At 37.2% G+C, this 72,089-nt stretch overlaps 1 pseudogene; it reads right to left on the reverse strand.

Annotated features, from left to right (window-relative positions):
* Nucleotides 1–34,726: 34,726 nt before the first annotated feature.
* Nucleotides 34,727–36,571, reverse strand: LOC138436297 (tigger transposable element-derived protein 1-like; annotated as a pseudogene).
* Nucleotides 36,572–72,089: the final 35,518 nt, after the last annotated feature.

Below are 72,089 nucleotides of genomic sequence, written 5' to 3' on the forward strand. Positions count from 1 at the left end.
AGTGTTTCTGCTTCAGTGGTTGATTGGTTGCATGAGCTCCATGTCTAATCTCTTCAGCAAACTTAGTGTAGTCAGACCTTGGCCCTGTTTCAGAACTTAAAACAGGAATTTAACAGTTCCTTTTAAAATTTTTCTATTCTTTCTCATATTAACTAAATACAGCAAGGAGAAACCGGCTGTGTCATCATCACTTTGCTAGGAAATCTTAGCTGATTATCCAAAGTCATAATTTAAAGTTTCGCTTTCTGCTCAGCAGCAGAAAATAATGCAGCTCAGATTTTTGACACTTTACAAAGTAATAAATATCTTGATATGTGGACAAAATGATGAAGAAGAAAAATTCTGAGCTTACCTCCTTCCATCACTTCACAATGGAATATTACTCAGCTGTTAAAAAAACCCAAAGTATGTGACAATAGATGGATCTAGAGGGTTTTATGCTAAGTGAAATAAGTCAGATAGAGAAAGAAATACCACATGATCTCACTTATATGTAGAATCTAAAAAACAAAACAAAACAAAAATGAACTCAAAGATGCAGAGAACAAATGGAGGTTGTCAAAAGGGAGGGAGATAAGTTTGTATCAGAGGATTAAGAGGTGCAAACCTTCAGCATATGATAATTAAGTCACAGAGATATAATATATAGCATAAGGAACATGGTCAATTGTATTGTAATAATGTGGAGAAGGAAATGGAAACCCACGTCAGTATTCTTGCCTAGAGAATCCCATGGACAGAGGAGCTACTGGTGGGCTACAGTCTTGGAGTCACAAAGTGTCAGACGTAATCGAGTGACTAAAAACAACAATTGTCATAATGACACATGGTTTGCTAGACTTGTGATCATTTCATAATATTTGTAAATTTCACATCATTATGTAGTATCCCTGCAACTCACATAATATTGTACATCAACTGTATTTTAATTTTCAAATTAATATTCTATTATACATAAATATATTTGTCATAAAATCAACGTTTCAGTTAATATATCTTTCTATATGTTTAGGCTTTCCTTGTAGCTCAGCTAATAAAGAATCTACCTGCAATGCAGGAGACCCTGGTTCGATTCCTGGGTTGGGAAGATGTGCTGAATAGTGGATAGGCTACCCACGCCAGTAGTTCGGCCTGGAGAATTCCATGGACAGAGGAGCCTGGCAGGCTGGCAGGCTACAGTCCATGGTGTTGCAGAGTCAGACACAACTGAGTGTCTTTCATTTTACTTCTGTATATTTAAATATACGTATTTAATACATAGACATCATCATATTGAATATAATTTTTTTGTTAATATATTCAGACAGCCTATTTTAATACATACATACATGCACATAATTCTTTTTAATATCACAGGTTATTTTTTAACATACTGTAAGTATATTATATTTTATAATATTTAGTTTCACATTCTTCTCCATCCTCTAATAGTTGTATAATCTTAGGGCCAGTTACTTAATTTTTCTGTATCCCAGTTTCCCTATTCATAAAAAAAAAAAAACCCTGACAGTGATCAAATATCTCCCTCATAGATTGATTATAAGAACTGAGTTATAACCCATGTGAAGCCGTTGGAGCAATATATGGCAGACAGTAAGCATTAACTAATTATTGCCTATAATTATCACCTCCACGACTCCATGCCAGTTCTTATGCCTGTGATCAGAACTCCTGGTCAGGAACCATTCTTTTGGCATTGTTAGGAGTGAGGTATTCTTTCTACATAGAGTCTTTCTGCTCTTGTTAAGTCCTCATTTATTCAGCACTTTAGCCCATCACTCAGGTAATCATAAAATTTACCACTGACAGTGTGGAGAAGCAATTCTGGATTATATGGCTGTCCTAGCATTATATGTCACTGGATTATATGTCACTGTCCTAGCATTTTCCTCTTCAACTACTGACTGCCAGACCCTACTCTACATGGCACCCTCTGAAATTGGCAGTCTGACACATTGCCCAGAAATATCCTGCTGTAAAGTAGGTATGCCAATTCACAGTGGCCCTAATAGTCAACCCTGTAATATGCCATCCTAAAAGGTCTCCATCTTCAACGTATCAAACATAAATTTTAGTTAAAAAAAAAGTTTTTAATTCATGTTCATTTTAAGAGAAGGAGTAAATCACTGACATGAGATCAAAGAGTGTCAGATCAGTAAATTCCCAGGAGGTAGTAAACCATTGCTTTGAAGTGCAGGGTAGGATAAAATGTATTCTCATTTTAAATGTATTAATGAAAAATTGATTAATCATTAAATTCATCAATTTGATTCATCAGTTTTCAATCAAATAAGCTGTTGGTGAAACAGAACTCTATATTTTAAGCATAATTTGATAACTTCATTAGTAATCTAGATGTGAGTTTCTTAAATCATCTCCAGTTCAAATTCTCTGGTAAGATCCATTTGGACAGGCAAAGAAAATAATTCAATATTTGTTATTTTTTAGTATCCATTTATAAAATGATGTTTAAGTTTGTGAAGTAAATTTTGAGGAAACCAAATTCAAGGAATCCTTTCTCCATTGTATTTAGTATGCTTATGCAACTGGTATCTGATTTTAAGAAATAAAATGAGAATTTACTCTATTTTTAAAACTGGATATACGTCAATTTAAGGTTAAAGACACAGCACACTCTGGCTTTTTGGACAATTTTTTTTTAGAGAAGTTTTCTTTTGAGAAGGTGGACGCATGAATATGTCTCCCTCGCCCCACAGCAGCAGTTAAAAATCCATTCAGAGGTTTTAAGCAAAGTTCACTTGATTGTAGGTCAGTACCCAGTGGATAAATCACAAAATTGCTTCAAATAATGTACGTGATTTGCTTTCTCCCTGCTGAGGAGAAGCTCTGAGCTGAGAAAGCATGAAGTAAGAATTGTTTCCTCACCCCTAAGGTTAATGCCCCTGTCACAGCTGAAGTCACCATCAAGGAGACACACAGAAGTAGCTTAAAATGAGCCGTTTTCATCAATCTACCACAGGCAGCAGAAAACAAACGATTGTGGATCCTATCTTTGTCAGCGGCAGGGCATTTGTTAAAGTAAATAGATAAGAGCAAAGAAAGAGACAAGAAATCCCTTGGCAAAGAACATCAGCGAAGTATGCCACCGAAAGGGCAGGGCCTTCAAAAATAGTCTCTTATAATCACTGAGGTCTGTGAGGCTGGCAGAGCATGATGTTTTGGTGAATGTGGTAGGTGTAAATGTTCCTCTTTAGAGTTTTAGGCTATTGACCCCCTGCTGCAGGAATAATCTTTCTCAAGCACCATTTTCATCATGTCATTCCTACTCAAGGACCCTTAGGGCAGAGCACCCTGGTGCCTACCATATTAAATCCAAACTCTTCAGCCTGGTAACCTCAGTGGTCCTCTCCAACTGATCTTTGCTTCTGTTGCACCAGGAAACAGACACTCTTCGATCCATTCAAGTAGATTGGCTTGCTTTCCTCTGTGTAAATTTTTTTGTTTTTAATGAAACTAGCTTTAAGGATCTGCTCCTCTTTCTCCTGCAGTCTTGGATATTCTCCTTATTTCCAAAAGTACACACTCCCACATAGACTTCTTTTCCATGCCTGCCAAAGTCTCTGCAATTAGCTTTGAAATTGGTTTCCCTCAGGAGGTCTTCCCCAAGTAACCATAGTCCTATTCTGTTAATTTTGATTCTCTGTCCCTCTGCTCAGTTTGTACTATTTTTCCCATTTATGTTTTTGTACTATGGATTTCACTTCTATAAGCTTGATGCCCCAAGCTAGAGTCAAAATATAACAATGGTAGCATGTTTTACGTTTGTTTTCCGAATGACTTGATCATCATTCATTCATTTTATTTACTCAATAAATAGGCATTATTTAACTGCTCTGTTAGAAATATTGCTGAAGTTTGAGTCCAGGGAATTCCCTGGTGGTCCAGCGGTTAGGACTCTGAGCTTTCACTGCCAAGGGCCTGGGTTTGATTCCTGGTTGGGGAGTTGAGAACCTGCAAGGAATGATAAGGGGGAAAAAAGACATTATGTTGTCACGGAGTTAAGGAATGAAGGAAGAGTATTGTACCTTGGGACAAGAGAGAGTTTAATGAAGAAGAAATGATTAATAGTCAGGAATGTTGCTGAAAGGTTGAAGATGAAAAGGTCACTGAGTTAGTGATTATATGTCTAAATTTTATGAAACATGAAGGGTTATAAGATTAATTTTTGAGACCACCAGGTCAGTTCTAAATAATTGAAGCCATGTGGCAAGGCCAAAACAAACAAACAAACAAAATACCCAGTACTTCTCATTGTCAATATTAAAAAATAAATGTGAGTCCAAAAATAGACAAGAAATGGTTCCAGTTTGGGGGAATAATTAAATTCTATTTGATTCAAAACCAAAGTGTTCTGTGAATGCAGAAGTTCAGATAAAGTTTTCTGAAAGAAGCAGCCTCATCTTTATATATATTACATTCAAGATAAATCAGGGATTTCTGGGAAAGAAGAAACAAGATGGAGAATCTCTTTAATATGAAGTAATACGTGTATTTGTAGAAATTTGGAATATAAATGTGGTTCTTAAAAACCTCTATCTTAGCTTCATGTTAGCACGAACATTTTTCTTTCACGGGAAGGCTTGCTGAAGGCAAGTTTATTTCAGAAATTTGATTTCTCTAAATAAATGCCATTCTAGGTTTTGCATATTCTAGAATTATTTAGAATTGACCTGGTGGTCTCAAAAATTAATGTTACAACCCTTCATGGGTCATAAAATTTAGACATATAATCACCAGTGACCTTTTCTTATTATCTTCAAACTTTCAGCATCATCCTGACTATTAATCATTTCATCTTCATTAAATTCTCTCTTGCTCCAAGGTACAATACTCTTCCTTCATTCCTTACCTCTGTGACAACATAATGTCTTTTCTCCCCTTATCATTCCTTGTGAATATGAGGGATTTGCATGTTTTAATAATTGTTGGTTGCTTTCTTCTCTATATTCTAACCCATGTATGCTCTGTATAACGGAGACAATCTTTTTCTTTCCTGGCTCATCCTCAAGACAGGAAAACTTCTTAATGTAACTGATGAGAATTTGAGATCTTGCTTGGGTCTCGTTTACTATAGGGTGAGGCTACCCCAGGCAGCTTTCCCTTTTGTGCTGCCCACTAGCAGCCTTCATGGGATGAGGGGCACTGAGGAAATCCTAGACCTTTAGAACAGATTTCATCATAGCACATTTTTACTTCTACCTCTTCTGAAAATGGAAAGGAATTAATACGATTATAAACATCCAATCTTCAATCCAGCCACCTTGCTTCCCAATGTATCTGTGACTCTATCTTCTTCATTAGCTGAACTCCTTCTGATGCTGTAGTTGGAGGGCTATGGCTGTTTTGACTTCTCTTCTCTTCTCTCTTTTTTGTTCTTCTGCATGGCAGACTCTCTGGGCCATCTGAGCACTAGATTCTTAATCCAGGTAACAATGTGTAATAAGATATAGAACTGAAGCTGCTGCTATTACTATGTCATTGAGAAATTATTTTATAGAGAAATAAATTATTTTAGGACAAGATAAATATGGCATTAAAACCAGAGTTTCAGTATAGAGACCTTTAATCTGTGTGGTTGAATAGACTTATCTTCATTATTAACATGGTTTGATTCTTTTACTTTTCCCCATCAATTTATTTTGTCATTTGCAGGTCATTCAAGAGTACTGAAGTCTCATGTGAGCTACAGAGCAAAAATATATGAAATTTTTGTGTTAAATGTTAATTCTAGATACTTAAGTTGTTTCCGCTTTGAAAGCTATATTGTTCATTGTATATATGTCTTTTATATATGTATACACACATACATTTTATATATACACATATTTATTTTTACACAGAGAGAGAAATTGATTTTAAGTTATTGGCTCATGTGATTATGGCAGCTGTTGTGTGTGTGTTGTGTATTAGTAACTCAGTTGTGTCTGACTCTTTGCAACCTCATGGGCTGTAAGCTGTCAGGCTCTTCTGCCATGGAATTCTCCAGGCAGGAATACTGGAGTGGGTAGAAGGGGATCTTCCCAACCCAGGGACTGAACCCAGGTCTCCTGCATGGCATTCACTCTTTTACCAATCTCCTGAGTCATCCAGCAAGCTGAAGACCCAGTGTAATATCAATCTGAAATTCAAGTCCAAAGGCAGTCTGTTGGTAAAACCCCCTGTTTTGGTGGGAGAGGTGTCCTTATTGTATTACAGTCTTTAACTGATTGGCTGAGTCATACCCACATGATGGAGGGCAATCTGCTGTAGTCAAAAATCCATAAATTTAAATGTTAATCTCATCTAAAAATAATCCTCACATAAACATCCAGAATAACATTGAATAAATATCTGGGCACTGTGACCTAGCTAAGTTGATACATAAAATTAGCCATCACAGAAGTCAGAAGTTTTCTTCTCTTCCTTATTTTAGGCCTTATTAAAAGTTATAGAAGGAACTGTGTTCAAGGCTTATCTTCTGAATCCATTTGACTTGACATAAACTCATGTATCACAGTCTCCATCACTGTCACATAATCGCAAACATGATATACTCTTAACATTGTCTCTGTATTATCCACAGAAGTATTTTTAATTAACTGGCTAATTAACTAATAAAACAACCTAAGCATTCATCAATGGATGTATAGATAAGGAAAGTGTGCATATATGAGATGGAATATTATTCAACCACTAAAAAGAAAGTTATCTTATCATTTTTTACAATGTGGATGGAAGGTGAGGCTAAGTAAAATAAATCTCAAGTGAAATAAGTCAGACAAAGGCAATTACAATATGATCTCATTTATGTGTGGAATCAAAAAACAAAACCCTAGGACTGAACTCCTAGATATAGAGAATAAATTTGTGGTTGCCAGAGGGATGGATGGGGGGTGGGTAAAGTGGGTTGAGGGTGGTCAGAGGTACAAATTTTCAATAATACAAATAAATAAGCCCTATTGATGTAATTTACTGTATGAGGACTATATTATACTGCATTTTGTATATTTGAGCATTGCTAAAAGAGTTAATCTTAAAAGTTCTTATCACAAGAAAAAGAATTTTAACTGAGTAGTGATAGTTATTAACAAAACTTACTATGGTAATAATTTGGCAATATATACATGCATCAAATCATTATCTTGTGTACCTAAAACTAATACAATGTCATATGATAGTCACATCTCAGTTAAAAAAAACATTGACACATACATATTGAGCACTTGTTAAATTCTATGCTCTAGTCTAGGTACTGTCCATGGCAGCTTGTTCTTATGAAGCTTACATTCTATTGAGAACCTCAGTTCAGTTCAGTTCAGTCTGTCAGTCGTGTCTGACTTTTTGCAACCCAATGAATCGCAGCATGCCAGGCCTCCCTGTCCATCACCAACTCCCGGAGTTCACTCAGACTCAGGTCCATCAAGTCAGTGATGCCATCCAGCCATCTCATCCTCTATTGTCCTCTTCTCCTCCTGCCCCCAATCCCTCCCAGCATCAGAGTCTTTTCCAATGAGTCAACTCTTTGCATCAGATGGCCAAAGTATTGGAGTTTCAGCTTTAGCATCAGTCTTTCCAAAGAATACCCAGGACTGGTCTCCTTCAGAATAGACTGGTTGGATCTCCTTGCAGTCAAGGGACTCTCAAGAGTCTTCTCCAACACCACAGTTCAAAAGCATCAATTCTTCAGCGCTCAGCTTTCTTCACAGTCCAACTTTCACATCCACACACGACTATTGGAAAACCTATAGCTTTGTTGGCTAACTGATGTCTCTGCTTTTTAATATACTATCTAGGTTGGTCACAGCTTTTCTTCCAAGGAGCAAGCATCTTTTAATTTCATGGCTGCAATCACCATCTGCAGTGATTTGGAACCCCCCAAAATAAAGTATGCCACTGTTTCCACTGTTTCCCCATCTATTTGCCATGAAGTGATGGGACCAGAGGCCATGATCTTAGTTTTCTGAATGTTGAGTTTTAAGCCACATTTCACTCTCCTCTTTCACTTTCATCAAGAGGCTCTTTAGTTATTTGCTTTCTGCCATAAGGGTGGTGTCATCTGCATATCTGAGGTGATTGATATTTCTTCCAGAAATCTTGATTTCAGCTTGTGCTTCCTCCAGTCCAGCCTTTCTCATGATGTACTCTGCATAGAAGTTAAATAAGCAGGGTGACAATATACAGCCTTGACGTACTCCTTTTCCTATTTGGAACCAGTCTGTTGTTCCATGTCCAGTTCTAACTGTTGCTTCCTGACCTGCATACAGATTTCTCAAGAGGCAGGTCAGGTGGTCTGGTATTCCCATCTCTTTCAGAATTTTCCACAGTTTATTGTGATCCACTCAGTCAAAGGCTTTGGCATAGTCAATAAAGAAGAAATAGATGTTTTTTCTAGAACTCTCTTGCTTTTTCAATGATCCAGCAGATGTTGGCAATTTGATCTCTGGTTCCTCTGCCTTTTCTAAAACCAGCTTGAACATCAGGAAGTTCATGGTTCATGTATTGTTGAGGCCTGGCTTTGAGAATTTTGTGCCTTAATTTACTAGCATGTGAGGTGAGTTCAATTGTGTGATACTTTGAGCATTCTTTGGCATTGCCTTTCCCTGCGATTGGAATTAAAAGTGACCTTTTCCAGTCCAGTGGCCACTGCTGAGTTTTCCAAATTTGCTGGCATATTGAGTGCAGCACTTTCACAGCATCATCTTTTAGGATTTGAAATAGCTCAACTGGAATTTAAGCTGTATAATCAATACAATGCTACAGTGATTTTATTAGTGAACAGACAGAAAGGGAACTTTGGCTCTTATTGGAAAATGTAATGAAGACAAAGTTTTCAAGTGTAAATATATATCTGAGCTGGCCAGATAAGGCAGTGTGTGAGGCTTGTTGGTGGAAACTGATGACCTGGAGAGTAAGGGTCTTGTCAAAGGGAGTTTCTTATACCAAGTTCTAGTGAGTTATCATCATGCAGGTAATTCAGCAGATAAACTTAAAATTTGAGACTTCTGATATAGTAGTTTGGCATATTAATTATGTACATTAAGGGAAAGAAAAGTGAAAATGAAGTCGCTCAGTTGTGTCCGACTCTGCGACCCCATGGATTGCAGCCTAAGAGGCTCCTCTGTCCATGGGAATTTCCACGCAAGAATACTGGAGTGGGTTGCCATTTCCTTCTCCAAGAGATCTTCCCGACCCAGGGATCAAACCTGGGTCTCTCCCATTGTAGGCAGACGCTTTACCATCTGAGCCACCAGGGAAGTCAGGGGAAAGAAACATGCATTTATTTTATCTCCTCTCTGTGCCAGGCATTGTAAAAGTAACTATTATACATGTTGTCTCACTCAATCTTCACAATTATATCAGAGATACTTTGCAAAGAACAGAGCTGTGCCAGAAGGCAGTTTCTAATTTGAAAAATCATCAGCTACTGTGGCAATAAGTTGGAGATCTGGACTCACACATGCCCTGTCGCACAGTTAGGTCAGTCAGTAAAATGGTCTGTGTAAATGAGATTCATCCAAATTTGTCTGAGCCACCATGAGTTGATGGCTGTCAGATACCAGAGACTTAGGTGTAAGTTTCAAAATTGTTTTCTGAGAATTGGTGAAATACTCTTAACTTGTCACATGTATCAAGGTTATAAAATAGTTGAGAATGAGAGTTATTTTGGGAAGAATTTCTTTCTTGTAAGCTATGCTAGGAACCCCACTCTCAGAAAGAGAAGAGATAGGACTATTGATCCATCACCAAAGCCCAGGAAAAAAGAATGGCTTCCGTGGGATTAATTTAGAAAACATTTGTCTCCTAAATCCCCTTTGGAAAATCTCAAGAACAAGAAATGACTAAGTAATATTCCATTTTTTGCAGGTACCATGTCTTAAACACATTATTTGTTGGTGGGCATTTGGGTTGTTTGTGTGTCTTAGCTCATGCTACTGTGAATATTGGGGTGCATGTATGTCTCCAAATTAGAATTTTCATCTTTTCCAGATGTATAACCAGGGGTGGGATTGTTGGATTGTATGCTAGCTCTATTTTTAGATTTTAAGCACCTTCATCCTCTTCTCTATAGTAGCTGTGCCAATTTACATTCTCACCAACATTATAGGAGGGTTCCTTTTTTCTCCACAGCCTTTCTGGTATTTAATATTTATAGGCTTTTTGAGAATAGCCAATCTGACAGGTGTGAGGTGGTACCCTGCAGTGGTTTTGATTTGCATTTCTCTGATAATTTGCTTTGCTAAGCACCTTTTCATGTGCCTGTTAGCCATCTGTATGTCTTCTTCAGTGAAATAATCTATTTAGGTCTTCTGCACTTTTTTTGGTTGTTTGCTTTCTGATATTGAGGTATACAAGCTATCTGTATATTTTGGATATTAACCCCTTGCCAGTCACATCATCTGCAAATATTTTTTCTCCTATTCCATAGACTGTCTTTTCATTTTGTTGGTTTCCTTTTCTATCCAAAGCTTTTAAGTTTGATTAGGTCCCATTTGTTTAATTTTGATTTTGTTTTGCATTGGGAGACTGATCTAAGACAGCATTGCTGCAACTTATGTCTGAGAATGTTTGCCTATATTCTCTCCTAGGGGATTTATGGTGCCATGTCTTAGGTCTTTAAACCATTTTGAGTTCATTTTTGTATATGGTGTGAGAGCGCATCCCAAGTTCATTGATTTACACGAGAATGCCCAGCTTTTCAGACTCTTGCTGAAGAGAGTGTTTTTTTCTCCATTGCATATTCTTGCCTTCTTTGTTATAGATTAATTGACTGTAGGTGGGTGAGTTTACTTGTGAGCTCTCCATTCTGTCCCATTTTTGTGCCAATACCATGCTTTTTTGATTACTGTAATCAATACTGTACTATTGACTGAAGTCTGCGAGAATTATGCTTGCAGCTTTGCTCTTTTTCTTCATGATTGCTTTAAAAGAGAATGAAATATTACCATTTTCAGAAACATGGATGGACCTAGAGAATACCGTATTAAGTGTGGTAAGTCAGACAGAGAAAGATAAGCATTATATGATATCGGTTGTACCTGGCATCTAAGAAGTACTACAAATGAATTTATGTACAAAACATAAAACAGATTCACATAGAAAACAAACTCAATGGGGAAAGGGAGATTGGAAGGGGTAAACTAGAAGTATGGCATTAACAAACTGTTATATCTAAAATAGATAATCAACAGGGCTTTACTATATAACAGGGAACAATATTTAATATCCTGTGATAACTTATAATAGAAAATAACTTAAAATGTATATATATATGAATCACTTTGCTATACATCTGAAATTAACAAAATATTGTAAATAAATTATACTTCAATTAAAAACAAAATGGAGAAATGATACTTTAAAAAAGCCAGAGATGGCTTATTTGATGGTAGAAGCTGAAGAGAACTACTACTGCATTATTCCCAGGTTGTGGAAAATAATATATAGACCAACTGTGTTAATAGGTGTAAGTGAGCACAGCAGCATGGGTTTATATCTGATACTGTGCAAAGAGGAAGAAATCTAACTGGCATTGCTAGATATCTACTGATTGTAGAAACACTAAGTAATGAGCTGATAGTACATCACTTGGAAATCAAGGGAAATGCAGATAATAGCCCCAGCAAAGGGGGGTTACTGAAGAATGTACAAAAATGTTTAATGTGAGGGAATAGTTTTAAATACTGGACAAGCTCATAGAACCTGAAGCCAGCTCATGACATCAGCAGTCAAGTAAGAACTTCACCACTTACAATTCTATAATTCTATTGCCCAAGCTGGGAAAGTGCAAACTTCCCTCATGACAAAGACGATACTATGTAAAACAAATATTGATACTGTTATGGATAATAATTTCAGTAAATGTTAATTGGAATTTTATTATCTCTGGATTAACTTTTCCTGCAAAGGGCTAAATAGTAAGGCTAAATAATAACTATACTTTGTAACTTAAGTGGTCTGTCCTAACTTTTCAGCTTGGCTATTTTTAGAATGAATGCCTCAAAGATAATATGTACATGAGTGAGAGTGGCCCTGTTTCAACAAACCTTTATTTATGAAGATAGGCAACAGGTTGGATTTTTTCCCTTTGGCCATAGTTTACCGGTGACTACAAAACAAGGTCTGGATATATTTTTGATCAATAAGGAAATTTAATCCTGTTAATCAGTAGCTATAAAGTTATCCATCAGATACTATGAATATTAAACTACTAGGCCTGTATTATTTAACAAATGAATTCAAACAAATGTCTATCGTACAGAAATCTAATAGTATAGATTAGATAAAGAGAAGTAATATTCACAAATTCTTCTTATGAGATCAGTATGATCTTGATGACAAGGCAGAAAGTAAGGGAGAAAATTATAAGTAAATATAATTTGTAGAAACATGCAAAAATTAGAAATAATTATTGTTAAATTCATTTTGACTATGTGTAAAAGAGATTAATGTATCACACACAGGTGGGTTTATCCCCAAAATGCAAAAATGTTAGAAAGTCTGTCACTGTAATTCTGCATATTGATGTTGGAACAAATAACAATATGATCATCTCAACAGACTGATGAAAAACATTTGATACAATTTATCACTCATTAATATTAAACATTAATGGTAAAATAATAATATTCCATTAAACTTGAAATAGATTTACAATTTCTTACTCTGATAAAGGAACACTACTTAAAATTAAAGAATATCACTGAGAAAATTTATTAAGTATTTCCTTTAAAGTTAAGAGTAGGGCAATGAGGTCTGTTTTCTCCATTTTAATTCTATCTGTGACGGAAACTACTGGTGAGCACAAAAATGAAGGTGAAGTAAAGAAGGAGAATAAAAATTACAAATGAAAAGAAGTTATAATCATCCACAGATCAGTTGTGATCACACAGAAGTCTCAAAACTATCTAAAAAATACTGAATATAGAAATTAAGCAGTTTGGCTGTTTATACAGTTGACATAGATGAATCAATGGCTTTTCTACATAACTTTTAGAAATCATAATTTGTAAAGCTCATTTACACTAGGAACAAAAATATGAAATATCTAGATATAAATGCAAGTGATGTTTGTGATCTGTATGGAAAAAAAACACTTTATTAAAATCATTAAAATAACTTTTAAAATAGTAGAGATATAAAGCACATTAGTGGGTAACAGGACTCAATTAAACATAACAATTATTTTTTCAGTACTATACAAGACAAGAATACTGGAGAGAGTTGCCATTTTCTGCTCCAGGAGATCTTCCGGACCCAGGGATCAAACACATGTCCCTTGCATCTCCTGCACTGGCAGGCAGATTTGTTACCATCTGCACTGCCTGGGAAGTCATACATAAAGATAATGGTGCAGATGGTAACGAATCTTCCTGCAAGTGCAGGAGATGCAAGGTTAACAGGTTCGATCTCTGGGCCTGGAAGATCTCTTGGAGAAGGGAATGGACACTCACTGCAGTATTTTTGCCTGGAGAATTCCATGGACAGACGAACCTGGCAGGCAACAAGTCCATGTGATCTCAAAAAGTTGGACAGAACTGAGCAAGTACCACTTCCACTTATATATTTTCCAGGCTTTTCTTCCATATAGATTATTACAGAATACTGAATGTATTTCCCTGTACTATACTGTAGGTCCTTGTTGATTATCTATTTTATATGTAGCTTCCCTGGTGGCTCAGACAGTAAAGCGTCTGCCTGCCATGCAGGAGACCTGGTTTGATCCCTGGGTCGGGAAGATACTCTGGAGAAGGAAAAAGGCAACCCACTCCAGTATTCTTGCCTGGAAAATCCCATGGATGGAGGAGCCATTTAGGTTACAGTCCATGGGGTCGCAAAGAGTCAGACACGATTAAGTGACTTCACTTCACTCCCTTTATATGTAGTAGTGTGTATGTGTTAATTCCAAACTCCTAGTTGATCCCTGTTTTATCCTAAACCACCCCTAATGCTTACCATTCCCATTTGGTAACCATAAGTTTGTTTTGAAGTCTGAGTCTGTTTCTGTTTCGTAAATGAGTTCATTTGTATCATTTTTTAAATTCACATCTAAGTGATAATGTATGATATTTGTCTTTGTCTGAATTACTTCACTTAGTATGATAATTTCTATGTCCATCCATGCTGCAATAAACATTATTTTGTTCTTTGTGTGGCTAATATTCCATTGTTTATATGTACCACTCTTCATTCTTAGGTTGCTTCCATGTCTTGTGTTTTGTTGTAAAAACTGCTGCTGTGAACATTGGGATACATGTATCTTTTTGAATTATGGTCTTCTCTGAATATATGCTCACGAGTGGGATTACTCGCTCATAGGGTGGTTCTATTTTTAGTTTTTAAAGGAATTTCTGTGCTGTTCTCCATAGTGATCGTACCAATTTACATTTCTACCAGTTGCATAAAGAGGGTTCCCTTTTCTCCACACCCTCTCCAACATTTATTATTTTAGATTTTTTCATGATTCTCATTCTGAACAAGTGTGAAGTGATACCCATTGTAGGCTTGATTTGCATTTCCCCTAGTGATTTATGATGTTTATTGCCTTTTAATGTGCTTTTTGGCCATCTGTAGACCTTCTTTGGAAAAATGTCTACTTAGATCTTCTGCCCGTTTTTTGATTGGGTTGTTTCTGGTTTTTTGACATTGAGGTGCTTGAGCTATTTGTATATTTTGAAGATTAATCCCTTGTTGGTCACTGTGTTTGAAATATTTTCTCCCATTTTATAGGCTGTCTTTTCATTGTGTTTATGGCTTCCTATCACATACAAAAGTTTTTAATTTTAATTAGGTCCCATTTGTTTATTTTTATTTTCATTACAACATGAACTCTAGAGGTGGACCCAAAACGATATTTCTGTGATTTATGTCATCGAGTGTCCTGCTTATGTTTTCCTCTAAAAGTTTTACAGTATCTGACCTTACATTTAGTTCTTTAATACGTTTTGACTTTACTTTGTGTGTGGTGTTAGAGAATATTCTAGTTTCATTGTTTTATATGTAGCTAGTATTTTGTTGAGAATGTTGGCATCTATGTTTATCAGTGATATTGGCCTATAATTTTATTTTTTATGATATCTTTGGTTTTGATATCAGGGTGATTATGGCCTCATATTAATAGACTGAGTTTGGGAATATCAATCTTGTAAAAGACTATAAGGTGATGAGAGTATTCATTTACTAGATTTATTCTAATATACTTATTATAAGATATCAAGACTCATTATGAGCAAAGCACATCCATGCATCTTTGAAAACTTGATTTATGACAGCAGAAACCCTATAGATTAAGAAGAAAGAAGAGACTGTTTAGTAAAAGTTGTCTATTAGTCAATTGGTTAATCATATGGAAAAGAAAACCTAGTTAGCATCCCATATTCAAGACACACACAAATTGCAGATTGATTAAAAATAAGAGCATGGAAACAAAAATTCGTAGAAAAATACTACAATAGCTTTTGTTAGGAAGGCATAGGTAAGATACAAAAAGCAGTAACCATGAAAGAAAAGATAGTTCAATGTTCTGCGTTAACATTAAAAACTTCTTCATGAAATGTGACAGATACATGTAGATACAGGAAAAAATGCAATACATGTAATTGACAAAGGATTAGTGCATAGATTATATGAAATGCATTTCCAAATTTATAACAGAAATGTCTTCTGGAAATGTGGGCAAAAGACACATTTTGTTGAAAGAGAGAACCCCAAACCCACAAATATTATGGACAGATTATCAACTGCATTAATACAATGGGAATCTGAATTGAAACCACAATCATATTTAATTTTACACCAAACTGGCCAAAATAAATACGCTAGTATTTATTCAAAAAGGTGAAGGAAAATTGCACTCTGATCCAAATCTGTCTGGTATAGCCTCCTTTGAGAAAAAGTTGACTATACACTATCTAGTAAGTAAAAAGTGAGTTTAGCCTATGAAATTCCATGTCTAATTATATGCTTTAGAAAGATGTTTGCACAAGGAGACAGATATGCATGTATAATGTTACATGTAGCAATACTGCAGTAGCAATGTTATAATAGTCACAAATAATAATAGTATATAATAGTATAATATACAATGTAATACTATATAGCAGTACAAATAACTATCTTAGAGCCACATATATTACCATTGATGTATTTCACAAACTATATTGAATAAAGACTTTTTTAGGGATAATAAAAGAATAAAATGTGTCTGAGAATTACAGATAAAATATTTAGTTAAATGTTTTCTTTAAAGAAGGAGAGGGTGAAATGATGGAATTACATGCTGTACTTAAACTAGCTGGTATGATCATGATATTGTTTATATATTATCTCTTGCCAAAAAATTTCAGAATAGGATGTATAAAGAAGGAGGAAAAGCTGCTTAAAATGTTTTATCTTTTTCCTTTACTAAGGTCTTCCACTCTATGCCACCACTTTGAAATTTTCATCCACAGAAAACTCTTGGTGGAATTCCTTCTGGATTAGTCACTCCATTACATGGATGTTTAGTTTATATTTGGGGCTTCCCTGGTGCTCAGCGGTAAAAAATCTGCCTGCAGTGCAGGAGACCTGGGTTTGATCCGTGGGTTGGGAAGAGCCCCTGGAGGACTATCCACTCCAGTATTCTTGCCTGGAGAATTCCATGGAGGACAGAGGAGCCTGGTGGGCTACAGTCCATGGGGTTGCAAGGAGTCAGACATGACTCAGTGACTAACCTACTGCCACTACTGCTTAGTTTATTTATCTCTATTCTTATTTCCTAATTCTTGTATCTAGATTCACCGTACTTCTTGAGAAAACAGTTTAAAAGAGAAAGTGTAATATTTGCTTTAGAATAAAAAGTAAAGAATAAAAATAAAATTCTCTCAGTTATATCCATGACTCTCATATACTGTTATCAAGAACAGGTCTGAGTTCTAGAAGTGGTTTGGCTTTTTAGAGGAATACTCTAATGCCTAAAAGCTCTTGCAAGAAGACAGAATACAATCCTTTGCTGATATTAAGTGAATTAGAGTATGTGTGTATAGCCCATCCTGTCCTATTTAATTAAGGGTAGTATATATATTCAGTGATGGAAGCAAGGAATGAAACTTGATTTGTTCAGGGATGTGATAGGATATTTTTTAAAATAAATGTGTAAAAAATTTAGGCAACCACAAACCATGAAATTAAGGATGAAACATACATAGGCTGAAGAGAATAATTTGGCATTTATATTCTTGCTAGTAATCTTAAAAGTCACCAAGTGTTGCTACATAGAAGAACTGATTAATTGTTACAAAAAAAAAATAAACTGGAAAGAATAAAACATAAACAAGCATCATTGACAGAGCAGGGACACCAAACTGCAGATGTAATGAGGAAGATATTATCCATAACCTATGACTCTTAGAAGATGTTGAGAAAACTTTTCCTTTGAAGTATGACATCCAAAGAAATTATAAGACTTGTGTAAGATAAACTGGCAATATAGGACCCAACATGGCTTTAAAAATACAGGATGTTATCCCTGTGCTTGTATAATCACAAGTACTTGGTACCATTCAACTGTGTTGCCTGTGTTCAGGGGTTAGATTGTAAAAAGAAAAGAACTGTCAAACGGCTGCGATATGTCAGGAAATGATGCAGTTTGCTACTTGGGAAGCAGGAGCAATAGAGACTAAAGCCTGCTCTGGCGCCATGTAGCATGATGTGATACAGCTGTAGAGCAGCTAGTAGGAGCAAATTAGACCAGTTTGCTTCTAGCAAAACCAAATGAAGGTGATCACCCTGTGGGCAAAGAGGCAAAGATACAGGTAGTGGTAAGTGCCATAAACTGAATGCAACTGTGTCCCAAAAGGCACTCTCAATGGTAGAACTTGGACAAGGAATAATCCCTACACTGTTAAACTGTGGTACAGAGGTAATTTTTCATTTCTGAGATCTGCATATAAATATCGGAGAAGGCAATGGCACCCCACGCCAGCACTCTTGCCTGGAAAATCCCATGGATGGAGGAGCCTGGTAGGCTGCAGTCCATGGGGTCGCTAAGAGTCGGGCATGACTTAGCGACTTCACTTTCACTTTTCACTTTCATGCATTGGAGAAGGAAATGGCAACCCACTCCAGTGTTCTTGCCTGGAGAATCCCTGGGGGCGGCAGAGCCTGGTGGGCTTCCATCTATGGGGTCGCACAGAGTCGGACACGACTGGAGCGACTTAGCAGCAGCAGCACCAGCATATAAATATTTCTATTAAAAAAAAAAACACCCAGATTCAAAACTGTAAGCAAAAAATTTAAATAATTATAATTGAATTTAAGAAGTAGTTATAAATAAGCATTATTCATTATGGTAGATTGCTTACAGAGTAGAAGAGAAATATTTTCCTTGTAATTCCCAAAAATTGATTCATCTGTGATATTTAAAAATTCAGTGTGAAGGCAAAACATTTGTAGAGTGACCCTAAAACATTGCTAGAGAAAACATTTAAAGAAGTGTCTAATTCAAGAATGAAGGCAAAGCATATAATGGATCAGAGAAGATTTCACGGAGTATAAGTTCCTTGAGATGGTCTGTGAATGCTTGGCAGGGTTTGGATGGGTGCATTTGAATGGACAATGTCTTTTGTGCATTAGTAATAGTCCATGTAAAAGCACAAAGAGAAGACTGTGACAATGTAGAGGGGTGGGATGAGGGGGAGGTGGGAGGGCAGTTTAAGAGGGAGGGGCCATACGTAAACCTATGGCTGATTCATGTTGATGTATGGCAGAAACTAACACAATATTGTAAGGCAGTTATAATCCATGTCTCTAGAGATTGCAGGCAACCCCGAAAGCAGCTTGGCTGAGAAAAGTAGATTGAAACCTTAGGAAGTGACATTAGATAGCGGCAGAGGAACAACACTTCTGAGAGCTTTATAATTTATAGTTTAAGCTTTAATAATTAATGGATGAGTAATTTCAGTTTTATTTCACATGAGGGGGAGACCTTCAATTCTATAAACTGTCTGGATCACAGTGGGGGTTTCGTAAGATATACTTCTCTTCAGTGTGTAAAGACTACTTGAAACGGGAGGTTAAGAATCTCAAGAGAAATAGGAGATATTTGCATTAACCCACTAATGTGATTGGGACTTAGGCTACTGATGGGGCCAGGGGTAACAGGAAATGATCATCTGTTTATGTGCACAGTTATTCTTAAATTTAATCACTCATTTTTTCATTTGGTTTATCTGTATTGAGTGCTTTCTGTGGGTCAAGTTCTGTTCTAGGTACTAGAGACACAGGAATAGCAAAGTAAGGCAATGTCCCCATTGTCAAAAAAATACATACCCAAAGACCATGGCAAAGCAAAACACAAACAACTTTATATAGTTTTATAAAATTGTGAAAAAATAAAGGGACAATAGAAAGTAGTGGGAGAGTGACTGGCTGAGATTGGGCGTGTGGTCAGGGGCAGTCATTTGAGCTGGGTCCTGAATGAAGGGAGGGATGGATGCTGAGCAATTTGAACATCCCAGGTGCAGAGGAAATAGAAGAGACCCTGAGCCGGAAGCATCCCTGGTAGGCACATTCATTACTCACAGTATTGTCCTTGCGACAAGTCCGGCTATAAAGACTCTTTTTAAAAAGTTGTTAGCATTTCTTCAGTTTGTTTGATTCCAGACTGTCTTTGAAATTGCTGAGGCTATTTTTCCTTAAACAACTATTGGTGTGTTGTGATAGACATTTCCTGTCAAAGTCCCAGTCATTTAGCAAGTTCTGTCATTTGTGTAAGATAAAACATGAATGTGAGTAAAAGTGTCCCTGCTTAGCGTATTCTTTGGCTCATAATAGTATCTTTGCATTGAGCAAATGGGAGTGCCAGCTGTTTATATGATAGTTGCTCTAGTCTAGCTCAGTGACACACCTCTTCAGTTTCGCTGGCTTTGCCAACACACCGTTGCTCTCTCTCCACCCACTTTGGAACCACCTCCCCTGTCAGCTTCAGTGCCCTCGGCCACCTTCCGGGATCATCACATTTTACAATGTCCTGGAGGAATCACCTTGGAAAGTAGTTTCGTTAAGTTGCTTCTCTGGTTAAGAACTAGTTCTACATTGGTTACAAAATAAAGTTACAACTTTATCTGATATTCCAGGCTTTTTTTCAGTTGCGCGCCAATCTAATCTTTTCAAAATCGTGGGACTTCTGTAGTAGTCGAGTGGTTAAGACTTCACCTTGCAGTGCAGGAGGTGTTAGGTTCTGTCCCTGGTCAAGGAGCTAAGATGCCACATGCCTCAGGCCCAAAACCCCAAACAATAAACCAGAAGCAATATTATAACAAATTCAGTAAAGACTTTAAAATGGTCCACATCAAAAATCATTTTAAAAAAAGAACAACAAAAATAAACTTATCTCTCACATTAGCTCAGCTTAGTATTTCCTACCAATTACCTTGGCTCAGGGTTCTGTAGCACGTAAAACTATATTTTCCTCCTGCTAACATAAATCTAATCCATTTACTCATATTTCAAAGTCCATTTTATTTTATTTTATTTTTCCCAACAAGTTCAAAGTCCATTTTAAAGCTTAAAGTCTTTCTTTAAAGGTCTTTCGTCCCATCACACAGCTCACTATTCTCTTCTTTCCCAGTTTCAATAATGTTTGTTGTCCGTACTATTAATGTGAGATATACATATATATATATATATATGTATATCTCACATCATGTATATACACACATAGGTATATACATGTGTATGTATATATACACGTGTATGTATATATGCACACACATACATGCACATATAAGTATTTTTACAATATAATGTGATATATATTGCATTATACCTATGTGTTTATATAAAGATTTTCCTGGTTATGATATTATATGCATGCATGTCAACTCTAAGCTGAGCTTCTAAAAGACAAGCATGATTGATTTCATTTCTAGTAATAATAGAAGAGTTTTAAGCTCATAAAAATACTCAGCATATATGTTTAATTAATTAAACTTCTACATACAAATTACAAACAAATGTGAAGTGAAGTGAAAGTTGCTCAGTTGTGTCCACTTCTTTGTGACCCCATGGACTGCTCCAGGCCAGAATACTGGAGTGGGTAGCCTTTCCCTTCTCCAGGGGATCGTCCCAACTCAGGTATCGAACCCAGGTTTCCTGCATTGCAGGCAGATTCTTTACCAGCTGAGCCACAAGGGAAGCCCCTATATAAGCCATCAATTTTATCATATAGTTATTCTTATTACATTATTAGTCAAGATTCAACTTCTTCCATAATTTTCTATTCTCCTCTCTTATTTCACACATACTTTATAAAATTTGTCCTGTATGTATAATTTTCTGTCTTTAACTACACATATGCATTTACACATATATATATACACATACGCACATGATGTTACCTACTATGTATGCAGATTCCCTCTCTATATAACATATATCAGATATGAATTACATATAACACTGTGTTGGTTTGACAACATGATGTCATATTTACTAATACTGCTTAGGTTATCACTGACTTTCATTTTTGAGAATTAAATAGACCAAGATTGGCCATTCTGACCCATTACCTGTTTTTGTAAATAAAGTGTTATCGGAACATAGCCATGCCCATTTATTTGCATATTGTCTATAGTTGCTTTCCCCCTAAAAGGAAACATTGAATAGTTGCACCATAAAGCTGATGACACACAAAGTCTGAGATATTTGCTATGGCCCTTTACAGAAAAAGTTTGCTGATACCTGGAACAAAACAAGAGGAAATGTACTGCTTTTCATTTGCATAGTTCTCAAGATGCAGGTGTCATAGACAGAGTGATATTCTCCTGTTCAACTTCACTATTCATTCAATTGTAATAAAAGTCTGACATCAGATGCATTTACCCAAAGGGGCATTATTTGCAAATCATCCTCTTGTTGTTGAAGGCATTCAGTCTGAGTTATATTGGTTTTGAAAATGTGGAAAATGTTATAAGGAGATCTCAGAAGGTGTAGAAGTTGAGCTTAATCCAGAATTATTTCCTTCAAAGTTCTTTTAATTATGGAAGGCCTAATTAGCAAGCTAAATCATAGCACGAAGAATGTGTTTGCTTTGCAAAATCAAATCAGTTACACAATTTATGTACCCTGCAGCTGCTACTTCCCATTTTTATAGAAGCAGCTCCATTCCAGCTGTGGATGTGAGCAGCTCTGTCTCCTGCTCATTCAGAGTGGAGATTTTTCATACCCAACTATATGGATGCCAAGAACCAAAACTTGTAAGCAAATTTCTTTTAAAAAAGGTACCAGTAGATTGGAACTGAAAAAAATGAAAATGTAATATAGTGCATGTTTTTGAAAGCCTAAGGAAATATAGTAATATAAAGTTTTGTGTATAAACATTTCAATTTCAAGATTTATTCTATTAACTTGGGATTTGAATTATTTTGATATTTTTCTGCATCTTAATGTGATACATTAAATTACTATGGCATTTAATTATGACAAATTTTAAAAATATAAACATTGAAGAATAATATTTTTCCTCTTTATAACATAACCTTAGGTAACTAAAGAGAAAATACACCTCATTTTAATTATTTATTTATTTTAAAAATTAATTTATTTTAATTAGAGGCTAATTACTTTACAATATTGTAGTGGGTTATGCCATTCATTGACATGAATCAGCCATGGGTATGCATGTGTTCCCCATCCTGAACCACCCTCCCGCCTCCCTCACCATCCCATCCCTCAGAGTCAGCCCAGTGTACCAGCCCTGAGCACCCTGTCTCATGCATCGAAACTGGACTGGCAATCTGTTTCACATATACATTTTTCAATGCTATTCTCTCAAATCATCCCACCCTTGCCTTCTCCCACAGAGTCCAAAAGACTATTCTAACATCTGTGTCTCTTTTGCTGTCTCACATATAGGGTAGGGTCATGGTTACCATCTTTCTAAATTCCATATATATGCATTAGTATACTCTATTGGTGTTTTTCTTTTTAGCTTACTTCACCCTGGATAATAGGCTCCAGTTTCATCCACCTCATTAGAACTGATTGAAATGCATCCTTTTTAATGGCTGAGTAATACTCCATTGTGTATATGTACCACAGCTTTCTTATCCGTTCATCTGCTGATGGACATCTAGGTTGCTTCCATGTCCTGGCTATTGTAAACAGTGCTGTGATGAACATTGGGGTACACCTGTCTATTTCAATTCTGGCTTCCTGGTGTGTATGCCACCAGTGGGATTGCTGGGTCATATGGCAGTTCTATTTCCAGTTTTTTAAGGAATCTCCAAACTGTTCTCCATACTGGCTATACTAGTTGGCATTCCCACCAACAGTGTAAAAGGGGTCTATTTTCTCCACACACTCTACAGCATTCATTGTTTGTAGACTTTTGGATAGCAGCCGTTCTGACGGGCATGAGATGCTACCATATGTCTTCTTTGGAGAAATGTCTATTTAGTTCTTTGGCCCATTTTTTGATTGGATCATTTATTTTTTTGGAATTGAGCTGCAGGAGCTACTTGTATATTTTTGAGATTAATTCTTTGTCAGTTGCTTCGTTTGCTATTATTTTCTCCCATTCTGAATGCTGTCTTTTCACCTTGTTTATAGTTTCCTTCATTGTGCAAAAGCTTTTAAGTTTAATTAGGTCCCATTTGTTTATTTTTGCTTTTATTTCCATTACTCTAGGAGGTGGGTCATAGAGAATCCTGCTGTGATTTATGTCAGAGAGTGTTTTGCCTATGTTTCTCTCCAGAAGTTTTATAGTTTCTGGTCCTATGTTTAGATCTTTAATCCATTTTGAGTTTATTTTTGCATATGGTGTTAGAAAGAGTTCGACTTTCATTCTTTTACAAGTGGTTGACCAGTTTTCCCAGCACCACTTGTTAAAGAGATTGTCTTTGATCCATTGTATATTCTTGCCTACTTTGTCAAAGATAAGGTTTCCATAGGTATGTGAATTTATCTCTGGGCTTTCTATTTTGTTCCATTCATCTATATTTCTGTCTTTATGCCAGTACCATACTGTCTTGATGACTGTAGCTTTGTAGTATAGTCTGAAGTCAGGCAGGTTGATTCCTCCAGTTCTATTCTTCTTCCTCAAGATTGCTTTGGCTATTTGAGGTTTTTGTATTTCCATACAAATCGTGAAATTATTTGTTCTAGTTCTCTGAAATACCATTGATAACTTGATAGGGATTACATTGAATCTATAGATTGCCTTAGGTAGTATAGTCATTTTCACTCTATTGATTCTTCCCATCCATGAACATGGTATATTTCTCCATCTATTTGTGTCATCTTTGAATTCTTTCATCAGTGTTTTATAGTTTTCTATATATAGGTCTTTTGTTTCTTTAGGTAGATTTATTCCTAAGTATTTTATTCTTTTCATTGCAATGGTGAATGGAATTGTTTCTTTAATTTCTTTTTCGGTTTTCTCTTTGTTAGTGTATAGGAATGCAAGGGATTTCTGTGTGTTGATTTTATATCCTGCAACTTTACTATATTCACTGATTAGCTCTAGTAATTTTCTGGTGGTGTTTTTAGGATTTTCTATGTAGAGGATCATGTCATCTGCAAAGAGAGAGTGTTTTACTTTTTCTTTTCCAATCTGGATTCCTTTTATTTCTTTTTCTTCTCTGATTGCTGTGGCTAAAACTTCCAAAACTATGTTGAATAGTAGTGGTGAGAGTGAGCATCCTTGTCTTGTTCCTGACTTTAGGGGAAATGCTTTCAATTTTTCACCATTGAGGGTAATGTTTGCTGTGGGTTTGTCATATATGGCTTTTGTTATGTTGAGGTATGTTCCTTCTATGCCTGCTTTCTGGAGGGTTTTTCCTTTTTTTAAATTATCATAATGGATGTTGAATTTTGTCAAAGGCTTTCTCTGCAGCTTCCCTGGTAGCTCAGAGAGTAAAAATTCTGCCTACAATGTGGGAGACCTGGGCTCGATACCTGGGTTGGGAAGATCCCCTGGAGAAGGAAATGGCAACCCACTCTGGTACTCTTGCCTGGAAAAATCCATGGACAGAGGAGCCTGGTAGGCTGCAGTCCATGGGGTTGCAAAGAGTCAGACATGACCGAGCGACTTCATACATTGAGATAATCATATGGTTTTTATCTTTCAATTTGTTAATGTGGTGTATTACATTGATTGATTTGTGGATATTGAAGAATCCTTGCATCCCTGGGATAAAGCCCACTTGGTCATGATGTATGATCTTTTTCATATGTTGTTGGATTCTGTTTGCTAGAATTTGGTTAAGGATTTTTGCATCCATGTTCATCAGTGATATTGGCCTGTAGTTTTCTTTTTTTGGTGGCATCTGTGTCTAGTTTTGGTATTAGGGTGATGGTGGCCTCATAGAATGAATTTGGAAGTTTACCTTCCTCTTCAATTTTCTGGAAGAATTTGAGTAAGATAGGTGTTAGTTCTTCTCTAAATTTTTGGTACAATTCAGCTGTGAAGCCATTTGGTCCTGGGCTTTTGTTTGCTGGAAGATTTCTGATTACAGTTTAGATTTCCATGCCTGTGATGGGTCTGTTAACATTTTCTATTTCTTCCTGGTTCAGTTTTGGAAAGTTATACTTTTCTAAGAATTTGTCCATTTCTTCCAAGTTGTCCACTTTATTGGCATATAGTTGCTGATAGTAGTCTTTTATGATCCTTTGTATTTCTGTGTTGTCTGTTGTGATTTCCCCATTTTCATTTTTAATTTTGTTGATTTGATTCTTCTCCCTTATTTTCTTGATGAGTCTGGCTAGTGGTTTGTCTATTTTATTTACTTAAAGAACCAGCTTTTAGCTTTGTAGATTTTTGCTATGGTCTCCTTTGTTTCTTTTTCATTCATTTCTGCCCTAATTTTTATGATTTCTTTCCCTCTACTAACCCTGGGGTTCCTCATTTCTTCCTTTTTCTAGTTGCTCTAGGTGTAGAGTTAGGTTATTTATTTGAGTTTTCTCCTATTTCTTGAGGTAAGCTTGTATTGCTATGAACCTTCCCCTTAGCACTCTTTTTACTGAGTTCCATAGATTTTTGTGTTTTGTTTCTATGCATATTTTGATTTCTTTTTGATTTCTTCTGTGATTTGTTGGTTATTCAGAAGCGTGTTGTTTAGCCTCCATATGTTTGTATTTTTAATAGTTTTTTCCCCTGTAGTTGACATCTAATCTTACTGCCTTGTGATCAGAAAAGATGCTTGGAATCATTTCAATTTTTTTGAATTTACCAAGGCTAGATTTATGGCCCAGGATGTGATCTACCCTGGAGAAGCTTCCATGTGCACTTGAGAAAAAGATGAACTTCATTGTTTTGGGGTGAAATGTCCTATAGATATCAATAAAGTCTAAGTGGTCCGTTGTATCATTTAAAGTTTGTCTTTCCTTGCTAATAATTTGTTCAGCTGATCTATCCATAGGTGTGAGTGGGGTATTAAAGACTCCCACTATTATTGTGTTTCTGTTCATTTACTCTTTCATACTTGTTAGCATTTGCCTTACATATTGTGGTGCTCCTATGTAGGTGCACATATATTTATAATTTTTATATCTTTTTCTTGGATTGATCCTTTGATCATTATGTAATATCTTTTGTCTCTTTTCACAGCCTTTATTTCAAAGTCTCTTTTATCTGGTATGAGTATTGCTACTCCTGCTTTCTTTTGGTCTCTATTTGCATGAAATATATTTTATCCAGCCCTTCACTTTCAGCCTGTATGTGTCCCTTGTTTGAGGTGGGTCTCTTGTAAGCAACATATATGAGGGTCTTATTTTTGTATCCATTCAGCCAGTCTTTGTCTTTTGGTTGGGGCATTCAACCCATTTACATTTAAGGTAATTATTGATAAGTATGATCCTGTTGCCATTTACTTTGTTGTTTTGGGTTCGAGTTTATTCACTGTCTCTGTGTTTCCTGTCTAGAGAAGATCCTTTAGCATTTGTTGAAGAGCTGGTTTGGTGGTGCTGAATTCTCTCAGCTTTTGCTTGTCTGTAAAGCTTTTGATTTCTCCTTCATATTTAAATGAGATCCTTGCTGAGTACAGTAATCTCAGTTGTAGATTTTTCTCTTTCATCACTTTAAGTGTGCCCTTCCATTCCCTTCTGTCCTGAAGAGTTTCTATTGAAAGATCAGCTGTTATCCTTATGGGGATCCCCATGTGTGTTATTTGTTATTTTTCCCTTGCTGCTTTTAATATTTGTTCTTTGTGTTTGATCTTTGTTAATTTGATTAATGTGTGTCTTGGGCGGTTTGCCTTGAGTTTATCCCATTTGGGACTCTCTGGATTTCTTGGACTTGAATGGCTATTTCCTTCCCCATTTTAGTGAAGTTTTCAACTATTATCTCTTCAAGTATTTTCTCATGGCCTTTCTTTTTGTCTTCTTCTTCTGGGATTCCTATGATTCGAATTTTGGGACATTTGACATTGTCCCAGAGGTCTCTGAGGTTGTCCTCATTTCTTTTAATTCTTTTTTTTTTTTTTCCTTTCTGTTACATTTATTTCCACCATTCTATCTCCTACCTCACTTATCCTATTTCTGCCTCAGTTATTCTACTATTGGTTCCCTCCAGAGTGATTTTGATATCAGTTATTGCATTATTCATTATTGATTGACTCTTTTTTATTTCTTCTAGGTCCTTGTTAAACATTTATTGCATCTTCCCAATCCTTGTTCCAGACTATTTATCTGTAACTCCGTTTTGTTTTCATGATTTTGGATCATTTTTACTATCATTATTTTGAATTTGTTTTCAGATAGAATCCCTGTCTCCTCCTCTTTTGTTTGGTTTGATGGGCATTTATCATGTTCCTTTACCTGATGAATATTTCTCTGCCTTTTCATCTTGTTTAGATTGCTGTGTTTGGGGTGGCCTTTCTGTATGCTGGAAGTTTTTGGTTCCTCTTTATTGTGAAGGTTCCTGCCTGTGGGTGGGGTTGGACAAGTGGCTTGTCAAGGTTTCCTGGTTAGGGAAGCTTGCATCAGTGTTCTGATGTGTGGAGCTGCATCTCTTCTCTCTGGGGTGCAATGAAGTGTTCAGTAGTGAGTTTTGAGGTCTCTATGGGTTTGGGCAGCCTGTATATTAATGCTCAGGGCTCTTTTCCTGTGTTGCTGGAGAATTAGAATGGTATATATCTTGCTCTGGAATTTGTTGGCTCTTAGGTGGAGCTTGGTTTCAGTGTAGGTATGGAGGCTTTTGGATGAGCTCTTGTCTATTAATTTTCCCTGAAGTCAGGAGTTTTCTGGTGTTCTCAGATTTTGGATTTAAGCCTCCTGTCTCTGGTTTTCAGTCTTATTCTTACAGTAGCCTCAAGACTTCTCCATCCCTACAGCACCAGTGATAAACATCTAGGTTAATGGAGAGAAGCTTCTGCACAGTGAGGGACACCCAGAGAGGTGTGCAGAGTTTCATGGAGAAGAGAAGAGGAAGAAGGGAGATAGAGGTGACCAGGAGGAGAAGAGGGGAATCAAAAGGAGAGAGAGCAGTCTAGCCAGTAATCAATTCCCTATGTGCTCTCCACAGCCTGGAACACCCAGAGAAGTTCATGGAGTTACATAGAGAAGAGAAGAGGGAGGAAGGGGATAGAGGTGACCAGGAAGAGAAGAGGGGGAGTCAAAAAGAGAGAGACAGATCTAGCCAGTAATCAGTTCCCTAAGTGTTCTCCACAACCCGGAACACACAGAAAGATTCACAGAGTTGGGTAGAGAAGAGAAGTGGGAGGGAGGAGATAGAGGTGACCTGGGCGAGAAAAAGGAGAGTCAAAAGGGGGAGAGGGCAATCAGGCCAGTAATCACACCTAAGTAAAAGTGGGTACTGAAGATTGGATTCTTAAAGGTACAAAATTGGTAACAAATACCAAAAAGCAAAAATTAAAAATCTAGAGTAGAGGTTAGACTCTCAAAAAAAAATTTTTAAAAATCACAAAAATTATTAAAAATATATATGAAATTTGCTTTAAAAATAGTGTCTTTTTTTAAAGTGGGTTATAAAAATGAAAATTAAAGGACTAATAAAGGACTTAAAAATTAAAATTTTTTAAAAATTAAAAAAAATGATATAGTAAAATAGATCTAGGAATTTCTCTGGAGCTGTTGCAGGCAGTGCAGGGTCAGTTCAGTTTCAGATAGTTCCTTGTTCCAGCTTATACTTCTTAAGGTCTATAGGCCCCTTCCAATGTATTCAGTGCTAACTATAGGGTTTTAATCTGTTGAAACTGTCACTTCCAGAGTGGTTCCCTCTTCTTTGTTTATTTTGGCTTCCTCTGTTTGCAGGTCTCTTCAGTGTCTAATTTCCACCCTGACACAAGGGGGTGAAGGTGGTCACTTACTTAGGCTCACTTGTTCAGTTGCGCTGTGAGGAAGGAGGAACACTGCAAACAAATATCACTGGTGTGTGTGGGGAGTGCTCACAGTGCCTGGGCCACACTGGGTTTGCCCCCACTCATGGCTTTCCCGGTCTACACCGCTCAGTCTCCAGGTTGCTCTGCAGGGGAACTGTCTAAAGCGGGTCTTGGGTTTCGTGCACTTCCCAGATCTAAGCCACCCAGGTTCAAGTTCTCAGGTATTCCACAAAGACACAGACTCAGTTGGGCCTGCGTTTTGTGCCCTTCCCAGGTCTGAGCAGCTCAGGCGACCAGGTGCTTGGTGAGCACTCACTGCCCAGGTGGGCAGTGCATCTTATCGCCTCCCCCATCCCAGCCACTTGGTTTCCTGGGTGCACAGCAGGACCGCCATCTCAGGTGTGCTGGGTGTCTCCTCTGGGGAGCTGACCTCTGGTTGTGACCCTCCTGGCAGGTGTCAACCATCCAGGATCCCAGGAAGACTTGGTGAGCAACTGGGAGCCTGCTCACAATTTGGTAGAGGATGCCGTCTCTGGGGCCAAGATTACCCCTTTCCGGCTCTGGCTGTTGCCCGCCTGCCTCTCTGCCTCTCTGCCTCTGGAGGGCGGGGGGGGGGGGGGGGGGGGGGAGCGGGAGGGTGGGGGTGGGGGGTGGGATGGGCCAGTCCACAGCTGGCTAGCTCTCCTCTGGTATTTGCTCAGTCCTTTGTTCTGTGAGCAGGCCAGCATTGCCAGGTTAGAGCTTTTCATGGGAATGTTCTCTCTGTCTCTTTTTTTTAAATCTCTCTCTCTCTCTGGCTATCCCACAGTTTGGGTTGCTATCTCAGTTAGTGCTCTCAGATTGTCCTCAGGGCATTCAGGCTCAGTCCTTACCCTAAGCATGCAACTGGCGCCTCCTTGTTCAGACCCCGCTTGCTGGTGACAGACACGAGCATCTGGGCTAGTTATCCACTGGGAGTTGTGGTTAGGTGGATAATCTGTGGGTTTTATTTATTTATTTTTCCTCCCAGTTATGTTGCCATCTGAGATTCCAAAACTCCCCACAGACCCGACGGTGAAAGGGTTTCCTGGTGTTTGGAAACCTCCTCTTTCACGACTCCCTCCCTGGGATGGGTCTCCATCTCTAACTCTTTTGTCTTTTGTATTTTGTCCTACCTCCTTTTGAAGACAATGGGCTGCATTTCTGGGTGCCTGGGGTCCACTGCCAGCTTTCAGAAATTGTTTTGTGGAATTTGCTCAGCATTCAAATGATCTTTCGATGAATTTGTGGGGGAGAAAGTGGTCTCCCCATCCTATTCCTCCGCCATCTTAGGACCACTCCTCATTTTAAAGAGACAACCAGCATCTTATTAATAAGTTAGCAAATAACCTCACTTGACATTTTTTTCAATAAATTTCATTGACTTTATCACACTGAAGCATATATCTCTGTAATATCTAAGGAATGAATTTTGGTTCAACCTTTTCTTTTTTACTTAGTGAAATATTAATTTTTTGCTAAAAATAGTTGGCTTAATAAATCTCTAGCAATTGGTCTTGTTTTCTATTTTATCAACCATTTTATTGTATTACTGTGCCATTTATTCTGATATATAGCACAGTGATATTAAACAGTCCCAGAATTGTAAGAATATGAATTCTTGCTGAGTAAAAGTAAGACATAAGAACTGTACATAATGAAATATAAGTACAATTACATAGTAGCTTGGATAATAAATGTAAAGTATCCTTGTTCATAGAGCAAAATTCTGAAATCTCTTTCATTAACTTTTTCTATGTGTTGAGAAGTTAGATGAGATTTTAGCCAAAATTATTTTTCATGCATTAGCACAAGCACATTTCACATTTTTTATTGTTATACATTTGCTAATTTGCATCTCATATTTCTAAATTTCTGCCTTTACTGTGGTAAGGGTATATATTTAAGGATATTACAGATTGATTTTGAAAAGGACAAAGAAATAAAAGGGGAACATATAATCACATAATATTATTTGAAAATCTAATCAATTTGGATTTGTACATTAGCATAAAAATTTTTGCATGTGGCAATTACCTTTGAACTGATATATTCATTTAAAATTTAATTTCAGAAAGTATTCATGTGGCATGTCTTAGAATGCCATTAGCACCAGTTGAGGAAGTGTTCCTGGTCTTCTCTCCATATCTGAGTTGTGCAGGAAGTGGTATATATACAAATAGGATAAATATTTGAGAAGAATACCTAGCAGTAGGAAAACTTTAGTGGTATTGATTCATATTTCATAAAAGTATATCCTGACAATTGTATCACAAAAGTTAAAAATATTACATTTCCTTGGTTCAATGATTGTTTAAAAACATTCCATATTATTTCCCCTGAAAATTCAGGGTTTATTTGGGTATTAGAAGCTGTAGAAAATCCTAATTCAAGATTTTCTATATTTGTTTTGTTTTGCTTTGCTTTATTTTAATTTACCCTTCATACTCCAAATTCACTTAATCATTAAGTCTTTTTGTAAATGACAGCTCTTGACATACTCTGGAACAAATGTTCCAAAAACACATTGGGGAATATGGAAATATGTCTTTGAAAAAACAGTTGAAAACACACATGAAAATTTGCAAAGATCATGGGGTGCTGGCCAGTCTTTCCCAAATTCGTTTATAGCTGGTGTCAATTCGTTATTGATTCAGGTGTCCTCTGGTTAAGAGGTAACCATGCAAAAGAAGATGCTTAGAGGGAGCTGGGAACATAACAGTGACTCTCAGGCTTCTTAGATGGTTACTTTACAACTGGCAGGTACATTTCAAGGAATGCCCTATTGTCCTCTATGATACTCTGGGAATTTCTAACTGCTAAGAACCACGTGCTTCCTAAAGACTGTATCTCTTGTTACACCTGAAGCTGGGGCTCTCCATTACACCATTTAACAGTAAAAAGATAAAATACACTTCTTCTCAAACCTGGGGGTTTTAGCCCATTAGTAATTAAATTTTAAAAAAAATATGGAGATGATTAATACATGTGTCCAACCCTGTTTTAAAGCTGGAGACTGAAAAAAATGATAAAAGCCTCAAAAGAGTAACAGATTAATGTAAGATGTGGTCATAGGAACAAGCAACCACAATACAATCTGACAAACGCTGTACTACTGAAATAATTAAAGTGTCCTAGGAAAACAGGCGGAGAAGGCAATGGCACCCCACTCCAGTACTCTTGCCTGGAAAATCCCGTGGATGGAGGAACCTGGTGGGCTGCAGTCCATGGGGTCGCTAAGAGTCAGACATGACTGAGCGACTTCACTTTCACTTTTCACTTTCATGCACTGGAGAAGGAAATGGCAACCCACTCCAGTGTTTTTACCTGGAGAATCCCAGGGGGAGCCTGGTGGGCTGCCATCTATGGGGTCGTACAGAGTCGGACACGACTGAGCGACTTAGCAGCAGCAGCAGCAGGAAAACAAGCATGAGGGAAAGATACATTCCATGTATGGAAAATGGAGGGAGAAGCTGGCTAAGATTTCACCAAGTAGGAGACATTTCAAATGAAGTAATGTGAAGAATAAAATAATTTAATGGAAATTATTTGATAATGAGACAAACAATTCACTCCATGAAACAGAAAAATGGACTCAGGAAGCCAGATCTTTAAGATGTGTCGCAGACTACTAGGAAAAATTCTCTGAGATCATGGTGCCATCTATAGTCTATCTGTGACCTTGAGCACTAGTTGCTACTGATGTATTCACTCAGCAAATGTTTTCAAGAATTTATAATGTGAAGGGCATATTATTAAGTATAAGGCATATATTTGTAAACACACAAACCTAAAGCTTAAGCTTCTAAAAGTATCATGCAAAAAATGAAAATAGGCAATTAAACTACTTATTTTTTAAATGTATGCGAAATGCTGCCTGACTTGGTGTTGAGTCGTTGTGTTTATGAAGAGTTTGCCATGTGGAGATAGAGTGGGGAACAAAACATGAAAACATTCAAATCATTGCCCCTGATAGTTTACAACTGCAGACAGACTTTGAAAAGGCTCAAAGGCTCAACTGTGGAAGATTATATGTCATCCCACCCCAAGTTTTGAGCAGTAGCTATGTCTACCTTCCAGGAAGGCTAAGTCCACCCTCCTCCACACACATGCACACATTTATTTTCATCCAGAGATCAGAGATGATTTTTGAACTTTTCTTACCTTCTTGTATTTCTTTAAAGAAAAAAGTCCTCAATTTCTTAATAAACACCTACTAATAAATTAAGAAGGCAGATGTACCAGTGACGTTCAAAAACTACTGATTCCACTAAAACGAGAGTATCTGATACATCGTGATTGATTTTGATTATAAATTTGCAAAAGACAGTGGAAACAATGAACGCAGCTTCTACATTGAATTCAAGTGGGAAAACAGATGAAATGATAATTTATCACCAGATGGAATTGTTAAAAATACAGACTGGAAAGTTGTTAAAAATTTGCCTTGCATTACATATTGACAAGCATTTCTAGGTCTCAATACTCTGTATGTTCCACATTGTACACGTTCGTTCCAATGGTACTGTTAATTACTGAAATGTTGATTTTTTTTTCTACCTTGATTTACTCTTGATTTACAAAGGTGTGACTACCCTCTCCAGCACCTTTCATCATATTCTTTCAGACAGTATTCTTATAAGATGCAGGGATCCATTCTGAACACCTGAGACATAGTTCCAGAGCAGCTGTTGCTTGTTAAATCTCATTTTGTTTTCTAATTATTAAATTTCAAAGTTAAAAGTAGGCTGTTGCATTTCTAAACAATATTCTGCTAAGACATTCAGGAACGCATACACAGGATGATAGGTTTCTATTCCCATCAGGCTTCTAATGATCTATCTTTGTGCTCACTGTGGTCTTAGCCAGTGTCACCATAGAGTGGTCCATACTTACTTACCTATATAGTATTGGGTCCTTTAGTGGGAAAGGACTATATCATTGTGAAATTCATAATAGCAAAGAAAGATAGTTAGAAATATGCCTTGGAGTTCAGCAATAAAATATTTTAATAAAAAGTATCACAATCCTTCTGCCTCAATAATCTTAAAATAAATACAGTTCAAGAATATCAGATGATCAGATATGAAATTTTGACTCTACAAGTACAAACAGTTCTGATTAGTAAGACCTGAAGTGTTATACAAGTAAACTAAGATGAAATTTACAAATAAATTAAGATTTTCAAAGAAATAAATACAGATATACCTCAGGAATATTTCAGGTTCAGTTCGAGACTGCCATAATAAAGTGAGTCACAAGAATTTTTTTTGTTCCCCAATGCATGTAGAAATTGTCTTTACCTTATGCTATCATCTATCAAGTGTGCAATAGCTTTATGCCTAAAAGAAAAAATACATGCCCTAATTGAAAATATTTTGATTCCCAAAATTCTAACCCTCATCTGAGCCTTCAGCAAGTCATAATCCTTTTGCTGCTGGTGGATCTTGCCACCATGTTGGTGGCTGCTGATTGTTTAGGGTGGTGGTTGCTGAAGTAGGGGTAGCAATTTCTTAGAATAAGACAATAATGTTTGGCACATTGATTGGCTCTTCCTTTCACGAATGACTCCCTTGTAGCATGCAATGCTGTTTGATAGCATTTCACCCACAGTAGAACATCTTTCCATTGGAAAAGGAAATGGCAACCCACTCCAGTGTTCTTGCCTGGAGAATCCCAGGGAGGGGGAGCCTGGTGGGCAGCTGTCTATGGGGTCGCACAGAGTCGGACACGACTGAAGTGACTTAGCAGCAGCAGCACATCTTTCCAAGTTGGAGTCAATCCTCTCAAACCCTATTGCTGTTTTATCAATTCAGTTTATGTAATATTCTAAATCCTCTGTTGTCATTTCAGTTATTTTCACATCTTCACCAGGTAGATTTCATCTCAAGAAACAGCTTCTTTTGTTCAGCCATAAGGAAGCAGCTCAGTTCTTTATTGTGAGATTACACAACTCAGTCACATCTTCAGGTTTCACTTCTAACTCTAGTTCCCTTGCTCGTTCTGCCACATCTTTAGTTATTTCCTCCACTGAAATCTTGAACTTCCTGAAGTCATCCATGAGGGTTGTAATCAACTTCTTCTAAACTCTTGTTAATGTTGATATTTTGATGACCCATGAATGTGTTTATTGGCATCTTAAATGGTGAACCCTTCCCAAAAAGGCTCAGCGGACTTTTCCCAGATCCATCAGAGGAATCTCAAGCTATGGCAGCCTCACAAAATGTGTTTCTTACATAATAAGACTTGAAAGCCAAAATTACTCCTTGATCCATGGGCTGCAGAATAGATGTTATCTTTGCAGCATGAAAACAATATTAATCTTATTTACATTCCCACCAGAGCTCTTGAGTGACCATATACATTGTCAATGAGCAGTTATAATTTGAAAAATCTTTTTTTTTTTTTTTCTGAGCAGTGGGTCTCGATAGTGGGCTTAAAATATTCAGTAAACAATGTTATCAACAGATATATGTCATCTGAGTTTTGTTGTTCCATTTGTAGAAAACAAGTAGAGTAGATTTAGCTTAATTCTGATGGGCCCTAGGATTTTTGGGATGGTAAACAAGTCACCAGATGCATTAGTCCCTAACAAGAGAGGCAACGTGTCTTTTGATGCTTTGAAGTTAGGCATTGGTTTTTCCTCTCTACTTTTGCAAGTCGAGATGGCATCTTCTTCCAATATAAGGATGTTTTTTTTCTACATGGAAATCTTTTGTTCAGAGTAACCACCTTCATTCATGATGTTAGCTAGACCTGGTAACTTGCTGTAGCTTCTACATTAGCACTTGCTGCTTCACCTTGCGCTTTGATGTTATGGAGATGGCTTCTTTCCTTAAACCTCATGAACCGTCCTCTGCTGGCTTCAAGCTCTTTCACAGCTTCCTCACCTCTCTCAGCCTTCATAGAATTAAAGAAAGTTGAGGCCTTTCTCTGAACTTGGCTTTGACCTAAGGGAATGTAGTGGCTGGTTTGATCTCTCCAGATGACTGAAACTTTCTCCATGTCAGCAATAAGGCTGTTTCCATTTCTTATCACTTGTGTGTTCACTGAAATAGTAGTTTCTTTGAAGAACATTACCTTTGCATTCACGGCTTGGCTAACTAGACATAAGAGGCCTAGCTTTCAGCCTATCTCAGCTTTCAGCATGGCTTCCTCACTAAGATTAATCATTTCTAACTTTTGATTCAAAGTGAGAGATATGCAAGTCTTCGTTCACTTGAACACTAAGAGGCCATTGTAGGATTGTTAACTGACCTAATTTCAGTATTTTTGTGACCCAGGGAGTAAGGAGTTCCAAGGAGAGGGAGAGAGACTGGGTCAGTGGAACAGTCAAAACACACACGCTTAAAGATTGTTTGTCTTTTTATATTGGTGCTATTCATGGTACCCTGAAACAATTGCAATAGTGACTTCAAAGATCACTGATCACAGATCACCATGATCATAATAAAGAGAAAGTTTGCGATATTGTAAGAATTACTAAAATGTTACACACTAGATGTGAGCTAGTGTTAGAAAATTGATAGGCTTGCTCAATGCAAGGTTTCTATCAACCTTGAATTTGTAAAAATCACAATATTTATGAACACAATAAAATTGAGGTGTGCCTATGCAAACAAGTTAATATATATAGAATAATGGCTAAGACCTGCAATGGTTAAATCTTTGTAGTTAGAGATGAAATTCTCCTCTCATACTAGCTCTATGAGTTCAAGCATATTATGTAAGCATCTAAGCAACTGTTTTTTTAATCTGTAAATGGGAATAATAAAATTATAATTTCAAAGGTTTTAGTGATTAAATTATATAATATTTATAAAGCAATTTATTTCAATGCTTGGTTAATAATATATACTTTGTATATTCTATTTGTTGTTGTTGTTTTTCGGTCATTAAGTTGTGTCCAACTCTTTGCGACCCTGTGGACTGCAGCAAACCAGGCTTCCCTGTCCTTCACTATCTCCTGGAGCTTGCTCAAACTCATGTCCATTGAGTCAGTGATGCCATCCACCATCTCATCCTCTGCTGCCCTCTTCTTTTGCTATCAATCTTTCCCAGCATCAGGGCCTTTTCCAATAGTCAGCTCTTATATATGTATTTGATACTTTTGGTCAAATAGAAGGAGAAGGGTCACCTAAAAAGAGAACAATAAAAATTAACATGAATAAAATCAGGAAAATTTAAGTATCAAAGATGATGGAACTTAGAAAATATTCTGAAATATAAGACCCACTGCCTGACATCTTACAGGTTATTATTCAAGTCTCACTTTCCTCAGGAGGCTTCTCTCCCCATCAAATTTAAGATTTTGAGCTCCCACCCCTATCCTCACACTCCCTATTCCACTTTCCTTTGTAGTTTTTTCCACCAGGCAGCTAAACCAAAACCTGCCCTATAGCAGAGGCTAATATTTGTTGAATTAATGTATGAAGGAGTAAATGAATTACGGATCAAGTAGAACAAATAGGGAATAAACTTGTTGCTTAGGGAAAATGATATAATGTTAAATGGCGACAGAGAGCTATTCATCTTTACACCCATCTTCTTGCATAATAAAATTGGAAATACGGGAGTTGTCCTACATTCACTCCTCTGTTTCATCTTCTGGATTTAATCAGTCACTCTGCCAGGTCCTTTTGTTGTATTTTTTGTCTCCTGCCCTCCATGCTTTATTTTATTTTTTAATATTAAAAAAATCTCTTAAGTAGGTTTGTTCCTTCCACTGCCAAGTCTCTCCAATTTAACATCCACACTATTGGGGACGATATTTTTAAACCACATTATCTGATTAGATTAGTCCCTTGTTTTAAGGCCTTCATTTTCTCTCTCTCTCTTTTGATAAATGCTAAATTCCTTAGAAGGGGTGCAAATTAGGACAAAGTGCAGGATTATTCGCATAGTAGACTATGATCAAATGGTTCCAAAATAAATTTATCCTTTTGCTTTGACCAATATTTCTAAAATAATTAGGTAGGTTACACTAGAATAGAAATATCTACATAAATCACACTTAGTAAGGATAATTGTAATTTTGCGAAATTGAAATCCACACACATACAGTAATTTATGACATGAAACACATTTCTTGCTGTGGATTGAGATTAACAAAATTACTTTGAAAGGCACTGGCACAGTGGTTAGAAGCATGGACTCTGGAACACGGTGACCAGAGCAACGAATTCAGTTCTGCAATTTACTAATTGTGTAACTTTGAGTCAATTACTTAATATCTTTGTGCTCCAATTCCCTTGTTTGTAACGAGGCAAAGTATAGTATCTACCTTTGTGATTATTTTGAAGATAAATTAGTTTATGTATATAAACTATACAGAGAAGTACCTGACTCAGAGTGTATATTCAATCAGCTATTTTTTTTGAGGATTTTTCCAGTATATATTCCTCTTACTTACCCTTCCCTACCTCCCATGCTTTACTGCAGCCTATTTGAATTGCTTGACATTCTTTGAATGTGCCATCAAGTTTAGCACCTCATAACTCAAAAAGCTGGGACAGGGAGAAGTAACTGATTTTGCCCAGGTTCACAGAGCCAGTTACTCTGGTGTGCTGAAGGCTAAAGTTCATGCTCTTAAGCACCGCACCAGAGTGCTTTTATTTATTGCCTTTGCTATATCCACCATCACAAACATCTCAACTTCCACCATTCTCGCTTGTCTGAAATTTTCAAGTATATATTATATATATATATAAGTATATATATATATATTATATATTTCATTATATATGTCTTTCATATTAGACTGTCTTTCCTGTACTTGAAATGCTCTTCTCTCAAAAGTTTCCCTGGAAAATTACTATGCCTCATTCTAGATTCTGCTCACAAGAATCTCTCTCTAAATGCAACTCTTGGCAGACACAATTAGTCACTTTTTCCTTGTATCCGAAAGTACTTTGTGATTTCCTCTAACAGTATTTCTCAATTTGTATTATCAGACACAAATAAAACATACCACATATGAAATGCCAAAAAACCAGGTCATTGGTCAAATTTAGGGACTGCTATGAATATGCCTTTTGTTACTTAGCAAAGTCACAAAAAGGTTGTGTGTGTGTGTTTATGAGATTATATATTTTAAAGGCTCAGAGAAAAACCTGAAGGAAAGATGGCAAATTTTCTTTTGTGTTCCAGATTTTAAAAATAAACATTGAGCTATTGTTTTGGTTAATACTTATTAAGCATGAAGGAACATCTTTTGAAAATGCTGCACTGTTAGTCTTTATTTTCCTAAGTTGGGATTCTTTGGCATGCCTGTATCTTTTTCTCGGGTAATTGTAGTGTATATCTGTTGTCTTGGCTATCCAGTGTCGGAACACCCTTCCTGCTTTGGCATAACACTTATATATTTGGGAAATGACCTCACTTGCTTCCATGAAAGCAAAAGGAGATATATTACCTTTTGATATATAATTACCCAATTTTGTCTGGAAAATTAAGAGGAAAATCAGAACAGTAGAGGGATTCTATAGCTACTGTAAACAGCATCTATGGCCATAAGTGACCAGTAGTACTGGGTCCATTGTTTTCCTGTGTTGTTCAGCTTATACTGCACAATAAACTATGGCAGAAATCTCCGAGGCATACAACAAAAGCATTTGCTTCTCACTCGTGCGTTGCTTGTTAACTGGGGCTCAGCTGATCTTGACTGTGCGTGGCTGAACTTGGCTCCAGGCCATGCCTAGCACTTAGGATTTCTCCATATGGCTCGTGCTTTCTGCGATAGCAGCTTACCTGGTGCATGCACTTTCCAGGCACATTGCAAGCCTTTGCTCTATCATGCCCACTAATATCCAATTGGATACAGCAGGTCACATGGCTGAGCCCAAAGTCAGGAGGCCAGGAAATACACTTTTTTGACCAAGAGACTATGGCAAGGGTGTGAATATATAATGTTATTAGAAGGGAATGGAAAATTGAGAGCAGAATATAACCTGCCACACATCCTAAGCATATGTGTCCGTGGCTGAATCTTCATTGAACCTTAATTCCCTCTATTTCTTTGGGGAGTTTTTCTAGTCTTCCTGCTGATTCAGTGAGCTACTTTGATATCCTTCCGCAAACAGTGACATTTCAAAAGTAAGACATCATGCAGACATGTGGGAGAGTCTTCGGGTTCGAAGGAAGATCCTCCAAAGATAGGAGACCATGGCCTACCTTGTATCTTAGTAAATCCAAATTTTGATTCATGAGTCTTCTCTTTGATACATAGACTTTCCTATCAGATATTTTGTTAGAGATAATATTGATCATTGTATAGGGTTGATTATATATATATATGTGTGTGTGTGTGTGTGTGTGTGTGTATACATATATATATATGATTTTTAGGAGTATAATTTAAAAATAATAAATATCTTTATTAGGATATAACTATTCCTTTTTATTCCAAATTTCTAGTTTGCAGTATCTTGTAAAACAAAAATTTCACTAAAACACTCACTTTTGTAAATATGAATTGGAAGTGATGGTATGTATGCTTTTTAGTTGCTTCTTTTTCTATTAAAAACCAGATTTGATGGAGGTCAGGTGAGGTGGTCTCCAAATTCTTACACTGGTAAGTATGAAGTAATTGAGTTTCAAACAGTCAGCCACTGGGTTTTGTAAATTAATATTAGTTAATATCAATAGGCTTAATATTTGAAAGAATACTTCTTCACTTGAGGGCAGAAACATAGAAAGAAGGCTACTTAACCACAAAATACGAAACCAAGATATGGGATGAAAAATTTCCAGTATATATATGGAAAAAATACATAAGCCTGATGATCAATCCATGCAAATTTTTCTCAGTGCTCTGCTGTAAGGTTGGAAATTTGAGCATGCAGCGTAGTGCACCTGCACATCTGTGACTGCTAGAAGGAATTGAGTGAAAGCACTACTGTCTATCCAAAAAGAAAATAGCATTTTAAAGTACCTTGTAATGCACAATAATGAGTTGATATGATTACAAGCTAATAGGCTCCATTACAGTATACAGTGCCACTCTGGGGTCCAGCCGATAGTCCTCTTTTTTCACTCCAGATTAACTCTGCTGCTCTTGTGTCCCTCTCTTTTTACTGGCAGTGTGTGGATCTACAGTTCTTTGTGTGTTTAATTTTGTCTTTAAAGAAAACAAAACAAAACAACAACAACCAAAAAACACCTGGTGAATTCTGATCTAGGTTGATGTTAGGTATTCGAAAAGTAAGTGTAAAATCAATGCTTTGTAAGCTCTGGGAAGGAATATTGACTAACTGGTGAGGAGCTGCATCACTGAGAGTCCTCTTCAGTGGCCCAAGCTCATGTCACCATCTGCCACAAAACAGTACTGTTTTTTCAAAAGGCAATTCCTTTCCCCTAAATCAGTAATTCTTTGTGACAGGTTAGGTGATGGAAGCTATGTTACTGAAGGTTTAAGCTTAGCTGAATATAACAGAAAACTTAGAGTCAATTAAACATGGTGCCTCAGCCATAAAATTAAAAGACACTTGCACCTTTGAAAAAAAGCTATAGACAGCATATTAAAAAGCAGAAATATCATTTTGCAAAAAAAGAATCATATAGTCAAAGCCATGGTTCTTCCAGTAGTCATGAATTGGACCATAAGGTGAGAGTTGGACCATAAAGAATTGATGTTTTCGAATCGTGGTGCTGGGGAAGATTCTTGAGAGTCCCTTGGACTGCAAAGAGCTCAAACCAGTCAATCTTAAAAGAAATAAACCCTGAATTTTCATTGGAAGGACTGATGCTAAAGCTAAAGCTTCAATACCTCGGTTACCTGATGTGAAGAGCTGACTCATTGGAAAAGACCCTGAAGCTGGGAAAGACTGAGGGCAGGAAGAGAAGGGGGTGACAGATGATGAGGTGGTTGGATGCCATCACTGACTGAATGGACACGAGTTTGAGCAAGCTCCGAGAGATAATGAAGGACAGGGAAGGCTGGCTGCAGGCCATGGGGTCGCAAAGACTCAGACACGACTTGGTGACTTAAAAAGAATAACGACAAACAAGGTGGGATTTCTCATCTGTCAAGAAAGGTAAGTTAAGGAGTGTGTGCATGTGAACTCACCTCAGTAGTGTCTGACTCTTTGCGACCCTATGAACTATAGCCCTCCAGGCTCCTCTGACCATGGAATTCTCCAGGCACGAATATTGAAGTGGGTTACCATTTCCTTCTCCAGGGCATCTTCCTGACCCAGGGATCAAATCCTCAACTCCTGTGCCTCCTGCATTGGCAGGCAGATTCTTTACACTAGCACCACCTGGGAAGCTCATATGTAACTATATATGCTACTATATAACCACATACATATATAGAAGGAGTGGGCTTCCCAATTGGCTCAGATGATAAAGAATATGCTTGCAATGTGGGAGATCTGAGTTCAGTCCCTGGATTGGGCAGATCACCTGAAGAAGGGGATGGCTACTCACTCCAGTATACTTGCCTGGAGAACTCCATGGAGAGAGGAGCCTCACAGGCTACAGTTCATGGTGTCCCAAAGAGTCAGACACAACTGAGCAACTAACGCACACACACATACACACAAGGAGTAGACCCTCCTAGCTTCTTTTTTTTTTTTTTCCTAACTTCTACTTACATCACATTGTCTGAAATTTAGTCCTCTGGCCAATGCTGCCTTCGAGGCACTATCTTAATTGGATATACTGACACTCAACTAAATAGTAAGGAATAAGAGATAAATGGATATAGTAGGTAATTAGCACATTAGTCACACTTCAAATCCAACAACAACAGTCCTGGAAACTAATGGTAAGAGAATACCTTGTATGAAGAAAGACAAATGTAGCCAGTGATTGGAATGTAATCTCATTTAATAAGAATCATAGATTACTCCAGGTGACTGTGGATCAGAGTACTTTGAACTGTCAAAGAATAATTATACTATACAGAGTTAAACAGACAAAGAAGACTTTGTTCATGAGAATTACAGTAAAGGAGAGAGCTTGAGCTAAACTCCACTGAGACAAAAGATGGGAGATGTTTTAAACACTGTGTGCTGCTACTGCTGCTAAGTTGTGTCCAACTCCGTGCGACCCCATAGATGGCAGCCACCAGGCTCCCTTGTCCCTGGGATTCTCCAGGCAAGAACACTGGCATGGGTTGCCATTTCCTTCTCCAATGCATGAAAGTAAAAAGTGGAATTGAAGCCACTCAGTCATGTCCGACTCTTCGTGACCCCATGGACTGCAGCCCACCAGGCTCCTCCATCCATGGGATTTTCCAGGCAAGAGTACTGGAGTGGGTTGCCATTGCCTTCTCCAGATAAACACTGTGTGATCTAATGGAAAAATACTGAAAGGCATTGGATTAAGGGGAGCTTGGGCAATGTGATTAGCCTATTTGTGTGTGCTAATTGGTTCCTATCAAAGTTAGATTCCTACCATCCCACAGAGACTAAGAGACAGGAGTGCTATCTTTCTTGATGATGACATTTCAAAGAGATGAGTCCCAGGTTCTTGAGACATTTCTAGGTTGTAAAAATGGCAAGAGGCTGGGAGAAAATTTTCATCAAAGGGGAGATACTCTGCAGCTCAGGAGCTTATTATGGTCAGGAAGAAACTTGTCTAAGGTTTAATCAAGCTGAGGGAAATGTTAAGTACCTCTTGGTCATTCTCATTGATATTGTTTGGAAATGCTAGACCTTGGCAATGATAAAAAAGCAGAATAAATTGAAGTCATTAAAAAAATTTTTTTTAAAAAATTCTCAAGAGTCAGTATATCCCCTTGTTGCCTGTAACATAGATACTCCCACTGTCCCTCCCCAACCCTCCCTCTTTGGAATGTCACTGCAGGTGAGATTAATGCTGTGGACTAGTCAATGAAAATTTTAAGCATGTATGTTTAATATTCTGAAAGACACATATGAAGTCATGGTATTTGAACCATCATTAAGAAGAAGAAATTACAAAACAAAAGTAGGCAGAAAGGAAGTGAGATTAAGTGTGTATGAAGGAAAAGCAGTTAGACCTAAGGGAAATGATATTCACTGAAAGAAATATCCCATCTGGCTTAATCCCGGATAATTAGCCTATGGTGCCAGCTATTCATCACAGAGAGACAGAAGACTTATATGATTTGAAAGATAACTTGAAAACTCCACCAAAAATCTAACAGGAATTCCTGAATAAAAGAGTAGAAGAAATAGTAAAGAAGCAATATTTAAATTAAAGACTCAGGTTCTCAGATTTAAAATTCACCTAAGTAAGGACCAGGAAGGGTAAAGTCATGCCTAAGCATGCCGTATTGGTACCTGAGAACATCAGAGATACAGAGACAAATCTTGGAAAGGTAACAGAGTAAATTCTAGTTACTGACAAATGAAATATTAGAAAACCAAAAGATATAAGAAGAAAAGGCAAGAAGTATTCTCTCAAAAGGATGAGAGACAATAATTGTGAAACTAAAATATTATAGCTTGATAAGTTACAAATTATGAGCACAGGCAAATATATTTTCAGTCTTAACAAGCTTAAGTTCACTCAGAAAAAAATATTAAGGAATTTTTTTAAATAAAAAAAGTCAAACCAGCAAGTAGAAAAAAATGTTGAACATATGATAAATTTTTGTAAATGAATTGTAAAATAGTGATAATTTTGTATTTTAAAAAGCATAGCTAAAATTTTCAACTGTTTGCAAAAATAATTTTGTTTTTTATGTTGTAAAAAGTAGTAGAACTTTAAGTATATTAATATTTATAATTTATAATTAAGTAAGAATATTTTAAAGAATGACAAAAATTAGAAATAGAATCTAGCTCTCCGAGCAGCAGGTGAAAGCAGAATGATGGGAGGGAGGTGGCAAAATTTTATCAAGCAACCAGAAGGCATAAGAAGTAAACATATAATTAATCATAATATAAGTAAGCATTAAACTCACCACTTAAAATATTGGTACAAATGATTATGTTAAAAATTCAACTGCGTTTTAGTTGTGTTCATAGAAAATCCAGGGGAACTTATATAAACTTTTATAAAAAAATTCAGCCAGAACTTTTTTAGATCAAAAAATTTATATCAAAATGTAAAAATTAATAATTTTTCTACACAGGAATAAGAATCAAACTAGAAAAAACAATTGGAATATACTATTCACATATATTTTTGTGCTTTCTTTTTAAATTTTTTTTAAGTTATGAAAGTATTTACACATTTACAGGAGACTTGGTAGACAGCAAAGTATATTCCACTATATATTACCATTATTTTTTTAAGTAGATAAATTAAGATTTTTAGTTGAAGTTTCATTATCAAACTCTCAAAAATTAGTAAAGTGAATATAGAGCAAAGTAAAAGGATATAGTAGACCTGGAAAACACCATAAACCAATTCAACATAATGAAGATTTATACAATTTTCACACAACAGTAGGATACAAATTCTATTCAAGTTCCCATAAACTAGGAGACACTGGAACATATCCAGGGACATAGAACAAGGTGTAAAAATTTCATGGTATTGAAATCATATAGAGTCTAGTTTCTTATCATTGTGGAATTATGTTAGAAATCAGTATCAAAAGATATTTGAAAATAGCCCACATATTTTCAAGTGCAATGTGACCTTTACCAAGAGAGATATTTGACTTAGTCATTGGAAGCCTCAATAAAGTTCAGTCAGTTCAGTTCATTCGCTCAGTTGCATCCGACTCTTTGCGACCCCATGGACTGCACCACGCCAGGCCTCCCTGTCCATCACTAACTCCCAGCTGCTGCTGCTGCCAAGTCGCTTCAATCGTGTCTGACTCTGTGCAGCCCCATAGATGGCAGCCCACCAGGCTTCCCCATCCCTGGGATTCTCTAGGCAAGGACACTGGAGTGGGTTGCCATTTCCTTCTCCAATGCATGAAAGTGAAAAGTGAAAGTGAAGTCTCTCACTAGTGTCTGACTCTTTGCGACCCCATGGACTGCAGCCTACCAGGCTCCTCCATCCATGGGATTTTCCAGGCAAGAGTACTGGAGTCAGGTGCCATTGCCTTCTCCAACCAACTCCCGGAGTTTACTCAAACTCATGTCCATTGAGTCGGTGATGCCATCCAACCATCTCATCCTCTGTGGTCCCCTTCCCCTCCCGCCTTCAATCTTTCCCAGCATGAAGGTCTTTTCAAATGAGTCAGTTCTTTGCATCAGATATAGGGGTGGTTGCAGAGAGGAAAGCTTTTAAATGAGAAATTAATAATAAATATACTTTAAAAACCTCATGTATTTTGAGATTAGATATCCACTTTTAAGTGGATGTATCTAAGAAGCCATAACAAGGAAAATAAGAAAATATTTGTAACAGAATAAAAATGAAAAGAGAATATATCAGAATTTCTTGTATGCAGCTGAAGCTTCTCAGTGCAACTAAATACAATGTGGAATCTTGAATAAAGTATACAAACAAATAATGGACACTAGCATGAAACTGTGAAATTTGAACGAAATACGTATTTTGGTTAATAAAACTGTATCACATGTTAATTTCCTATCTTGTTTTGGGTTTTTTACAATATAGTATTTCTTCATATACTCAGAATTGGATTAGAAGTTTCAAGCTTCATTCAGTTCTTTTGTCTTTAAATCATTAAGATAATAAACTTTTTAGACGTCTAGCAGTTTACTTCATGCCAGAATATGTGGAACTATATCAAAGTTTTGAGTGACTATAAATTAGAAATCTAGCATTCTCTCATACTAAATCAAACAGGTGGAATCAAAATATCATAAATTTTTTAGCTAGGCAAAAATTCATAAGTTTCCTAAAATACGTGTATATATTATGTATACTATTTATATATATATATATATGTATGCAAAAACTTTTCTACTGTGCTTGATAAAGGCTTGAGAAAGAACAAGCACACACAAAAAAGAGATGGAGAAATTGGAAAACAAACTAAATGAAATGGGAGCACTGAATATGAAACAGCAAAAGTGAAACAAACTAAATAAAAGTAAAACATTATCATATAGTCTAGTTGTTTTTAAACATGGCTGGTCATTAGAAACACATCTGAAGCTTTGAAGAATATCAACAACTAAGCATTTGTATTTTTCAAAAATTCCAAGATAATTCTGATATACATCTGAATTTTAAAGTGTGATTACAAGATTTTTCTATTAAATGGTAGTTTTAGTGATACAGTTCAATTCAATCGCTCAGTCTTGTCTGACTCTTTGCAACCCCATGTACTGCAGCACGCCAGGCTTCCCTGCGAATTCTAGTATTTTCTGTTGATCAGTCATGATACAATGGTATGAAGCAGATAATAGTTTACATAATTACAATATTAAAAAATGTTTATCAGTTTTCACAATCAATAACCAGACAAAAAATAAAAGATCATTACAGTTGCAAGCCTTAGTGGAAACATGATTAACCTAACAGTATAAAATACATACAATTTTGGGAGTTAAACAGAGTGATGTGGTAAGTGGAGGTGCATACATGCACATACTTTCATCGTCCCAACAAGTCTATGTCTTTTTGTTAGTGCATTTAATCCATTTATATTTGAGGTGATTATCAATATATTACCATTTTCTTAATTGTTTTGGGTTTGTTTCCTTTCTCGTGTTTCCTGCCTAGAGAAGGAAGACCCTTGAGCAAGACTCTCATTCAGATTTGAGAGGGAAGTCAAAAGCTTTCCAGGTAAGGAAAAGTTAAGAGAATTCATCACCATCAAACCAGCTTTACAACAAGTGCTAAAGGAACTTCTCTAGGTGGGAAACACAAGAGAAGGAAAAGACCTACAGAAAATATTCACAGAATCTTATGTTACATAAAAATAAATCTGACAATATATTCAAGAATACGGGAGAAAGTTTTAAAACATTGAGGAGCATAAAAGAACACCCAAGTAAATGGAAATTATAAAATGTAATGGTTAGGAAATCTCAGTAACTTGGTTAGCTCAAATCATCCTCAAATAATCAAAAAGCCAATACTTTCCAATAAACATTCTAGCAAGAGTTTTCAGGAGGAGCAAGCTGACTCAAGAAAGCATATACATGTATAAAAGACCAGGGGCAGCTCAGGTAATTTTGAAAAACAACAAAATATGATTTTTTCCTGCAAATAGCAAAATTTACTGTTAAGTGCTCTAGTGATTAAGAAAATTTGGTTGTCTTAAACATTAAGACAACAAATACAGCAAAGAACCGGAATAGTGAGCATAGAGATGGATCCTCATTCATTTAGAAAGTTGAAGTATAAATAAGATAACATTACCAATCAGCGTGGAAAGAATGGATCACTCAAAAAATACAGTCAAGATCACTGCTTATCCAAATGTAAAATTCATTAAAATGGATTCTGACCTGTAGCAAATATTTGTGTACACTCATGTTGTGTTCACACATGCCCGTGCACACGTACACACAAAATGTGGCCTTTTTATGGCTGAGTTTTTCAAGTGTTTTCAAGGCTTTAAATCCAATTGACACAATTTCTACAGAAGAAATTAGAAAATGCCCCAAATAACACAAATCATTTTAAAGTTTCATATTGCCTAATTAAAATGAAAGGTTTTTGTACCACATACCCACAGGGAAAAGAAAAAAGAAAAAAAAAAAAAAAGCAACAGCAACCCCCATGAATGAAGAGTTAAGAGAAGCCGTTAATGGAGAGAAGATATGTGAAATACGCAATGATCCAGAATGAATATGGAACACTCTCAAATTATAAACACATGCATCCCAAATAATATTAGGAAAAAGCTAATAAAATGTTAATCACAACTGTGAAATGATAAATTTCTGTTCTTAAATCACCTGGTTGTGGTAACTTGGTAGGCAGTTGTAGCACCTTGGTAGGCAGTTGTAGCAAACTAATAGTCATCTTTTATTTCTTAAAAATTATCTACAGCAAGTATTGCCAACATAAAAAAATTGACATAACTAAATAATAATTATGTGTAGGCACGCCATGTTATTCTCTATGCTTTTTTCCCCTGAACTTGAAAATGTCATGATTTTAAAAATAGATGTAAATTGCAATCTTTAAATACATAATTAATAAAATGGAAAAGCTGTTCAACTAAGGAAGCTAGAATGTGAATATGAAACTCAGTTTCATGTGGTAAAGTGAAAGTCCTAAATAGTAGTATCAATAAACCCTAAATTAGTACACGGAAAATAAGTACAATTAAGAAAATTATCCATTAGGTTTAAAAAGCAAAATTCTGAAAAATCCAATAAAAAATGTTTATAATAAAGCAGAAAATATGTGAAGGAGATAGATTATGTAAAGATGTACTGATACAATTTTTAACTAAATAATGATACAATTGGCTGTTCTATATTAATACATTTAAATATCTTGAGAATGAGAATAAAAAATGTAAATCTGATGTAAATCCAAGAGAAAAATCCCACTCTTGTACATTTATAATTTGAAAAGTATATATCATATAATTTATAAAAGTGGAATACACAATTTAAAAATGATCAAAATTGTATATCACATTAGTACAAATTAAAATAATGCAATGTATTATCACCTACCACTCTTTGCTTCAAATGAATCCAAACATATTCAGGCATATAAAGTTTCAGTGCTACAGCTAGATGGACCACTACAAGGAAATGGGAAATGATGGAGAATTTGGAAATATCAAAAGTAGAAGCATCACTCTGTAAAAGTCCACAGTACCTTTTTTTTGTATGTCCCTTAACCTGTCTCTCACAACAGACTGAGACCATAATGAAAGCAAGCAAGGATTTGGGGTTTTCTTGCTTTTATATTCCTTAACACTTAGCAAAAAAATATGAAAATACATAATTCTGGCAAGGTTGTAGGTAAAAATTAAATCATTTACTTGGTTGGGAGGAAATGACATTGGAAAAGCTCCAAGGAAAACAATTTTGCAATATTTATCAACTTCAAAACAGTCTCTTTTCTATAATAAATCCATTTCTTAACATCCAATCTAAAGAAATAATCAGAAATTCAAGCAAAAATTTTGTCAAATATGGTCATCTCCTACAATAGTAAAAAACTAGAAACCATCTAAATGTCCAACAAACTGAGAAAATACTGGTAAATTATAGTATGTCATATTATGTGATCTTCCAAGTAAGCGTGATCAAGTGCTCTTAATGATGTAGAAAAATTGCTTATGATATAGCATGATTTAGTTTTTCCAGTTAAATAGAAAATAATATCAACTATGTGACTAGTAATCAGAGAAGAGGAGCTAACCAAAATGCATACCTTAAAGAGGTAGACCAAAGATTCATCTTTATTCTCTTGTTGGTATTGGCATGCCTTTTTCACGGTTTTTGGAAGACCATGCATTATGTTATGTGTTATGGTCATGAAAGACACTTTAATTTTTTTTGAGATTTCTTTTTGACATGAACCGTTTTTAAGATCTTTATTGAGTCTGTTACCACATTGCTTCCATCTTGTGTTTTGGCTGCGAGGCATGTGGGAGCTTAGCTAGCTCCCTAACCAGGGATCAGATCCAAACCCCTTGCACTGCAAGGTGAAACCTTAGCCACTGGACTGACAGGGAAGTTCCATGAAATACATTTTCTAAAGGATAATTCCTATTTTATTTTTCATCAGTGTTAACCTTTGTTTGATTATGAAATGCTTTGATTCAACAAATATTACTGTTATCTACACTGCACTGGTCAAAAAGTCGTTGGGGAAACCTGTGTGACAGGAAACCATCAGATAACATGTTTGCAGTCTCTTTAACATAAAGGCCAAAGGCATGCAAAGTCATGTTAAGGGCTGATCATCTCCTGTGTGGACTATTATAACAAATTCTTACTGCATCTGTTATCTCCTACTATACACCCTTCAGTTTATTTTTTGCACTGTCGTCAGAATGCTTTGCCTAAGCACAAATGTGGTCATGCCTTCTCTTTCCTAAATTTACTTGTTTGCCCTTTGCCTGCAGCACTGATTCTCAACCATGAATGCTCATCAGAATCACTCTGGTGAATTTTCTTTTTTTTAAGTCCAGTACCGCATCTTTTCTCCTCACTGAGGCCCCTCCCTTGGCCCTGCCAGGCTCCTGATGTAAGTGTTCTTGGTTGGGGCGAAGATACCAGTTTCTTAAAGCTATCCAGAAAAATGATTGTGATTACGTTTCCAGTCCCATTTCTTACCACTTCCCCGAGCAGATTCTGAATTTCATGTCTTATCATCTCATAACTGTGTTTACCTATGATTCTGTTTCTCCCTGGGATGCACTTTCATCCCTTGTTATCTTGAGTTCTTAAAATTTTGTTTAAATAATCCCCCACAAAGTAATCCCCCACCTTCTCTGATACCTTAAGGCAGAGTTGGGTATCCCTACCTAATCTTCTCCAAAGAAGCCCCAACATAGCCATGCCAAGAAGGATTAGGTTCTATAGAGGGTGAACCAGTAAGGAGATAGGAGGTGACAGAGGCTTTTGACATTTGAAAGCAGGACCATCACTCTAACAGAATCCTCAATATACTGGTAAATGTCACTATAGCTATCTTCCTCTCACACTAGACTGGGAGCGTCTTGAAGGCAAGGATTTTGTCATGTTGTATTTCTTAGCACTTGGTCCAATGTCAAGAAGTTTGCAGGTATTCAAGCAATTATTTTCTGAGTAAATATAAGAAATAATCATTAATCCAGTGCATGACAAATGATATATATATGGCATAGAACAAAATATGGTAGGGAATTGAAAGAGGCAGGTTTGCTAGGTGACGTTTTCATCTCATCACGGTAAAATGGGAAGCTCGGGGCTCACACAGACTGTTGGGGATGAGTTGCTAGCTGTGTGATCAAGTTATCTAATCTTTCTAAACTTCCATTTCTCCTAGTGTAAGGGTAAAAAACTTGATTTCACAGGGTTGTCTGGAACCCAAAATGTGCCTAGCAGATACAGGTGGTCCATGAATGTTGGTTGCTGTCCTCTTCTTCACTGTTTACCCTATCATAGTTAATTCTTTCTTGACAAGCTATATGCTTCTTGCAGGCAGAGACAGTATCTTACTCATTGGTGCTATTTCCTAGTATAGAACAATGAATTACACAAGCCATGTGATCAATAAATAGTTTTGATTAAAGAAGAAACTGCATGAGGTAGAAGGTTGGGGTGCATTTGAATATACAGGAGGATGTAGCATGATGATAAGAGGAAGTAATGCTAAGAATGAAAAAAGGTGAAGAATAATTTAAATGTGGAAACTATAACAATCTAGGCACAGGCCCTAGGAAAAAAGTCAACTCAGTAAACTAGATAATTCAAAAAAGAGACTTAACAGATCTTGTGTATTTGATGCCATACCTATGAAGTCACTAACTAATTATGAAGTTTTACACTTCAATAAAAAGTTATGAAGATTTACACCCAAGTTTTCATCTAAAGAGTTTCCAGTTTTCGTTCTCACATGTAGACAGTTGATGGGAACTCAGTATTCCGCATGTAAATATTCATTTAATTCACTTGTTGTTAGTATAGTATTTCTAACTTTAACTGTGCCTAACTTTCCCTGGTCTGAAGAATGTCTGTTTAAATGTCTTCGGAGAATGAATCTTCTCTCTTACAGGATGGAAGCAGTAAAAGCATCCAACTGCACCAAGTGGAGAATGGGATAAAGGCACAAACCCTGCTATGTCAGAGCACCAGGTGCCGCCAATACTTAGGCCAATCTATACTACAGATAAGCTTGTTTCTCAGCCTTCCCTGCAGTTGCTTTAAGAGCCAGCATGCTGGAGTCCAATGAGTAAGTTGACTCTTTGCTCTTTACATTATCTTTTTAAAAATTGTGTGTGGTCTGTCTTCTCTTCCTTTCAGTCTTAAGTCTTAAAGTCCATCCTGTAGTTTCAGTAAGAATTCATGAGGGAGCAAAAGTAAATATCTGTTTTTATTATGCCATTTTTATCTAGAAATCAGAAGAAATATATTTTATTAAATTATCTATTGTCAGAAAAAATCCAGAGATAGCAAAATTTAAACGACCACATCAATAAATAGTATGAAATAAGAGTTTATGGTACATATAAGAAGAGTTAGTAAACTAGGAGCCTCCAAACATGAAAACTATGTGAAAATCAGGGGCATGAAGTTGCAGGATGGATTATAGAGTGAAAATGTGGTAGTTGTTGGATATTTATAATGATTGGTTATTACAATGGGGGTTTTCCAGACAGTAAGGGATTGGTTCACAGTGATTATCTCATATCATTTTGTGGGAAGGTGACTTCAATTTCTTTCATGATTTTCAGCGGTATTTATAAGAAATAACCTAAACTAAGTTTTCCTTATGTTCATGAAATAACCTAGGTTTTCATTTTTCTTATGTGACTTACATGGTTCTGTCTGTTCATGGCATTCTCAAGTTTGATCTCCATTTTATATTTAATTTGAACTCTTGGAGTAAAATTGAGCTGTGCTCTGTGAGTTTTCCCTGCTGTAGTTCAATTTAAGTAATAATTAGTGCTAATTCCTTTTACATTCTGTAATGTTTCCTGATAGTCTTGGTTTCCAAAGTTGTGAATCTTTAAAAAAAAAAAAAAAGGCTGACTTTATGGATATCTCAGTAATCAATTGAGAGGTTGTTTTAGAATCTTCTTGTCAGAGATCATTCTGAACTGGAAACTATTAATTTTGTTTAGAAAACTGTGTGATGTAATTGGATGAAAACTAGAGCTGGGCATGCTGGCCTTGGATATTATATTCCTTAAGAGAAAAAGCTTTTTACCACATTTCAAATAATGGCTTTTCCCATCACCTGAGACCTATATGATTATGTATAGGTCATCACACACCACAGGTGTTCTGTGAATGTGTGTAGGCAGCTACTTTTCTGAAAGCTTTTCTTACAGCAAAAGTCCTTTAAAGAGATGTCTGTACATACTTTATTGTGCTCAGTCCCTGGGTGATAACATTTACCCCATGAATCTAAACTGTTACCACAAAGAAAACGGATCCAAAACTTATAACTCTCTCTCTGACCTACTCTTTAAGCTTGGCCTCATTTACCTACCACTTTTGATGTCTAGCGGGCATCTCAAAAAAGAAGCCTTAGTCACATCCTGCCCGTTCCTTTCCAGGTTGTTTCTGTCTCAGTAGATGACTCTGCATTTACTCTGTGTTGCTCAGTCCCAGCTTTTTTAAATTGAGTTATAATTGACATAATGCTAAATTAGTTTCTGGTGTGCAACTATAATGATTAAATGGATATACTGTGAAGTGATTGTGAAGCAGTCACCACAACAAGTCGAGTAAACATCCATCATCATACATAACAAATGAGCCTCTTTCTCATACAATCTGGGCCCTTTTCAAACAGCATCATCTGTCCTGGGCCCTAGGGCCAGTGAGGTCCCGAGGAAGCCCTTTACAAATTGTTTCTCATTCACCACAGCCCCATTAGTCTCATGGGCATGAGCCCTATTGGTTTACAAGCTAGCTGTTTTGGGGGTTCACCTCTCAGGGGAAGGTCCTAAAAGTCGATGTGCTTAATGTGTGATGAGCCCGTTTGTCCTCAGGTAGAAGCTTCAGGTTCGAGTTCCTTCCTGACTGTGCCTGGCAATGCTGGGTGGTGGCGCTTTTGGTGAGATTAAGGTCTCAGCCTTTTCTAACTACTTCCACGTATTTGAGCTTTTTTCTCTTTGGCCAGATATGGATTTGCTCTGCGAATTTCTTAGATTTTCTCCCCAGCCCCATAGGATAGTTTTCCATAGGTTTAGTGTAACCATGGGAAGAGGTGACTTCGAGACCCCTTTACCTCACCATCTTGAGCCAGAACCCAAGGTAATCATTATACAAAGATAGTTTGATAATGGTTTCCTGTCATATGTGACTGCTGCTTGAGTGTGAGATTCTGCCATGATTATTCCTAATCCACTTCTAAAGCCATAGACTGCTTTTTGTGTATTCAGATGGGTAAAAGTTAGCCTGACACGTGTCTGATTATCGTTATATGGTTTTAAATTTGTATTTCCTTGATTAGTGATATTGAGCATCTTTTCATGTACCTCTCAGCCATCTGTATGCCTTCTTTGGGAAAAAATGTCTGTTCAGATATTCTCATTTTTTAAATTGACTTGTGTTTTTTTCTATTGAGCTGTATGCATTCTTTATACATCAGAAAACTTCTTGTAAGTGCTGTGACTATGAGATTTCTCAGGAAGCCCATGAGCCGTGCCTGGTGCTGGTGCTTTACACTTCCCATCACAGATGGTTCCCTCAACACATCCAGTTTACCCCGTGTTCTGTGGGCCTCTGCTTTGAATGGGATGTCTCAGGAGAGCCTGTCACAGGCATGTCTTCTTCCCACCTTACCTGGAGCAGGTAATGTGTTACAACAAATTCTACTGTTAGCCAACGGTAAAGCAGAAATGATTTTCTCATCCGTAAAAAGGAAGCCATCTGGATGGAGAATGAAGGGAAGGACTCCCTTCCTCATGGAGCTTGGAACCCACTGCACTGAGGCCTGTAAGAGACGCCCTGGTGTGTCACTCACCTCCCACACATCCCCAAATGGTCTTCTTAAATTTGCAAAGCAGACATCTTTCATTTTCTTTTCCAAGAAATGAAGTTTTAAAGGTCAACGATACTGGAGAGAATTTAAGGGTTCTTGAGTAGCTGCTTCTTGAAAGAAGAAAAGCAGTCTTATATTTTTGTCTTTGGAAATACATTTCTTGTCTTTTCTTGTCTTCTGTATCTCAGATGCTTGACTTCTGAGTGAACCTAAGGCTAATAGGGGCCAGGTTAGTTCAACATTAGAGTGTGTGGAAATACTTCTACTTTCTTATAGTGCTGATATTTCTCTACAAATGCTGTAAATTTCTAATAGAAAAAAGCAACAGGAGAAAGATTACCCAGTAAAACTTTAATTAACTTTATAAAATTCCTTTTTGGTAAAAGACTTGCTGGTATAATTGCTGTTTAAGAAATTTAGGAAGAGGATCAGAATTGAAAACATAAATAAATAACATATTTCAGTAGAGTCCGAGGTAACTAATCTGTATTCCTTAGCTCTGTGAAGCCAGATTAAAGCAAAGCCTAGAGTTGACATAATTGATCCATAACTGTGAGATACCATGTCGAATATTGATCACATTTTTCCAGAAAAAATCAGATTGTCTCATCACCAAGAAGACTAGAATGACAAGCTAGCAATAATGCCAAGTCCAGACTACTTTCTCCCTTTTCTTCCTCAAATCTTCAACACTGCTCTCGCTGCAGTCACTCTCTGCTCAGCCTCACACTCACCTGAGAACTTTGTGACCTGAACTCTCACTCAGCCACTGTGAAGCCCACAAGGACACAGGTTTAGACACGTGACCAATGCCTTCCTAAATTACCCATCAAGAGTCTCACCCTAGAAAACCCAGAACTGCGAGGAGGAGAGAACTGAAGCCCCGCCCCGCCTCCAAAGGAAAGGGGACGCGGAGAATCTGAGTTCACTGAGGCAGATTGAGAGGAGCAGCCCTTCCTCTCATATCCCTGGCTCACAACCCCAAGAAAGGCAATCACTGTTGTGAACCAAACAGTTGAAATTTGATTGGCCCCTATGGTAATTGGTTGAACTTTGCAAATAAAGGGGTAAACAATTCAGTGTATGTGAGGGCGATCTCTCTTCCCTCTTTTTTTAATGCAGTTACTAAAAGAATAATGAGAAAAAAAGGGACAGAGGGAGTTGTTTTTCCCTTGAGTGGCCGAGCTATTCTGTTGTATATCTTTCTTTCCTCCCTCTGTTCTCTTCCCCAGCCTCCCCTCCACACTTTCACTCCCATATTACCTCCACAATAGAATGGCTCCCGGAGGCTTACTCTCGACTTGGGGCAGGAATGCTCTGTCTCGATTGCATACCCTCCTTGTTTGTCTGTTTTTGTTTCCAGAAGGCTAACAAGTTAACCTGTGCCAATCTGTTTCACTAGGGAATTGCTTTGAGATTTTAAGATGGAGCGCCAGCTTGGAATAAAAACATTCTGTGAATACCTCTCCGCATAGTGATTTTTCTCTTGAGAAACTCATGTAGAAATGTTAGTTGATCTAGAACAAGTCCAAATAGTAAAACAATTTTAATTTTAGATTTCACATAATTATATTTATATATGACTCTTGTTTGAACTATCTTTAATTTGCTATTGTTTATAAATATTATTCCAATGTACCAATATCCTTTGACTCTCTCATATGAACATAATACTGAATTAGGTTTGAGAGAATATGAAATAATCCTGTGTCTAATGAACTGATAACCTAGTTTGGAAGATTAAACACATAGATCAGTAAATAAGACAAAATAGTAATCATAACCACCACGAGGGTAGAAAACAAAATCTGAAAATGTTAGTCATCTGAGGAAGAGATTTTTTTTTTTCCCCATGTAGGATTGTTAAGGAAGTTCTTATAAACAGGGCGGACTTAGAGCAGAATCTTGATGAACTAATGGAACGCCAGTAGCAAAGTTTATACCAATGGTTAGTCCTGATGATGAGAATGATAGAAACGGCAGGAGAAATTGGAAAATAATACATATGCTCAAACTTAAATCTGTCAATACTATCTGGAGTATTCTCAGCATAGCATATAATGGACTGTGCCCTGTCCAAACCCTTCACTGGCTCCTTGATGCTTATGGGATAAATGGAATGTGATTTCATGTGACTCCCCAGACCCTTCATGCATGGGAGTCTGCCTCTGCCCCGGAGTAGTATTTTGTCATAAATGGCAGCCCACTCCAGTATTGTTGCCTGGAGAATCCCATGGACAGAGGAGCCTGGCAAGCTACAGTCCTTGGGGTTGCAAGAGTTGGACACGACTTAGTAACTAAAGAGAGAGAGGCATGAAGAGTAAGTGGTATTACTGGATGAGAAGCTGAAGAAAATTTTTAAATGTAAAAACTGATGTAAGTAAATGTAATGCAAGGAAGGGGAATTGCACTTGACTTTACCCTGAGTGACGCAGAAAATGTTGGTAGTTATTTAAAAAGCAACTAAAAGAAAGTTGAATCAGGAAAAAGAATAATTTTGCATTTCTATTTGAGGAACTTGCAGAAGTACCAGGTAAAGACTTCTCTCGTATGCTTGATAGTGGGGGCCCAGAACTCTGCAGAGTAAAAGTAGATTTTAAAATTGAATTTTGATAATGTTAGGCATAATGGTGAAAGAGGAATCCACAAATTATTAAAACTGACAAAATTATGGAGAAAATTTTGGACATTTTATAATGTGAACACTTCAGTTCAGTCGGTTAGTCATGTCCAACTCTTTGTGACCCCATGAATCGCAGCACACCAGGCCTCCCTGTCCATGACCAACTCCCAGAGTTCACCCAAACTCATGTGCATCAAGTCAGTGATGCCATCCAGCCATCTCATCCTCTCTTGTCCCCTTCTCCTCCTGCCCCCAATCCCTCCCAGCATCACAGTCTTTTCCAATGAGTCAACTCTTCGCATGAGGTGGCCAAAGTATTGGCCTCAGCATTAGTCCTTCCAGTGAACCCCCAGGACTGGTCTCCTTTAGGATGCACTGGTTGGATCTCCTTGCAGTCCAAGGGACTCTCAAGAGTCTTCTCCAACACCACAGTTCAAAAGCATCAATTCTTTGGCACTCAGCTTTCTTCACAGCCCAACTCTCACATCCATACCTGACCACTGGAAAAGCCATAGCTTTGACTAGACGGACCTTTGTTGGCAAAGTAATATCTCTGCTTTTTAATATGCTGTCTATGTTGGTCATAACTTTCCTTCCAAGGAGTAAGTGTCTTTTAATTTCATGGCTGCAAACACCATCTGCAGTGATTTTGGAGCCCCCCAAAAATAAAGTCAGCCACTGTTTCCCCATCTCTTTCCCATGAAGTGATGGGATCAGATGCCATGATCTTCATTTTCTGAATGTTGAGCTTTAAGCCAACTTTTTCACTCTCTTTCGCTTTCATCAAGAGGCTTTTTAGTTCCTCTTCATTTTCTGCCATAAGGGTGGTATCATCTGCATATCTGAGGTTATTGATAGTTCTCCCAGCAATCTTGATTCCAGCTTGTGCTTCTTCCAGCCCAGCGTTTCTCATGATGTACTCTGCATATAAGTTAAATAAGCAGGGTGACAATATGCAGCCTTGACGTACTCCTTTTCCTATTTGGAGCCAGTCTGTTGTTCCATGTCCAACAGTTAGTAGGTGGGTATAAGAGGCAGCCAGAAAGAGGCTCCTCTTTCAAGCTTTCAAGCCTCTTTCTCCTCTTTCTCCTCTTTCAAGCCTCTTCAAAGTAGAATTGTATACACACTCACACGCCGCTACACATGTTCTTTTTATGCACCACACCTATTTCACTTTCCATTTCCCTATCCTGCTTGATTCTTCATAGCACTTTCCACCATCACTTATTTATTCTTAATGTTTATGATAAATATCTCCCCCTCATGAGAACAGAGACTTTATTTCAATTCTGCTGTATTTCTGCCCCACATGAAAGGATTTAAATAGGGCTTGTTAAAATAGCTGAATATAAAATAAAGGTATAAACTCACACGGTGCTTAGACATTTTGTTACAATAGTGAGCATTTAATATTTGGAAATGGAGAAAAATAAATGATGCACTTTGGATTCTGGAAGGAGGAATTCTTAGGAGTTTTCAGACCCATTGCTAAAAAGATGGGTCTAAGAAACCCAATTAAGTTAAGAGGCAATAGTCTAGAGGGATTATAGTCCCAGAGAAAAAGGAGAGTGAGGGATCTGAGAATGTAGGGAAAGGAGACAACTAGTATTTTGCAAGCATGAAATGGGAAAGGAATCATGATGGTGATTGCAGTTAGGGACAAGGAATTTTCAATTCTAGGTCCTGTCTTAGTTCCTTTTTCCTTTCTCCTTCAGTGATTTATTTTCTATCCACCCCTGTGACTTCAGTTGTCATCCAATTGAAATATATTGAGTGCCTAGCTCTAAAGAATTCAATGAAATTTAGCTATCACCTTTTCAGTATTACGATTTGTTTTATATGCAAAGGCCTCCCACGCAAGTTTTCTGAAGTCCTTAGATAGCTCCAGATTTATCATTCCAATGCTGACCTCAGGCATCTCAGACTTAACTTGTTCAGAACAGAATTTATCAGTCCTTTTTCAAGGAAGAGCTTTTGTACTTTTCCTTTGCTGCAGTAAAGTGTATTGTAAATCCCGTCTTACGTGTTAAAACAAAGTCATCAATTACAATTTCCTTTTGGTCACGGTCCCATCCAGTCACCATGTCCTGCTAATTCCCATTCAGAAATATCTTTAAAAGCTGATGTCCACTCATCCATACTGCTACCTCTTTATCTTTAGCCCTTAACCTATTAGAGCACCCCTCTGTTCTACTCTTCAGCTGTTTATGCGTCTAGACTCTTGTTTACACTGCTACCATTCCTATTTTTTCCAAAACTACAATCATGTCACCAACACTGAACATATCTCTAATTCCTAATTCACCTCAGGATGCAGCCGTCCATCCTTTTACTAGGTACTGCACGGTGTGCTGGAGCCTGAGTTAGCGAGCTGGGTAAGGCAGTTGAAATCTACTGTTCGCTCTGGGCTCCCATCGCTTCATGATCATCTGTAAGCACTGCACCGCCATGTTCCTTTTTCCTTCCATACTGGGTGATTACCATCTAGGAGTATTCCAGGCTTTTTCACAGTTTCCTGTTTCTGTCCATACTGATCCGGTAATCTAGGAAATCATACCTCAGTTCAGTTCAGTCACTCAGTCATGTCTGACTCCTTGTGATCCCAGGCACTGCAGCATGCCAGGCCTCCCTGTCAATTGCCAATTCCTGGAGATTACTCAAACTCATGTCCATTGAGTCAGTGATGCCATCCAACCATCTCATCCTCTGTTGTCCCCTTCTCCTCTTGCCCTCAGTCTTTCTCAGCATCAGAGTCATTTCAAATGAGTCAGTTCTTCGCTTCAGGTGGCCGAAGTACTGGCGACGTTCACTCTTGCCATCTCCAGTTCGACCACTTCCAATTTGCCTTGATTCATAGACCTAACATTCCAGGTTCCTATGCAATATTTGCTCTTTACAACATCGGACCTTGCTTCCATCACCAGTCACATCCACAACTGGGTGTTGTTTTTGCTTTGGGTCTGTATCTTCATTCTTTTTGGAATTTTTTCTCCACTGATCTCCAGTAGCATATTAGGCACCTACTGACCTGGGGAGTTCATCTTTCAGTGTCCTATCTTTTTGCCTTTCCATACTGTTCATGAGGTTCTCAAGGCAAGAACACTGAAGTAATACCTACCAACCCTCAAATGAGAAACCTCCCAAGTGCCTTTCCTTCTCTGAAACATGTGTATGTCCATGGCCAAAATATTTCCTCTTACCCGTTCTAGGACTCTACTTACATTATTATATTATTATTATTATGGTATTTATGTTTATTTTTCGCTTTTCCCTTTCTTGTGACTTCCTGTAAAAGTCTAAAGCATAATACAATGCTTGGCACTTTGTGTACCCGGAATGAGTGTGAAGCAGTTCTGCCAGGCATTTGAGTATTATAGAGATGGGACGAAGTACAAGCACAGATTTTGGAGGCAAACAAACTTAACTAGAATTCTTAAGTCAAAAACTTTTGTTGTAGAATGTGAGCAGTCATTTAATATCCTTTATAAAAGAAACTTACTATAATGGAAAACTTCAAGCAATACTAGAATCAAAGAGAATAGTGTTATGAACCTCCCATTACCAGTATGTCTAATCTTTTCATCTATACCCTGTTTTCCTCCTCTCCTTATGAACTATTCTGATGCAAATCCTAAACTTCATCACCTTTAATCCATTAATAACTTATCATGTATCACTGAAAGATAAATGTTCTCTATTTTTATAAGACCTTACAATGTCTCAGGTTTCTTAATGTCATCACTCAGTTCAAATTTTCCCAGTTATTTCTAAATGAGCAAGTGCTTTTTCAACAGTTAGCTTGTATGAGCTATATTCACATGAACATATATTAATGTGCCTATGAATAAAATGAGAATCATGTTAAAATGCAGATTCTGAGTCAGTAGGTCTAGGTCGAGGCCTGAGAGTCTGTATTTCCAAAAAGCTTCCTCCTATCTAGTGCCAGAGCTGTGCAGGCCACACTTAGACACGTGATTGTAGAGCATCTCACATTTAGGATTTTTCTAATTTCATCTTCATGATGTCATTTGCCATCTTCCTCTGTCCTTCATGGTATCATGTAAACTCACAGTTATATCTAGAATTATAGTTCTCAACTTTGGTTACATAACAGCATCACCAAGGGACTTAACAAAATCTTCATGTCCAAGTCATCTCCAGACAAGATATTCAGAATAAAAAAAGTATTTGATTCTTTTTTTGACCAGTTTTACAGTGAGTTATCTCCCAATCATCTTCCAAAATATTTTATTTGTATATATTTTAAATATATTAATATATTTGTATCTATACATTTAGATGTACATATAAAGCCCAAATTCTTAATAGAAGTATATATTCTGTAATATATATTGTATATTGATGTATTGATGAAGCATTTATGTGTAAAATAGGTTGCTTCTGGTGGTGGGTTTTCCTTTTTTTTGTTCTGTGTCCTCTTCGGAACTGTAAAAGCATAGGAGTCTTGATGAAAATGTGCCATCCGTAGCAGAAAGTACCTTTTAAGACTTGGCCCTGACGTCTCTGCCAAGGTCTGACCTTCCCAAGCCTGGCCTTCTGCCTCTTCAGCTGCAAGTACGGTCACCCCCGCTGAACCCTGGGGCCTGTGCACTGCGCGCAGGCACGCCTCTCCACTGTGGTCTTCAGGATAAGGGAATTATTTTCCATGTGCCCGAAGCTCTCCTCGCCCCTCTTCCCTGTTAGGCTAAGTATACACTTCTATCAGGGACAAAAAAAGTTCCTTCTAAAATGATGCTGTTTTCAGTTCTGTAAAATTCTTTGAGGCAAGAAAATAGAGGGACTTGATCGCTGGCAGGAAATAGAGGTATTGGAAAATGTGGAGAACAAAGCGAACTATTTTTTCTTCTGTCATTTATTGTCATTGATGCGTCTTGTTTACTTTCTCGCTTTCTTAATAAAAAGAGTATTTACATTAAAACCCAGCATTAAGCTTGACCTTGTAGAAAAACAACTCGAAATTTTCTGGATGTGGATGGCTAAACATATGTGTAAACCACGGAAGATTTACAGTTAATCTGAGAACTTAGAGATATTTTCTTATGTGCATTTGTCCATAGAAGAGTTAAAAATTTTAATCTACAATCTGTCTAGTACTCAGAGGTAGTATTTAAGCAATGTGCTTCAAATGAAAATCATCCCTTTGAATATAACAACTGATTTCAAGTGGGTTTTTTGGAACTGTTATTCTACAGAATGGAATTTTAAGCATAAAACCTGTGGAGTGGGGTGCCATTGCCTCATCTGCTATTCAAGATCAGGATACTTTAGAAATTTCATGTAAACTAGCTCTGATTTTTCAAACTCAGAAGCTTAAAATACAATGAAAACTAAAAACATTGCCAGAGAATGAAATACACTATATGGTTGTCTGGAGGCTAAATTTTGTTTTCAACTGCTCTTGTTGATTTATATCTATTATACTCTCACCATGATGTCATGAAATACATTGTGAGGAGTGGGTACTTTAATAAAAGTTTAAGTGGTTTTATAATTATGATGATTAGACTAACACTTCATAAATTACAAAATATATTGAATGTGTATATGCTTATACACCAACCCAAAAACTCATTCATTCCTTATAATACCCCTGGGAGACAAGTGCTATTATTATGATACTTTTTTTGAGATAGAAACTGAGGCTCAGAAGAATAAAGGCTCATGGCTGGAAGTCAATCTTTTGGAAACTAGAGCTCAGGTTTTCTGATTGCAGATTTTGGTATGCTTTTTTTTAATGCATAGACTAGATCCAGATGAGGTCTGACTGAGAGGCATAACTAAGTTTAGGACTAGTCATGTACTGATTAAATAATGAAAAGTGATTTGTTAGTGATATATAATATATATAATGTACATTTAATATAATGACATTTAACAAATTAAAGTATCTTTACTTCTTTAATCTTAATTTAGCCTTCCAAGAAATCTGAGTTAATAACTTTAACACCCAACTGACAGATGAATAAACAGAGATCCAATGAAGTTATGGAACTCATTCAAAATTGTTAATTTACATTGTGACAAAGCCAGAAAAAGACTCATTCTTTTTGAGGTTTCAAAGGAACTCTTTCCACTGGAACCTCTTCATTTGCAAATACTTATCTAGCCTAAAATTTACCAACAAGTTCTGAGCTAGTGACTTGCAATTATCTTTGGACTACTGAGCTCGTTAAACTTCTAAGGGGGGGAAAATGCATATTTTTTTAAAAAAAAGTATATTTTTCTTCTAAAAAGGAAAAAACCCCAAATCTTACATATATTTGTAATCTGTAATAATACAAATTTGCCACACTCTTTTGTGTGTGCTGCTACCCTATTCATTGATTTAATACTATAGCAAAATATTAAAGCAAATGATGAAATAAACATTTGGCGCAAATGAGAATTGACATCATTTGTTTCCAAAGGTAAGGATGTTGACCTGCTTACAAATTACCCTCTGAGAAACATCTTACATCATTAAGACTTGTTAGACTTCCAGAATTTTCTGTTTCAGATGGATTTTGCACAGAGAAATTGAACATACTGTGCATTTGAGTCCCCAGGGCCTCATGAGCCACACAGCTGTGAAAAGCTCTTCTCTTGAAGTGAATTGGACTGAAGTAGAAAGGTTTATTTAGGCTCTTCTATGGGATGATTCAGGAGGGAAGTAGTTTTCAGCCCAATTATTACCAGCTGAGTTCAGAAATCTGTCTTGATACCTCCATGTAAGGGAAGACTATTTGGATATCTGATGCTTAATGGAAATTGGGGAGGAGGGCTCTGATATTTAAAAAGAAAAATATTCAGCTAGGTCTCACACTAAGCTTTTAGGCACTTTTGTTCTGATAGAAGGAAGTAACTCCATTGCTCAGAGTGACACCAAAGATTCAATGTGAATCAAATTTGTTTTGATGATTCTGAAGGTCTGCTGGAAGCTTTAGACAGTCCATCAGCAAGCTAGCCATGTGACCAACCAGAGGTGACTTCAGAACTGCCAGTTTCCCAAACAGGGAAGCCTTCCAAAGAGCCATATGCCACTAGAAACGTCTGTCACAATTTAGCATCTGAATGTAATGCTTGCTTTCCAGCTTAAGGAAATGGCAAAATGCTTTTGTTTCCTACTGGAATTCTCTCTGCATTCAATTAAATTATGTTATTTAGTGGCCAGTGGGTAAAATGACTAGTTATATATATATATAATTATAAGTCACTAGGAAACAAGATCCTAAACTTCAGCACATAAGTTTGTTGAAACACAGCAGTATTATGGTATTTAATTGCTCTAAACCTTCCCAGTCCCCTCAAAGTCTTAATTCTTAAAGAATGAAACCCAGGCATAAAAAGATCCTAAAATATCATGCATATAGGTACAAAATAAATATCTCTCTGCTTCTAGGGCTGTTTCCATGTTAACAGAGACCAAGAAACTATAAGTGAAAATAATGACACTCTAGGGAATTACCTTCAGGCACCAGTAAGCAGAAGGGAGAAGTATATTTTATGGCCCCTAGGCCCTGTTCATCCCAGAAATCATACCATCAACAGATGACTTAATCCAGCTATATGTAAGTTTGGTTCCTAGATTGGCACTACTAGATCTGAATGCCTACAAAGAAATAATAATAATATGATAGAAAAAGACAGAATCAGGAGGTATAGATTACTTTCTGATAAATGACAAGCCTTATGAATTAAAATGACCTTCTTGGCTGACGAAGCTGAGCACTCATTGGTTACAGTAGTCTATCCCAGAAGTATGTGTGTCTGTCACAAAAGGAACTTTTTTTTTTTTAGTAGAAAGTGAAAATATTAACTGTTGCTACAGTGGAAAGTGCTATGAGCATGAAATGTAGGGCAAAAGTATAAAAAACAAAAAATAATAAAATGTAAGAAATTAATATAACTAAAAGAAATAGTGATAGGAAAAATTGAAATAATTTTTTAAAGTTCCCAGCTATTCTAATGCATGTTTCTATTGTTAGGAAAAGGGAGAAAGTTGTTTGTGATCTTCATATTTAAAGATGTTTCCTGACCCACTCTCAGTGAGATTTAGATGTAGATATAGATAGATATGGGCTTCCCTGGTGGCGCAGAGGTTAAAGCATCTGCCTGCGATGTGGGAGACCTGGGTTCGATCCCTGGGTTGGGATAATTATGAAAATTATCCCCCCAAAAAAAGCAAACAAACCTCACATTCTTAACCAAAATACCTTGTAATCTGCTGCTAAATAGTGACAGAGAGAGACAGAGACACCCACAAAGCAATTTCTCCATGCATAAGTAAAGTTTTGCTTAAGGATCAAGCCTGTTGATTGAATTCCATTTCATAATACATTAAATTGACTACCATTGAGATATATTCACTATGCAAATAAAACTGGGGGGAAAGGAATTTTCAGGATAGCTAGAAAAAGTACTTGGGAGCAAGGATTAGGAATAGAATTTCACTGAACAGAATAAATAAAGAGCTGGAGTACTCAGAGGTTTTTCAGTACTATATGATATTTTTCGTCCTAACTAGTTCTCTACCATATTCTTATGTGCATAGGGCAAATAGTTGACCATATTTGTAAATATAAAATGTTACTAAATTAAGTCATATTTTTAAGCCTTGATAATACAGTATTAATGTTGTGGAGGAGAGACTCCACTCCATTTTTCCAATGTGCTTTTGCTGCTGCTGCTGCTAAGTTGCTTCAGTCACGTCCGACTCTGTGCAACCCCAAAGATGGCAGCCCACCAGGCTCCCCCGTCCCTGGGATTCTCCAGGCAAAAACACCGAAGTGGGTTGCCATTTCCTTCTCCAATGCTGAAAGTGAAAAGTGAAAGTGAAGTCGCTCAATCGTGTCCGACTCTTGGCAACCCCATGGACTGCAGCCTACCAGGCTCCTCCGACCATGGGGTTTTCCAGGCAAGAGTACTGGAGTGGGGTGCCATTGCCTTCTCCACCACTGTGCTTTTAGGAAAGCTCAAATATATAGCATCATTAGGAATCATGGCAATATACTTCATGCAGATTGAACAAAATGTATCTGAACATGAGGAAAAAGATACATTGGGAAACTGTATCATATTAGTTAAGATGAAATGCTCCAATTTTTACCTCCATACATATCTAAAATTTGGGGTAAACTTTAGGCCTCCATTAAATAACCTAATTGGTTAACACAATTACAAACATAGCTCATGTTCTGTTGCTCATGCCAGACTCTTAAGGGAGTAATAAAATTAGTTTAAGACAGAGGGATAAAAGGCGTTCTGAAGGTTAATGAAGCCAAGGGTAGCAAAAAAGGAAGATGTCAGTTCTGGCACACCAGCTGTGTATTTCAAGTACATGAGCAGCTGCCTCCTGTCTGTGGGCCTATGACTATTAAATTTGTCAAAGCAACAGCACCTAATGGAGTTTAATTTTTTTTTTCTCCAATAGAAGGACCGTTTCTTTGAAAAATTTGAAAGAGGATTCTTAAGTTCATGGAAAACTCATACTTTAAAAACCTAGTTTCCTTTATACATCCTACACTTAGACCTTCTGTTTATTGCTATCATCAAGTCTGATTATAAAATCCTGAACAGATCTGAGTATAGATGTTTGGGAAAAGCCCATTGACAGTACCAACTATAAGGGACTACTCAAGAGCAGAAGATGCAAAGCCCAGCATGAACAGGCTGTGAGATCCCTGAGGGCTGAGAAGGACAGCATAGCCAGGAGAATCGCAACCAAAGTCAGCGAGTGAACCAGATACAGCCACAGAGGAGGAGCTGGGGATTGGGAACCAGGAACCGGAGCTCCCTTTACCAAACAGAAGCAAGTCCCATTGACACTGGCGCATGATCCTGTCCCCTTCAACACTGGTACTAGTATGCTACGATAGACTGGCTGTCGTTGCGATTATTACCCTCTATTACTGATTAGCTGATAAAAATTCCAATATAGATTTTATATAGTTGGATATAAATTGCAATTTTCCTGGTGGCTCAGTCAGTAAAGAGTGCCTGAAGTGCAGGAGACCTGAGTTCAATCCCTGGGTTGGGAAGGTCCCCTGGAGAAGGAAATAGCGACCCACTCCAATATTCTTGCCTGGGAAATCCCATGGACAGAGGAGCCTGGTGGGCTACAGTCCATGGGGTCACATGCGTCGGGCACGACTGAGCAACTAAACCCAAACCTACTGTTTAAAGTAAGCAGTATCTTTGTAATAGAGAAATTCTGAGATACTAAGGCTTAGGCTAATGGCAATAGTGGAATTAGCTATCTGTCCAGCAAAAAATGTTGATTCTCTTTTGTTGGAGTAAAGTTTTTTTCTGGAAAGCAACTGTCCAGCCGAGAACTTGATTTTACAGCTGCGCAGAATTGAGGGAAGAGGTATCTGACTGACTGCGGACCAATGCTGGTCGAGGTGTCTTATCTCACTTCTAGACGCATCCCCTAGATAGGGGACCAGCTCCCATGTGCAGTGTACTTTCTCTCTTCCCTTCTCAGCAACTTGTCAAGATCCAGGGAAAATGGAAACCATGTATGCTGCTGCTGCTGCTGCTAAGTCGCTTCAGTCGTGTCTGACTCTGTGTGACCCCATAGAAGGCAGCCCACCAGGCTCCCCTGTCCCTGGGATTCTCCAGGCAAGAACACTGGAATGGGTTGCCATTTCCTTCTCCAATGCATGAAAGTGAAAAGTGAAAGTGAAGTCGCTCAGTCGTGTCCGACCCTCAGCAACCCCATGGATTGCAGCCTTCCAGGCTCCTCCGTCCATGGGATTTTCCAGGCAAGAGTACTGGAGTGGGGGAAACCATGTATAGAAGATAGAAGATGGCAAACTTTTTTCAGCTGAATTTCTGAGTAGCCACCTGCAACATTCAAGATTTGCTGAATTTGCAAACTGACCAGTGCTTGATCTCTTTCAATCTAATGCTTGCTAAAGTGAGTCTCCTATTTTCATCGTATCTTCTAAGAGCTATGGCAAGGGGTTGGTTGTGTCCTTTCCAAATCATTATGTGTGACAGTTTAATGTAACATTTTGTCCCTGTAACAGGGAGCAACAGCTTTCCCACTATGCAACCACTATGCCAGTGCCACTTTAGTTTTGTGCTTTTTGTCTTCTAAATGATAGTACATCATTTCTTTTTTTTTTGGGGGGGGTGCTAGTTCTAAAAGGTCTTATAGGTCTTCATAGAACTGTTCAGCTTCTTCAGCATTACTGGTCGGGGCATAGACTTGTATTATGGTGATATTGAATGGTTTGCCTTGGAAATGAACAGAGATCATTCTGTCGTTTTTGAGATTGCATCCAAGTACTGCATTTTGGACTCTTGTTGCCTATGAGGGCTACTCCATTTCTTCTAAAGGATTCTTGCCCACATTAGTAGATACAATGGTCATCTGAGTTAAATTCACCCATTCCAGTCCATTTTAGTTCACTGAGTCCTAAAATGTCAATGTTCACTCTTGCCATCTCCTATTTGGCCACTTCCAATTTGCCTCGATTCATGGACCTGACATTCCAGGTTCCTAGGCAGTATTGCTCTTTACAGCATCAGACTTGAATTCCATCATCAGACACATCCACAGCTGGCGTTGTTTTCACTTTGGCTTCATCTCTTCATTCTTTCTGGAGTTATTTCTCCACTCTTTTCCAGTAGCATATTGGGTGCCTACCAACCAGGGGAGTTTATCATTCAGTGTCCTATCTTTTTGCCTTTTCATACTGTTCATGTGATTCTCAAGGCAAGAATACTGAAGTGGTTTGCCATTCCCTTCTCCAGTGGGCCACATTTTGTCAGAACTCTCCACCATGATCTGTCCATCTTGGGTGGCCCTACATGGCATGCCTCATTGTTTCATTGAATTAGACAAGGCTGTGGTCCACATGATCAGTTTGGTTAGTTTTCTGTGACTGTGGTTTTCATTGGCTTATGGAAGCTCCCTGATGGGAGAGACTGACTGTGGGGGAAACTTTATTTTTGGGGTCTCCAAATCACTGCAGATGGTGACTGCAGCCATGATATTAAGACACTTGCTCCTTGGAAGAAAACTATGACAAACCTAGACCGCATATAAAAAGCAGAGACATTACTTTGCCAACAAAGGTCCATCTAGTCAAAGCTATGTTTTTTCCAGTAGTCATGTATGGATGTGAGAGTTGGACTGTAAACAAAGCTGAGTGCTGAAGAATTGATGCTTTTGAACTGTGGTATTGGAGAAGACTCTTGAGAGTCCCTTGGACTGCAAGGAGATCCAATCCTAATGGAAATCAGTCCTGAATATTCATTGGGAGGACTGATGCTGGAGCTGAAACTCAATACTTCAGCCTTGATGGGAAGAACTGACTCCTTAGCAAAGACCCTGATGCTGAGAAAGATTGAAGGCAGGAGGAGAAGGGGACAACAGAGGATGAGATGGATGGATGGCATCACTGTTGAGATGACCATGACCTTGAGCACACTCTGGTAGTTGGTGTAGGGCAGGGAAGCCTGGTGTCCTGCAGTCAATGGGGGTGCAAACAGTCGGACACGGCTGAGTGGCTGAACTGAACACCATTTCTAATACCAGTTTCTTTATAGGTATAAATAAACCTTAAAAGTGTAATAGATAAATCCTGCAGTTTAGGGTTATCACTCAACTAAATGGCGACTGGAATCAGAGAAAGAAAGAGTTCTGCTTGACACAGACATTCAGGGACCCAGTCAAACCTTGTGGAGTTTCCAGTCAACCTTGTGAATCAACATTCAAGCCCAGACATGGCAAGTGGTAAGAGAGAGCACATGGACCATTTTTAAGGTCTTTATTGAATTTGTTATAATACTGCTTCTGTTATGTTCTGGGTGTTTTTGGCCATGGGGGATGTGGGTTCTTACCTTCCCCACCAGAGCTGGAGCCCTCACCTGCTTCATTGGAAGGTGAAGTCTTAAAGGGAAGTCACTAGTAACCACTTGCTGAACATTTACAGCCCAGTCTCTTATAAAGGTCTATTTTAATCCTCACATTTTCTTTTAATATAGCTAATGTTAGCACTACTTTGTCAACAAATGAACAAACCCTGTAACTCAAGGTGTTTTGCAATTTGGCCAAGTTTCTGTGTGATACAATCACACTCACATTTTCAACTCAGCTTTTCTTAAGCCAGAATGTGATCTTTTGGCACAAAAACCCATATGTACCTCTAGCAATAATTTGGAAGCTCTGGTCAAGAGTATGGTCAGAACTGAAAATAGAAACAATAAGTATAATTCTTAGAAATGGCAAGGGTGTTTTATTTTTCATGTAATGCATATATGCCTAAAATATTTGATAAAAAATGGCATAAAAATTCAATAGTTTTCCTACATATTATTAGAAAAATGCTTTCTAGTATTTTACTGATTATAATTTAAATATAAATATTTTGGAAGGCAGTTCTTTTGACCTATTTTTACAGAATTCTTCTAAGCCAAAAAGAAACAGTATAGAAGGGAATTAAGTACATGTCTTCCAGTGTTATTTATACAAATGAAAGATTGGAGGCAACATAAAAATATTTAGTAATACCAAGTGGATAAACATCCTCTTAATGTAATCTCATGCAACTCTAAAAATTGATATTCATATTCATTTAAAATACTATAATATATAAAATGCTTATGATGGTTTTTAAAAGTATACTAAATTCTTTATACAG

Source organism: Ovis canadensis, chromosome 3, assembly GCF_042477335.2.
Source record: "Ovis canadensis isolate MfBH-ARS-UI-01 breed Bighorn chromosome 3, ARS-UI_OviCan_v2, whole genome shotgun sequence".
Lineage (NCBI taxonomy): Eukaryota > Metazoa > Chordata > Mammalia > Artiodactyla > Bovidae > Ovis > Ovis canadensis.